Source organism: Electrona antarctica, assembly GCF_951216825.1.
Source record: "Electrona antarctica genome assembly, chromosome: 6".
Classification (NCBI taxonomy): Eukaryota; Metazoa; Chordata; class Actinopteri; order Myctophiformes; family Myctophidae; genus Electrona; species Electrona antarctica.
In genome coordinates this window covers 968668-1040756 of record NC_136811.1, presented here as the reverse complement: position 1 = coordinate 1040756, position 72089 = coordinate 968668, and the positions used below count along the sequence as shown (strand labels likewise).

Here is a 72089-nt window from a genome sequence, read left to right as displayed (position 1 = left end):
GAATAATGAGTTACTACTGCTACTACTACTAATACTACTAATAATACATAAACAGTTGAAATAATGTACTGTATCTTACACTATTTCTCCATCAGTGACTCCTGATTCCCGCTGTAACCTGGCTTTGGACCAAGGTAGCTGTCGTGATTACACAGTCCACTGGTACTATGACAAACAGGCCAATGCATGTGGACAATTCTGGTATGGAGGCTGCGGTGGAAATGACAACCGCTTTGGGATGGAAGACCAATGCAAAATATGCATTCGATCAGGTAAGCCTCACTGATCCTTGACAACAAAACAGCTTGTACATTTTTTGCTGTTTGCCTGGGGACGTCTGGGACGTCCTCGTGACCGGTGCCTGTGTGTTGAAACATAGTCTGGCCCTCGACTTGTACCAAATTTTCTATTTTGGCCCGCTGTGTATTTGATTTTGACATCCCTCATACATAGATAGATGCTGAGTGACATGCCTATTGTACCATGAAAACACATGCATCCCTCATAGATAGATGCATTGCTGAGTGACATGCCTATTGTACCATGAAAACACATGCATCCCTCATAGATAGATGCATTGCTGAGTGACATGCCTATTGTACCATGAAAACACATGCATCCCTCATAGATAGATGCATTGCTGAGTGACATGCCTATTGTACCATGAAAACACATGCATCCCTCATAGATAGATGCATTGCTGAGTGACATGCCTATTGTACCATGAAAACACATGCATCCCTCATAGATAGATGCATTGCTGAGTGACATGCCTATTGTACCATGAAAACACATGCCATGATTTTGTAAGTGTAACTGTACTGCACCTTTACTATTTGTGTCCTTGATCTCCTTTGTTTGGACATAAATAAACGGTTAAAGTGTGTGTGTGTGTGTGTGTGTGTGTGTGTGTGTGTGTGTGTGTGTGTGTGTGTGTGTGTGTGTGTGTGTGTGGGTGCGTGCGTGCGTGTGTGTGTGTATGCACGCACATATGGGGGGAGAGACCCGATATGGGAGAGACGCAGAGACAGAGAACTATTTAAAATCATCCTGTCTCGCTCTAGCGCACGGCCACACGTATAGAGAAACAGCCAATATTGACAACTTTAAGGTTGTCAATATTGTGCACATGTGCACGCACGCACATGTCATGGATTCGCTGTGTTGTGCAACAGAATCAATACGTTTTTATTTGACATACTAAACGACGCAGCTGCGTAGAGCCCCGACGCCTTGAGGCCCCGAGAGTTCTCCCCGAAAAATGTCTAATATTGCAGCCCGTTCCGTCGCAGCGGACGGTTTGGGGCCAGGGGGGCCTCCGACGACCAAACGAGAGGGACCTCTCTCTCTCTCTCTCTCTCTCTCTCTCTCTCTTTCAGTCTCTCTGTCAGTCCAGTCAGTCAGTGTCCTGATTTCACAATGTTCTAATTGAATTTTGATCGATCACAAACTGTCTGCAGGCAATCAAGCAAATGTGATACTTAATATTGATAACAAATAACAGCAACACAAGCAGCTGTTAATTTGACTTTGAAAACCAGTCATTTGAGCTGCACTGCAGGGCAGACTTAACCTGACTCCGCCAGATGGGGCAGCAGAGAGTACACTGGGTTCCCCCCTCCTGCTCCCATCTGGGAACTCTCAGGCAGACTTGATGCCCAGCCACAAAACGGCCTGGCCAATCAGCGGCAGCTAGAGGCGGGATCAAGGCAGCACTGTGTATGCCTTGATCCCGATTTTTATGAAAAACAAGATCGGCAGATTGAAAGAGGTTAATTAAAGCTTGGCCTACAGCTGCAATGTTGGTGAGTTTAACCTTGTTTAATACAAGCAGATCGCAAACGCAATTTGGATGAGTTGGGAGTCAATGGAGGGTATTGCAACTCTAGATTCATCCCATTATAAAAACATCTAGAGTTGCAAATTGCGGCTACTGACAGCTTGTCATATCAATAGTGATCCCCATAAAAAATACATGCTTTTAGAACTAATTATTAATGCAGCCTCACAACTGCCGACGCCCGACTATATTTGGTCCTCTATAAAGTCCGAATGCTTTCACACCAGTAACGGACCGCACCGCAAACCGAGTTCGGCATTTTTTGGCAGACCATGGTTCGTTTCTTTGATCCGCACCACCTGAGTTCGGATGCATGTTCACACCAGCCGAAGAAACGGGGTAAGCGGACCATGGTTCGTTTTAAACTAACCAAACGGTCCTGGTGTGAAAGCGCCCATGCGAACGTAGCAGATCTACAAGCCCACATTTCATGGATTCGCCTGGAGTTTTTATTTGCCAGTAACTTGTACTTGTAGGAGCAGTGAAATGTTGTTGTTCCGCAAATTGTGCTACAATCTAATATATTAACCCATTTTGGGCGGGAACCCCTTTTGGTGTTTTAAAGCATTATGCTATACTTTAGCTATTGAAAAATAGCAGATCTACAAGCTATGAACTTGTAGGTCTGCTATTTTTGAAAAATCGTGAAAATGTGCCTCAAATCTTTGAATATATATTATTACAGAGTGAACATTTTAACTCAAATCTTTGGTCCTGGGGAGGTCCCTGGAACAACATATTTTCAGATGGGGGGGCGGAGGCATATTATATATCATTTTTTAGGTCCTTGACATGACATATTGAGCCCCACTGATACAGAAACATGAGGTTTTTCAGAAAACTGTCAGGATTTTGAAGAATTCTTTTAAATTTCGACGCCAGGCCTATGGGTTAAAGCAAAAGTGGCAATTTTGTATTCTTTTACACATCATTATAATATTCTTTCTTTTGATCATAGTAATTACTGAATGTCAGTCTCTCTGTAGTTTTCTTCAGAATATGTATGACACTTATTCACTACGACAATATGGCATATTAGGAGTCCTACTTGTTCTCAAATGTTTTATTTGCAAGGACCCTCTAAACTTTGACGCCTATAGCTGACATTATCACTTCCTCCAGATCTGCCATGTTCGCCGCGCCACGCCGGTGTACGACAAAGCATAAACTGCTCTCTGTCTGTCTGTCTGTCTGTCTGTCTGTCTGTCTGTCTGTCTGTCAGACAGACTGTCTGTCTGCCTGCCTGCCTGTCTGCCTGCCTGTCTGTCTGTCTGTCAGAATGCTGAAGCTACTGAGAAAACTGTTGCGCCTTTCTTCGTCTTTTTAACTTGACTTTTATGAGAAAAAGACTCGCTCACTATATAGAAATGATATAAGAAAGAATAATACAACATTTTTATTTTAACATGCTCAATTGCTCATAAAGTGCTCTGTGCTCAAAGTTCAATTCAAAGTAGCAAACATTTCTGTCCTAAGAGCACTGGCGAGTCTTTTTCTGTCAAGGTTTCCTGCCTGTCCTACCTCTACTTTTAATCATTTGAGGGAAACAAAGAACACATGTGAGAAACGCATCAGAAAAGATAAGAGTCAAGAAGAGAAAAATGCTGGTGCGAGATGTTAGATTTGTGAAAAGTGACAATTCTATTGACAATATCAATAGATATCAATAGATATGCCTGCTAATGAGAGAGAGAGAGGGGGGGGGGGGGGGGGGGATTTGCACCACTCAGTTCACACGGGTGTGATTTTTTAAATAGGGCTTAAGTATAGTTAATACTCAGCTAAAACCAAAGGATAATAATGAATAATGAGTTACTACTGCTACTACTACTAATACTACTAATAATACATAAACAGTTGAAATAATGTACTGTATCTTACACTATTTCTCCATCAGTGACTCCTGATTCCCGCTGTAACCTGGCTTTGGACCAAGGTAGCTGTCGTGATTACACAGTCCACTGGTACTATGACAAACAGGCCAATGCATGTGGACAATTCTGGTATGGAGGCTGCGGTGGAAATGACAACCGCTTTGGGATGGAAGACCAATGCAAAATATGCATTCGATCAGGTAAGCCTCACTGATCCTTGACAACAAAACAGCTTGTACATTTTTTGCTGTTTGCCTGGGGACGTCTGGGACGTCCTCGTGACCGGTGCCTGTGTGTTGAAACATAGTCTGGCCCTCGACTTGTACCAAATTTTCTATTTTGGCCCGCTGTGTATTTGATTTTGACATCCCTCATACATAGATAGATGCTGAGTGACATGCCTATTGTACCATGAAAACACATGCATCCCTCATAGATAGATGCATTGCTGAGTGACATGCCTATTGTACCATGAAAACACATGCATCCCTCATAGATAGATGCATTGCTGAGTGACATGCCTATTGTACCATGAAAACACATGCATCCCTCATAGATAGATGCATTGCTGAGTGACATGCCTATTGTACCATGAAAACACATGCATCCCTCATAGATAGATGCATTGCTGAGTGACATGCCTATTGTACCATGAAAACACATGCATCCCTCATAGATAGATGCATTGCTGAGTGACATGCCTATTGTACCATGAAAACACATGCCATGATTTTGTAAGTGTAACTGTACTGCACCTTTACTATTTGTGTCCTTGATCTCCTTTGTTTGGACATAAATAAACGGTTAAAGTGTGTGTGTGTGTGTGTGTGTGTGTGTGTGTGTGTGTGTGTGTGTGTGTGTGTGTGTGTGTGTGTGTGTGTGTGGGTGCGTGCGTGCGTGTGTGTGTGTATGCACGCACATATGGGGGGAGAGACCCGATATGGGAGAGACGCAGAGACAGAGAACTATTTAAAATCATCCTGTCTCGCTCTAGCGCACGGCCACACGTATAGAGAAACAGCCAATATTGACAACTTTAAGGTTGTCAATATTGTGCACATGTGCACGCACGCACATGTCATGGATTCGCTGTGTTGTGCAACAGAATCAATACGTTTTTATTTGACATACTAAACGACGCAGCTGCGTAGAGCCCCGACGCCTTGAGGCCCCGAGAGTTCTCCCCGAAAAATGTCTAATATTGCAGCCCGTTCCGTCGCAGCGGACGGTTTGGGGCCAGGGGGGCCTCCGACGACCAAACGAGAGGGACCTCTCTCTCTCTCTCTCTCTCTCTCTCTCTCTTTCAGTCTCTCTGTCAGTCCAGTCAGTCAGTGTCCTGATTTCACAATGTTCTAATTGAATTTTGATCGATCACAAACTGTCTGCAGGCAATCAAGCAAATGTGATACTTAATATTGATAACAAATAACAGCAACACAAGCAGCTGTTAATTTGACTTTGAAAACCAGTCATTTGAGCTGCACTGCAGGGCAGACTTAACCTGACTCCGCCAGATGGGGCAGCAGAGAGTACACTGGGTTCCCCCCTCCTGCTCCCATCTGGGAACTCTCAGGCAGACTTGATGCCCAGCCACAAAACGGCCTGGCCAATCAGCGGCAGCTAGAGGCGGGATCAAGGCAGCACTGTGTATGCCTTGATCCCGATTTTTATGAAAAACAAGATCGGCAGATTGAAAGAGGTTAATTAAAGCTTGGCCTACAGCTGCAATGTTGGTGAGTTTAACCTTGTTTAATACAAGCAGATCGCAAACGCAATTTGGATGAGTTGGGAGTCAATGGAGGGTATTGCAACTCTAGATTCATCCCATTATAAAAACATCTAGAGTTGCAAATTGCGGCTACTGACAGCTTGTCATATCAATAGTGATCCCCATAAAAAATACATGCTTTTAGAACTAATTATTAATGCAGCCTCACAACTGCCGACGCCCGACTATATTTGGTCCTCTATAAAGTCCGAATGCTTTCACACCAGTAACGGACCGCACCGCAAACCGAGTTCGGCATTTTTTGGCAGACCATGGTTCGTTTCTTTGATCCGCACCACCTGAGTTCGGATGCATGTTCACACCAGCCGAAGAAACGGGGTAAGCGGACCATGGTTCGTTTTAAACTAACCAAACGGTCCTGGTGTGAAAGCGCCCATGCGAACGTAGCAGATCTACAAGCCCACATTTCATGGATTCGCCTGGAGTTTTTATTTGCCAGTAACTTGTACTTGTAGGAGCAGTGAAATGTTGTTGTTCCGCAAATTGTGCTACAATCTAATATATTAACCCATTTTGGGCGGGAACCCCTTTTGGTGTTTTAAAGCATTATGCTATACTTTAGCTATTGAAAAATAGCAGATCTACAAGCTATGAACTTGTAGGTCTGCTATTTTTGAAAAATCGTGAAAATGTGCCTCAAATCTTTGAATATATATTATTACAGAGTGAACATTTTAACTCAAATCTTTGGTCCTGGGGAGGTCCCTGGAACAACATATTTTCAGATGGGGGGGGCGGAGGCATATTACATATAATTTTTTAGGTCCTTGACATGACATATTGAGCCCCACTGATACAGAAACATGAGGTTTTTCAGAAAACTGTCAGGATTTTGAAGAATTCTTTTAAATTTCGACGCCAGGCCTATGGGTTAAAGCAAAAGTGGCAATTTTGTATTCTTTTACACATCATTATAATGTTCTTTCTTTTGATCATAGTAATTACTGAATGTCAGTCTCTCTGAAGTTTTCTTCAGAATATGTATGACACTTATTCACTACGACAATATGGCATATTAGGAGTCCTACTTGTTCTCAAATGTTTTATTTGCAAGGACCCTCTAAACTCTGACCCCTATAGCTGACATTATCACTTCCTCCAGATCTGCCATGTTCGCCGCGCCACCCTGGTGTACGACAAAGCATAAACTGCTGTCTGTCTGTCTGTCTGTCTGTCTGTCTGTCTGTCTGTCTGTCTGTCTGTCTGTCTGTCTGTCTGTCTGTCTGTCTGTCTGTCTGTCTGTCTGCCTGCCTGCCTGCCTGCCTGCCTGCCTGCCTGCCTGCCTGTCTGTCTGTCTGTCTGTCTGTCTGTCTGTCTGTCTGTCTGTCTGTCTGTCTGTCTGTCTGCCTGCCTGCCTGCCTGCCTGCCTGCCTGCCTGCCTGCCTGTCTGTCTGTCTGTCTGTCTGTCTGCCTGTGTGTCAGAATGCTGAAGCTACTGAGAAAACTGTTGCGCCTTTCTTCGTCTTTTTTTTTAACTTGACTTTTATGAGAAAAAGACTCGCTCACTATATAGAAAAGATATAAGAAAGAATAAGAAAACATTTTTATTTTAACATGCTCAATTGCTCATAAAGTGCTCAAAGTTCAATTAAAAGTAGCAAACATTTCTGTCCTAAGAGCACTGACGAAGGTCTTAGAACCGAAACGTTTTTATACCGTGAGCGAGTCTTTTTCTGTCAAGGTTTCCTGCCTGTCAGAATGACCTCTACTTTTAATCATTTGAGGGAAACACATGTGAGAAACGCACCAGAAAAGATAAGAGTCAAGAAGAGAAAAATGCTGGTGCGAGATGTTAGATTTGTGAAAAGTGACAATTCTATTGACAATATCCTAAGGTGGAAGGGCCAAGGATGATGCTGTGACCACTAACCCAGCCTTAGCCACTGAAGAGGCAAGACTCAGCAGCCAGGTGGACACCACAGGTGGGTATGGCATGGGACGTGCACACATAGACATCAAAGGGGGCTTCAGCCCCTGGACGTTTACCCGTCTGTAAAACAACTGCCCTTTCCAGACCACGAATGCAGCATTTACTGTTTACATCATACATGGTCAACTGGCGGCCCGGGGGCCACATGCGGCCCCCAACATCACTTAATGTGGCCCTCAGGTTAATATCACAATACTGATATATTATTGATTTGAAAACATGACCCGCTTGAATTACTTCTGTCTAAATTATAGTAGCTTAATGAGTAGTATTATTAAAATGTGATGTCTTTTTTATTTCCAATGTATTTGTATTTAGTTTATAAAGTTAACATTACATATTAATTAAAGTCACTTGAAAGGCATTTGAAATTAAATAATGTTACTTTTCAGGATTCCAATTGAAAAATAGCAAAAATAGCTGATCTACAAGCTCAAAACGCGTCACACAAGCTTGTAGATCGGCTATTTTTGCTAGAACAGTAATATGCAATGTGGCCCCTCTGGAGTGAGTGAGGAAATATAGTGGCCCTATCCATCGTCAAAGTTGCCCACCCCTGGTTTACATGGTGAAAGAAATGCAAATGCCCTCCTCTCCTTTCCATGCCATGCCGGAAGGAAGGCAGCGTTCAGGAGAAATGTTTTTTTTATTTTTTTTACGAAGTCTCCTGAACTTGAACGCGGTATTTTGCGCTGAACAAATTTGTTTTGAAATCCACTAGCTAAAGAGTGCTGGGTTGAGCCCCGAAAAAAGCTGATCTACAAGCTCTCAACGCGTCGCAGCACGTCGCGTTGTGAGCTTGTAGATCTGCTATTTTCGCTATTTTCGTCCAAAAAGTGCCCTCTTAACGGGATTGCAGCCCCTGCCCCTCTATACACTCTCTGCATGTGTTCCCTTTTCTTAGATGGTTTTAATGGTGAAATGCTTCTTATGTTTTTATTTGTATTCTTTTGCATTTGCTCACTGTAGCACTTTTATTATTATTATTATTATTATTATTATTATTATTATTATTATTATTATTATTATTATTATTATTATTATTATTATTATTATTAACATCATCTAGATATTATAGGTCTAGGCCATTTATTATGATATGTCGGGGAGAAACCAACTCCAAAATGTTCATAAAAAAACCAAACAATTTTAAATAATGCACACTGCCTCATCACAATTGGTATTGTGACTATATATGCTGTCAATTACTGGCCCCCACAGTGACGACAGATACATTTTTTGGTAACACTTTACAATAATATGGCCACAAATCATTAGCATGACTAACATGTGAGATGCTCGATTCATTATTTACAATTTACAATTTACAATTTAGGCATTTAGCAGACACTCATAATCCAGAGCGATTTACAGTAAGCAAGAACAAAAAGCATGGAAATGCATCACATAGCCTACATAAAAAGCAGTTATCATGAAACATGCATAGCTAAGAACGTAACAGTGGAATATCTATATACTGAAACTATACATACATACTATACTTTATTACATGGCTTGGTTGAATGCTTGATTCTGATTGGTCAATCACTTAATTCAGCGGTGAGTTATCTCATCATAATGACCGATCCGCTGTATAACAGACCTCTGCCTAATCAAACCCTCTGAGCACCAGCTGCGCGGCTGCGCCCCGCTTGATTTACTGCTGTTTCCAACATGACAGCCATGTAAACACACACACACACACACTAGTGACACACAATGTCATTTACAGCTAAACATTACTCTCAAAAATGTTTTTGAAAACATTTGATCGAGAAATAGAGTAAGCAGGAACCGAAAATGGATTCTATTTGATCAACTCACTTCCTTGTTTTCTGACAGTGCTGCAGCCCTGCAGCTGGCCAGACACAACCAGCGCAAACTTATGGAATACTTTTTTGTTGTGTTTTGGGTCAATGTATTAATTTATGTAGCCCTGAAACATGACTGCCATGATGATTATCATGGCAGTCATGTTTCAGGGATATAATTCATGTTAGGTAGCCATGTAATAAGCGGTATAATATCTGGCTAGGTGGTCATTGTCGGGAGATAAGTCACCCACCCCTGAAGGTACATACTATGCTATATGTACTATGAAGTGCTATGACTACATACAAAGCATACAATGCAATACAATGCAATTCTAGTGATACAAAAAGTGCTATCTAAGGGGGTAGGGTGAGTGCTACAGGCCATATTTAGATATTTGATTTTAACGCCCCCTTCAATTACAAACACTAATTGTAATTTCAAACTCACATTTTAATACCATGATGGATTCATCTAAAACATTTTAATACCATGATGGATTCATCTAAAACATTTTAATACCATGATGGATTCAACTAAAAAATCCATCCTTTATTGTCTTTATGTAATACTACTTTTTATGAATAAATAAAAAGGTATAATTGAAAAAACACTCATGTACTAGAATTAGAGGGACAATTAAATGTTTTTTAATCTTGTATGAAGTAATAAGGTACTGTAGTAAGGTCTGATAAAATGCACATCAGCATGAGCTTGTAGATCTGCTATTTTTCAATAGCTAAAGTATAACATAATGCTTTAAAACACCAAAAGGGGTTCCCGCCCAGAATGGGTTTTAAATACGTATGTTTGAAAGTGAAATATCCCTTTAACCATCCTGCAGCGTTCACCTTTCTCTCATGCCAATGAATTGAATTGAATTGAATTGAATTGAATTGAATTGAATTGAATTGAATTGAATTGAATTGAATTGAATTGAATTGAATTGAATTGAATTGAATTGAATTGAATTGAATTGAATTGAATTGAATTGCGTGCACACATGTGTGTGGGCAGGGCCGTGCAGAGAGCACTGAGGGGGCAGGGGCTCAAACTCCAGAAAAGGGTACATGTGTGCGCGCGTGTAGCGCGCCGATTTTTGGGGTGGTCTTTTTGTGGAGTCACATTTTAGCGTCACATTTTAGCGTCACATTTTAGGGTCACGTTTTAGGGTCATAGTTGTTCTGGAGGACCGTACGACACCTCAGGAGGGGAAAGCGGGGAACCATCCAAGCCGTGTACGGTAAGGATGGGACTCTGCTGACTTCAAATGAGGAGGTCGTAGGACGCTGGAAGGAACACTTTGAGGAACTCCTAAACCCAATAACATCAGACCCACCCTCCCTGACAGGAGCAGAGCCTGAGGATGATGGGGGATCGTCGTCAATCTCCCGGAAGGAAGTCACTGAGGTAGTTAAGCAGCTCCACAGTGGCAAAGCTCCGGGGGTTGATGAGATTCGTCCAGAAATGCTGAAGGCCCTGGGTGTTGAGGGGCTGTCTTGGTTGATACGCCTTTTCAACTTTTTGGCCCCCCACACAAGCCCTTATTGGCCCCCCATATAAGCCCTTATTTGCCCCCCAAATAAGCCCCTGTTTGCCCCCCACACAAGCCCTGATTGGCCCCCCACACAAGCCCTTATTGGCCCCCCACATAAGCCTCCCCCCCACATAAGCCCTTTGCCCCCCACACAAGCCCTTATTTGCCCCCCCACACAAGCCCTTATTGGCCCCCCACACAAGCCCTTATTGCCCCCCCACACAAGCCCTTATTGCCCCCCACACAAGCCCTTATTGGCCCCCCACATCACCCCCCCCCCCACATGCCCTTATGTGGGGGGGGGGGGGGGGGGTGATGCACCTGCAGGTGCTCAAGCCCCCTAGCCCCACCCCTCTGCACGTGCCTGTGTGTGGGTGTGTGCGTGCGCACGCACGCACGCACGCACGCACGCACGCACGGCACGCACGCACGCACGCACGCACGCACGCACGCACGCATTTGTAAAATACAAATAAAAAGTATGTCACGGCATCACAGGTCCTCTCAAATTGTTGGTGCTGGCTCCCCGGCTATTGTGATTCTGTAGAACACTGTTGTTATGCAGAGTTGTGGTGATTAGACTCCATTAAAGCTATCGTCTGTAAGCTCCTCTGGTTGTGGAAGCTCTGCTTCTCAAGGCTGAGTCTACATATACTGTATGTGTCAACCCATTATGGACAGGAAGCCCTTTTGGTGTTTTAAGCATTATTTAAAACTTTAGCTGTTGAAAAATAGCAGATCTACAAGCTCGTAGCGGGGCATGAGTGCCGCACTATGAGCTTGTAGATTTGCTATTTTTGAAAAATCATGAAAATGTGGCACAAATCTTTGAATATATAATTTCAGAGCGAACGTTTTTTAACTCAAATATTTGCTTCTGGGGAGGTCCCTGGAACAACATATTTTCAGATGGGTGTCCGCTCAGCAGCCAAATACAGATAATTCTGGGGGTCCTTGACATGCAAAAGGTTGCACCACTGACATAGGTTTTCAGAAAACTGTCATGATTTAGAAGACATTTTGTAGAATCGACCTCAGGTCTAAATGGGTTAAGATGGCCAGGGTCCACTTACTGAAATAAATTAATAGTTACCGTATGCAATAAAGAGGTTTTCTTCTAAACCAAACCTTTTAGCCGTGTGACCCAAAAAGCAATATATGATGTCTCCCCTCCCCGACACCCAAACTATAGCCTAGTTACTGTAAAATAGCCAATCTACAAGCTCACAACACGTGGCATCGCCGCGCATAGTGAGCTTGTAGATTGGCTATTTTCACTTGTTTTCTAACACTTGTTTTCTAATTTATGGAATTTCTTTGATTTTCTTTCTTTGATTTCTTCATGACATTACTTAAAAATGTAATTTGTTTTTAATTCATGAAACTTTTTGCTTTTTTTAAATGTCCTGAAATAGTAATAAATAATAATTAAAAACAGAATGTAGGTCCATGACCCACAAATGGGTCCCGACCCTCTGTTTGGGAAACAGTGTTCTAAAGAACTAGTTCTAAATTTAAGGAAACACAGAAAACAGACAAATTAACTACTTTTCTCCAGTACATTTGGTGCAACAGATAAACCACAACTAGACCCAAGCAGAATGTATTAGTAGAGACGATCCATGTTCTCTGTTACAGTGGAACTCATTTATTTATTCTGATATTTTTCTCCCCAGCTCTCCAGACTGAATCACACAACACAACAGGTACACAGAGAATGCATTATTATTATTGTTGTCTCCACCAGGCCGAAAGCATGGGCAGAGAGTAACCTGACCTGACCTAACCTGACCTGCCCTGGTGGAGACCTGTCCTATTATAGAGCCACCAGGAGGCCACAACCTGACCTGCCCTGGTGGAGACCTGTCCTATTATAGCGCCACCAGGAGGCCACAACCTGACCTGTCCTGGTGGAGACCTGTCCTATTATAGCGCCACCAGGAGGCCACAACCTGACCTGCCCTGGTGGAGACCTGTCCTATTATAGCGCCACCAGGAGGCCACAACCTGACCTGCCCTGGTGGAGACCTGTCCTATTATAGAGCCACCAGGAGGCCACAACCTGACCTGCCCTGGTGGGGACCTGTCCTATTATAGCGCCACCAGGAGGCCACAACCTGACCTGCCCTGGTGGAGACCTGTCCTATTATAGCGCCACCAGGAGGCCACAACCTGCCCTGCCCTGGTGGGGACCTGTCCTATTATAGCGCCACCAGGAGGCCACAACCTGACCTGCCCTGGTGGAGACCTGTCCTATTATAGCGCCACCAGGAGGCCACAACCTGCCCTGCCCTGGTGGGGACCTGTCCTATTATAGCGCCACCAGGAGGCCACAACCTGACCTGCCCTGGTGGAGACCTGTCCTATTATAGCGCCACCAGGAGGCCACAACCTGACCTGCCCTGGTGGAGACCTGTCCTATTATAGCGCCACCAGGAGGCCACAACCTGACCTGCCCTGGTGGAGACCTGTCCTATTATAGCACCACCAGGAGGCCAAAACCTGACCTGCCCTGGTGGAGACCTGTCCTATTATAGCGCCACCAGGAGGCCACAAACTGACCTGCCCTGGTGGGGACCTGTCCTATTATAGCGCCACCAGGAGGCCACAACCTGACCTGCCCTGGTGGAGACCTGTGCCCCGAGGGGCACTTTATCTAGTTATTGTCGTTGTCCAATGGATCCACTGTAGTTATTATTCATTCACAATATCTTGTTAATACTTTTGCATTGGTTGGTTAGATATTCATGAAACTTTCACTTATATATGTTTATTTTTATTTATTTTTAAATAGCTAAAATAGCCGTATAGCTAAAAAAATTGCTAAAATACATGCAATGCGATGTTGCGATGCGTTACCAAGACCAAAACCTACATTAAGAATGAATGACTTAAGCCCTAATTGATAGTGAAAATAGCAGATCTACAAGCTCACGTTGTGGGCTTGTAGATCTGCTATTTTCACTGTCTTACTTTATTGCGTTGTGTGCTTGTAGATCGGATATATATATATAGGAACAAGCAGGGAAAAAAGTTGAAATATGGAAATAAGAGGTTAACGATATATTCCAGGTGTGGTATTGACAGTAATAAACACAGACATTAATAAATGAAGAAGAACTGTTGCTTTTTCCTCTTATTGTGTAATAATGTTCTGACCCAACACCTACTGTACTTCCTGTGCCTCAGTGTTCAACAGCACGTGTGACAGCGAAGAGTTCCTGTGTCAAAACAACATATGTGTCCCCAAGAGCTTTGTCTGCGACCATGACGATGACTGTGGTGACGACTCAGATGAGTTCAAGGAGTGTGGTGAGTGGACGCTTCTCATACTGAATGAATATCGATATGAATTAATTTGGTTGCAGACCCCCATAGGAAAATATGTTGTGCCTAATGCAAGATCTTGTTAAAACGTTTCAAACATATCACAATGTCAAGCTCTCCTTCCTGTTCCAGAGTATCCAGCATGTGGCTCCAACCAGTTCCGCTGTGCCAACGGCCGCTGTCTCATCCAGAGAGCGTGGGAGTGTGACGGAGAGCTCGACTGTCACGACCACTCAGATGAAGCTCCCAAGAATACTCGCTGCAAAGACCCAAGTAAGAAACACACGCACGGGTCGCACGCACACATGCACACATGCACGCACACGCACGCACACGCTCTCTTTGCTGCTCAGTGTAGTGGAATAGATGGCTGTCAAACTCCTGTCTCTTACAGAATATACTGTACCTATATATATACTGTACATGTGCATGTCAGAACTACTGGTGTGTCTTTAAGAAATACCCATGTCTCATGTGAGGTGGGGTCATTCCCCATACATATTACAAGTTGTGGAGAGATGGTCTCAATATTGATTGATTGATTGATTGATTGATTGATTGATTGATTATATTAGACAGAAATGCAAACAGCAGGAGTACAGTCAAACACTTGGTCTAAAAGGATAACAAAGCGTCATGTGGACTTGTTTCCATCAAGGTCTTATGTAAACAATAGAGAATACACTATTCTATATTACAAGGTAGGATATTGACGATATCAGTCACACATTAAATAAATAAACAGATACATTAATAAGAGAATGTCAAACATCATCCATAGACATAACTATAGAAATGGCTTTTTGCTCTTATTCTATAATAATGGATTGACCTAAACAACTACTTCCTGTGTCTCAGCAAACCCGTGCCGCAGCGACCAGTTCATGTGTCAAAATAAACGATGCATCCGCAAGAGTTACGAGTGTGACGGATACAATGACTGTCGCGACAACTCAGATGAGGCTCACTGTAAGAACCCTGTCTCTGTCTCTCCAGGTAAGACACGCACGCACGCACGCACGCACGCTCGCTCGCTCGCACGCGCACACACACACACACGCATGCGCGCACACACACACACACACACACACACACACACACACACACACACACACACACACACACACACACACACACACACACACACACACACACGCACACACAGCTATGAGAGCACCTCTAACACCTCTAAATACTTTCCAGGAAGACTTAATTGCGTCATAAACTTTTACTTTTACTTTTACACGATCAGAATCACATTCATCTGAACCTCCTCTGCTTCCATTGCTCTTCCCTTTCTCCTCCTTCCTCTAAGTTTCCACTCCAACAAAGAAGACATGCTATGTTTGTCACAACGGGAACTGTGTCCAGGAGACATTGCTGTGTGACGGCAAGGATGACTGTGGTGACAACTCTGATGAGCTCAGCAGCTGCTCTGTTGACGAGTGTCTGAACAGCGAGCTGAGTGGCTGCTCCTCCCAGCTCAGCTGTAAAGACCTCAAGATAGGCTTCAAGGTATGGAATCAACAGCGCCATTTGACACAGATTCCACAAAGACACTGATGAAACACCTGGTCAGCATCACGCTCTGTTCCTGTCTCCTTACAGTGCACATGTCCCAGCGGCTTCCATCTGAAGGACGATGGGAAGACGTGTGTGGACGTAGATGAGTGTAGCAGCTATCCCTGCACCCAGCACTGCAACAACACACAGGGCAGCTTCCACTGTCTCTGTGTGGAGGGTTACCAGCTCAGCCCTGAACACCCCACCATCTGCAGGTCCACATCTGGTAGGAAACAGTGGGAGCTGAAAGCACTGAAAGCACATTGGTTGTCTGTCTGTCTGTCTGTCTGTGAGTTGGTTATTTGAATTCATTCATGAATCTTTTTGTTGTGCTTTTACCAATCTCTTTGTAACTGATATTTTTGTCTCTTTTAACCCAAAGAATATATATTCAAAGATTTGTGCCACATTTTTCAAAAATAGCAGACCTACAAGCTCGTAGCGCGAGCTTGAGGACGGGAACCCCTTTTGGTGTTTTAAGCATAATTTTGAACTTCTATTGAAAATTAGCAGATTTATAAGCCCATAGCGCTGCACTGAGTGCCGCGCTACGAGCTTGTAGATCTGCTATTTTTGAAAATGTGGCGCACATCTTTGAAAATATATAATTTGAGAGCAAACATTTTGAAGTCTTTGCTTCTGGGGGGGATGATTTCTCATCTCTATGTAGTTTTATAAATTATGCTGTGTTCATGAATATGTTCTGTCTCTCCCAAACAAACAAATAAAGCATTGCATTTTTTAAAGCTAAATGTGATCTAATTTTCTCTAGATGTGGAGCCCTTCCTCATCTTCATCACCGGCAACGGACTGAATAAGATGAACTTGAACGGCTCCAACCACACTGTGCTCAAACAGGTGAAAACCATTGAACATACTGTAACAACACATCCTATACACGCTTACATCCACCAACAATAACACATTCAAGCCCCTAATCAACTGCATAGACGATATTAAAACCTGGATGGATGAAAACCTCTTACATCTCAATGACAATAAAAGGGAAATCATCATCTTTGGACAACGCCCCACCCCTCCTGTCAACAACCTCGGCCCCCTCACTTCCAATATCAACACAGGCTGTTATTTTCGATAATATTTTAAAATTTGACAAGCAGATAAGCTCTGTTGTCAAAACAAGCTTTTATCACCTACGCCTACTCGCCAAGGTTAAACCCTGCCTCCCCCTCAAACAATTTGAAACGGTCAATCACTCCTTCATCTCCTCAAGGCTGGACTATTGTAACGCCCTATACTATGGCATCAACCAATCCTCACTTTGAAGACTCCAATTAGTCCAAAATGCTGCTGTCCGCCTTCTCACCGGACCTAAAACGTTTGACCACATTACACCAGTCCTGATATCACGCCATTGGCTCCCGATAAAACAAAGAATTGATTTTAAGATCCTACTTTTTTTCTTTTAACCCATTCAGGACAGGAACCTCGTTTGGTGTTTCTAAGGATTATGTTATACTTTAGCTATTGAAAAATAGCAGATCTACAAGTGGCACCGAGTGCCGCGCTACAAGCTATTTTTGAAAAATCGTGAAAATGAGGCTCAAATCTTGATTTTATATTCTTTCACAGTGAACGTTTTTAACTCATACCGTTGCTTCTGGGAGGACCCTGGAACTACATATTTTCAGATGGAGGTCCTTTCCATGAGACAGGTTTTTCAGAAAACTGTCATGATTTAGAAGACATTTGTATAATTTGGTCTATAAGGTCTAAATGGGTTAAATCTCTTGCCCTATATGGCTGAACGTATACAGCGCTACAACCCTCCCAGAGCTCTGAGGTCTGCTGACCAATCACTGCTGACCGTGCCAACAACCTGAACCCTCAGAACAAGAGGTGACCGCGCTTTAGCGGTGGCGGCCCCAGAGCTGTGGAACAACCTCCCCCCTTTATTAGAGCTGCCCAATCCATCGAGATTATTAAATCCTTACTTAACCCATTTTGACCTGAGATCAGATTCTAAAAATGTCTTCTACATCCTGACAGTTTTCTGAAAAAGCTATGTTTCTATGTCAGTCGTTCTTCGATTCTTCAAAAATAGCAGATCTACAAGCTCGTAGCGCGCCACCCGGTGGCGCGCTATGAGCTTGTAGATCTGCTATTTTTCAATAGCTAAAGCATAACATAATGCTAACACCTGTGGTATCTGGTGGAACCACATTTCATCAATATAGCCTAAATCATGTTAAACTAGACAGACTAAATTCACATCTAAAATTGTTAACGACTGAATAATACTAAGCCATAGTGAGAGGCTACAGGACCAAAAGGCTAGACGTTTAGGCCCCATTCTTCACAGCTGGCACCTATGCTAAATAGCTAGGCCGAGGTCTCCTGTTGTGCTTCCTGTGACCTGTCCAGACAATTTGTTGGGGTGTTAACGACTGTCTGTTTCAAATGTGTATTGGGATTTGAGCTTGTATAAAACTCCACTCAAATGTTGAATCTGGAGTAGTGTGTCCTGCCGTCAGGCTGGGTGCATGCATGGCTCCGGCCATGCATCTGATGCTGTATTGAACTCTGAAAATAAACCTGGACTCCGAAACCTTCATTCATCTGTCTGCCTCCGCGTTTATCCTGAGTACTTTTGCCTACGTATTAGAGGTTTGTTCATGGGCTTTATAGAGAGAAAAGCAGTCTCTCTTTGTGGTATTTATACTTCACACCAAAAGGGGTTCCCGCCCAAAATGGGTTAAAACGCACCTTTTCTCCCTGGATGTTAATGTCATCTGATTTGAATGTGCTTATATATTCCTATATTGTCCATGTATCATGTTTGCCTCATTTGCTATGCATCTGGTTCTACTTGATGTAAATTGCTTTAAATTATATTTGCTCTAAATGTTTTTTCTTTCCTGTGAAGCACTTTGGTATATATATGCTATAATTAAAGGATGATTTGATTTGATACAATACACACACTGCTTTTGACATGTTGGAATGTATTCGACCTGTCAGAGTCAGAGACTAACTGCTAACTAAGTAACTGCTGTGCTGTGACAGGACTTGAATGGACCGAGGGCTCTGGACTTTGACTACCAGCAGCAGATGGTCTATTGGATAGAAGGGTTGTTATACAACAAGACGATCAGTCGTATGCACATCAATGGCAGTGACGTCCAGGTCAGTGTGACAAATACACAGATGGGACGTGAAGCAATGCCAGAAAATGGTTATACTTCAAAATGCTTTGTAATATCACTGTTAGACAGTGTGGTGGGAACTAAGTATTTTTACTCAAGTACTGTACTTATTAAACACTGTAAGGTGCTTGTAATTTCCCAAGTATTTATATGTACTCCTAATACATACAACTCCACTACATCTCAGAGGCATATTTGTACATTTTACTTATTTGACAGCTTTAGTTACTTGCAGTGGTGGACAGTAATGAATGGGGTACTTTTTAAATATGAATACAGCAATGCATTGATACAAATTATTTATTTACACATTATACAGTATAGGCTACAAGTACATCAGTACATAAGTACATCAGTACTCAAGTACACATTTGACAGAGCAATTTATACTTGTAGTTGAGTAATATTTGACCAGGAGTATCTATACTTTGACTCAAGTACTGGGTTTGAGTACTTTGTCCACCACTGGTTACTAGTTACTTTGTAGATTTAGATTGTTATGATATTATAAATAATAACATTATTTATTGAAAATATTCAACATAGTTAGAAAATAGCAGATCTACAAGCTCACAATGCATCACGTCACAATGCATTGTGAGCTTTATAGCATGTATAGACCTGCTATTTTCAAAAAGCCAAATTATGAAATAAGGCTTAAGTGCTGAGAGTTGTGCAAACAAGCAGACTGGTTGAGTAGTGGCAGTTAATTAGTGCACAGACAATATGCTCTTTTTACAATATCCTGTGATATTAATATGTTGAACAAATGACTTACAAATAGAACAATAAAACGTGGTGAGTATATCCAGAGTTAATGTATGTCTCATTGACAGGTCCTCCACACGTCACTCAGTGGACCATTGGGTCTGGCTGTTGATTGGGTGGGAGGAAACCTCTACTGGAGTGACACTGTGCAGGACACCATAGAGGTGTCCAAACTAAACGGGGCGTACCGAACAGTCCTGGTCAACACCGGCCTGGAGTGGCACATCGTGGTACATTCACGCTCCATGGCTGTGGATGTACGCTACAGGTAAGTGTACTGTGGTGTGGTGATCATGAACCTTACACTGACTTTATCAACCGTCCTGTGAAACACCACAGATACAAGAAGACTGAATTACATCTAAAAGCTAAACGGATGACATTGCATCATATTTATTTGTTGTACCTCTTGCAGCACTGTTCATTTTGACAGCAAAATTCTGATTTAGTCTTAGGGCCCGATTAAGCAGGTGAAATCTAATTACATATCATATTACAGTTTTTAAGACGTGGAGGCGTGGGCAATGTCATATTACAATTATGGGCCTGGTAAGAAGCGCTTTCGACACCCCGTGGTGTGAGCAAAACGGCCTTGAATTAGTCATGGGAGTGTTTCAGGGAGTTTTGAGGCTTACCCAATGAACATGTCCGTACTATTCTCTTTACGAGTCAGCTGATGTCCTCATACGGAATGCGCCCTTTTCGGCAAGTGGTATTACATTTCTGCAGACTGGCACCATAGCACCATAGACATGACATGACATTGTCACATTTGGGTTAATTATTCCTATTGCATTGCATGCTGTCACCTTTATGCCTCAAAAGAACAGATCCACAAGCTGTCACAGCCATGATGTGCATAGCTTGTAGGCCTATGTCTCTATTTTGTTAAGTAACCTGCCGTGATAATTGGAAAGTAATTACAGCGGCGCAGCCATATGCTAAGGGAGGGAGATATACGCATATCATCACTTCATTTGTTTCTGTTCTAAGCATGAAAAACAGCTGTAAAAATCTTTATTCTAGTTGATTTGATTCATAAATAAATAACTAAGCCTTTGAAATGGCACCTACCTATACCTTTCAGATCGGAATGGAACTGCGAGTAGATACCAGCATTGGCTGGCAAATTGGCAATCCATGCGTAATGTTCCCAGAATCGTCTAACCCCCGAACATACAAGTTTGTTTGATATTGTTTAATTCGATAAAAATAGAACCATGTACCATACAGCGAATGAAAGCAAGATTCCTAAGGAATATGGGGATTTTTACATTTTAAAAAACGGTTGAGAAATGAGAGAACCATGAGTGTTTATAATATCAAATATTATAAGAATAATATGAAAGACAAACGGGCTGTGAAGAGCTCAGCTCACCATCCCGACAAGAAGGAAATATAGCCTATAGTGCATGCACGTATATGCACTGACTGTTGCACACACACTCTTTATTTGTTTCTATTGAAAAACACCAGTAAAATAACATTTTTATTTTATTTTATTTCATTCGAGTCACGACGAAGGAATGAGTTGAAATGCCATACGTGCGCCATGCGTATTGCTGCGGCCCCAATGTTATGGTCTTCGCTCGTAGCATTTTATTGAAGAAGAATTGAGTCGGGTGTGATACAGCGTATGAAAGCAAACTCCCAATGATTATGGAGATGTTTTAATTTTTAAAAAAGGTTGAGAAATGAGCGATATATGACCCTTTGCAATCTCAACGTTTGAACAAAAAGCCAGAAAGCTCGTCTCCTGCTGTTGCCATGTCTCATAGAAACAAGTAAATAGGTCTATAAACATACTCCCTAAAGAATCGCATATAACAGGGGTCTGCAACCTATTTTAAATGAAGTGCCATGTTTTTATTTTCTAGATAGTGAGTCTGCCATATCAAGATTCATTTTAATGACACCACATTAAAATTTCCAGCATATTTTGATTGTCCACAAATGTAAAGTTCTTCCTTCTTTTTACATATTTTCTTGCACATTGTTATAATGATCATTATAAATATATATCCCCCTGCAGTCAGAGTTCATAGTTTTAATGAATTAATGTGATGCATTGTGAGCTGGTAGATCTGCTATTTTCAAAAGTAATCTTTGAAAAAAGTGACAATTGTGGAATATTTTTGAAAAATGTTATTGAAACATTTAAAAACACAAATCTGTCATGGGGGTCACTGGCTTAGTTGGGCAAATGCATTCATCTGGGGGTCCTTGACATGGGAATGTCGCTGTGTGAGGATCACTGGTTTAAACAACATTAGGAGAAAAGCCCAAATAAGCACTTTAGAAACAAGAAAAGCAACCACAACTACCAATATTTACAAGCAACTTTACAGAAAAAGAAGCCGCTTATAATAAACAGCAAACAGACATGGCAACACTCCAGAGCCGCTCAAGTGTAAAATCAAACAGTGCTTTTTGCTTTTAAGACGTGGTCAGAGTGTTTTTAGGTCAAGGGGCTTAATAGCAAATAGCGCAAAGCGAAAATAATTAACATATTGTAGCGTTTACGGTCCCTCAAGCTGACTCACTAACTCAGAAAATAAAGGGAGGAAACAGGATTAACGTTTAAACCAGAGAACCGGGTTTTATTGCCCTTTTAATACAGGCTAAAAACTGGGTTGGGAGGGTGCCGAAAATAACAAAGAGGCTGCTCTGTCTGTCTCAGTCTAGGCTTCTCACTCTCTCCCCCCTGTGTCACTTCCTCCTTCCTCTTCGCGCCTTCTCCTCTTCACCAACCACCTTTCTCCATTGTTTAACCCCCTCTCAGCCTCACCTATCACTGCATACCTGAACTAGGCACCTCCTCCCCCCATCAAACCCCAACCCTCCCCCAAGTCTCTGTCTTTATTCCTGGGGGGTCGCTACATTGCCCCCCCCTCCGAGTCCTCGTCCTCGAGGAACAACAAAGTCCTGAAAGCGACCCGGCAGCCGCCGTTCCCTCCGAGGCCTCCCGACACCTTGATCCACCACGGGGGTCTCGAGGGCGGGAGTGACAGTCCTTGGCACCACCGCACCAAGCGGAGTTATCACTTCCCCAGTAGGGACATCCCCTCGCCGTCCCTGCGGTCCTGCTCTGCGGCGAGGCGACCTGACCCGCGCCCTGGTGGGCGACACGGGAAAGGCCGTCTGCTGGTTCCCCCGATATGGCGCCATCCTGTCGCGGTGCAGGACCACTGTGCGGCCCCTGGGAGCCAGCTTCACACGATACACCACCTCCCCCACTCTCTCGACCACATAGCAGGGCCCAATCCATTTACTGTCCAACTTGGGGCAACGGCCCTTCACTCTCTTGGGCCCATACACCCAGACCAAGTCCCCAGCCTGAAAGTCTTGCCCTTTCACGCATGCGTCATGGCCGCGCTTCTGACGTGCTCCCGCCTGTTCTGCCTGCCGCCTGGCGAAGCCGTGGGCCAGTTCCAACCGGTCTTGTAGTTTTCTGGCATATTCGGGCCCAGCCAAAGCGTCCGGCGCATCAGGCGGCCGTCCATAGGCCAGGTCAGGTGGAGTCCTTAGCTCCCTGCCCAGCATCAACAAGGCAGGAGTACAACCAGTGGACTCCTGGACAGCACTACGACATGCCATGAGGATAAGCGGTATCTGCAAGTCCCATAATCACTCTGATCAGGGGCAGTGGCGAGAGTCAACTGGGCACCTAGAGTCCGCATGAAGCGCTCCACGAGGCCATCACTCTGTGGATGAAGTGGAGTGGTCCTAGTCTTATGGATGTTCAGCTGGGTACACATCGCACTGAACACATGTGACTCAAAGTTCCTCCCCTGATCTGAGTGAAGCTCCGAGGGGGTACCGAAGCGGCTGAACATCCCTTGCACCAAGGCCTCTACCACGGTCACCGCCAGGAAGAGGGTAAGCTTCAGGCCACTTCGTAAAGTAGTCAATGGCAACCAGAACGTAGCGGTTTCCCCTAGTGGTACGGGGGAGCGGACCCAGCACATCGACCGCTACCCTGTCCATGGGAGCACCCACCCGATGCAGCTGCAAGGGCGCACGTGACTGACCTTGGGGCCCTTTCCGAGCTGTGCAGGCATCACAGCGGCGGCAGTAGTCCTCCACATCCCTCCTGCTCAAGCCCCAGTAGTACGTCTGCCTCAACCGCCTTAACGTCTTCGTCACCCCAAAGTGACCGACTCCAGGAGGTCCATGATGCACCTCAAGCACTTTCTCGCGTAGGTCTTTGGGCACAACCACCTGCCAGTAGGGTTCCCCAGTGGATGGCTTACACCAGCACCGCTTCAGGACTCCATCCTCCAACTTCACTCCTGGCCATTGAGACCAAAGGCCTCTTACGGTGGCAGAATGGCCAACCACATCACTCCAGGGTGGCCGGGTGTTCGTCTCCAGCCACCCCACGACTATCTTGAGGTCCGGATCTTCGAGTTGCAGCTCACCCCACCCTCTTTCTCTCGCCGGCAACAGGGCCCGACAGACCACCCCGCCAGATCGCAGGTTTTCCGCTTCGCGTTGCTCAGCACGGTCACAGTGGCCACAGCTTGGGGCACACGGCCGGCGGGAGAGACTGTCCGCATTCGTGTGGCTCACACCAGCTCTGTGCTGTATGGTGAACTGAAAGGCCTGGAGCTGCTCGGTCCATCTGGCCACTTGCCCCTCCGGCTCCTTAAACGACCACGAGCCACTTCAATGCATCATGGTCAGTACGGATGGTGAATGGAAGGCCACAGAGGATGTGCTTGAAGTGCCCCACTGCATCGATCACCGCCAACAGTTCTCTGCGAGTGACACAGTAGTTCCTCTCCGGTTTGTCAAAGGTGCGACTGTGATAGGCAACTACACGTTCCCCCTCCGGAGTCAGCTGCGAGAGCACGGCACCAAGGCCGGCGTTGCTAGCATCCGTATCAAGGATAAAGGGGAGCTCCGGGTCGGGCGCAACCAGCACTGGGTCTTCACATAAGGCCTTTTTCAGCTTCCGGAAAGCTTCCTCTTGGTCTGACCCCCACACATAAGGCGTGTCCTTCTGCAGCAACTGGAACATAGGTGCAGCCACAGGAGAGAACCCCGCCACAAAACGTCTATAGTAGGACGCTAGACCCAGAAACGACCTCAACTGGTGGACATCAGTGGAGGCAGGCCAATCTCGGACAGCTGCTACCTTGTCCGGCTCCGTCATGATACCGACTCCACTGACTCTGTGACCTAAGAAGGAGACCTCTTGTCGCAGGAAGTTGCACTTCGCAGGGTGAAGTTTCAGGCCTGCACACTTGATCCGCTCCAGCACCTCCTCCAGGCTTGCAAGTGCTGACTCAAAACTGGGGCCATGGACCAAGAAATCATCAAGATTGGGGTTGGGTTGGGGTCCCCGCCGGCAGAAGATCGGGGTGGAGGAGACTTGCATTAGAACCAGTGTCAATAAGGGCATGTACCAACTGACCATTAACTACTGCAGGCACTCTGCAGCAGCCAGCAGCAAAGGGGTTAGGGGTGCAAAGGGCATGGTTAACAGGGAGATGGGGCATGTCTGTCGTAGACTGAGTGACATGGTCCCTGGGGGGTGGAATATGGCTCGGCCCACTCCCCTCTAAGCCGAGCCCTGTCCGTTTCCCGACCCCGGTGCATTCAAGGCCGAATCAGGGACTGTACAAGACCACTGTGTGTGACCTCTTTGGTTGCACCTCCAACAGATGCGATCATCACGACCACCCGGTGGCATTGGCGGGCGGCTTGAGGTCCTAGCAGGGGGAATTGATCTTTGGGCAGGCTGTGGCTGGGGAAAACCGTCAAAACCTTCAATGAGGATCTCTTCCACCGCCAGCGCTTTCTCCAATGCTTCCTCCAGGGTCTGTGGGTCTGCAAGTCGGACTTGTTGGCGTAAGGGAGGAGGTAGGAGGCCACGAATGAATGCCTCCTTGGTTAGCACCAAGCGTGTTGCATCATCAAAATCAGGGAATCCTCTCTGAGCGAGGTAGCGTAGCTCCGCCGCAAACACTCCCAACTTTTCCCCAGTTGCCCGCACACGCTCGTTGAACCTCTGCCGTATCACAACGGCAGGTGTAGTATTTCCGAAACGTCTCTCTAATGCCCTGGATATAGCTTGTGGATTCTCCAAGTCAGCAGCAGTCACATCCAACAGCACTTTCCTAGCGTCGCCTTGCAATGCTGAGACCAGTTGCACTGCCCTCTCGGCAGGGGTCCAGCCATTGGCTGTTGCCAGAAGATCAAACTGGGCCCAGTACGTTTCCCAGGATGTGAGCCCATCAAAGTGCCCAACTTGTACACGGCCACCCCTGTGGGCAGGGGGAGGCTCTCTGTTCGCCAATGCTGTAGTGAACGCAGCAGTCAGAGCAGGCACCAGACCAGCTAACTGGTTAGCAGCAGCAGGTGGACCAACTGGGGCTGTAGTAATAGAGCTGCGCTGGTCACGACCCCCAATAGAGTGAACAACTGCACCGGCTCCCTCGTCTGCATGGCGTGTCGGTCTTGTACGTGGTGCATTAACACTAACAGCAACATTAGCATCTTTAGCTTGGACAGTCTTGCCACTTGTATTGTTGGTGTTCATATTTGCATTGTTTTTGTCTGCCAGGTTTGCTTTAATATTGTCTTTGTCAGCCAGTTTTGCTTTAACAGTGTCCTCCAACTCACAAGGCCCAGTCACACAACGCTGTGGTTCCTCCCCCATCATAGACACAAACTTTCCCCTGGAGTTATTCAGGAAATTGCCAAAAGCATGCTCCATTGCAATAGCCATTCTTTGCATAAAGCCATCTTCGATTTTTGCTGTAATGTCCTTCTCTAACTCTGCAATAGTGTTTGGTTGGCCACCCATTTTACCTTTGAGATCAGCCCGGTGAGTGACGTCATCGCTGTCCGCGTTGTCTGTGAGAGGTCCGCATGCTCCAGTGTTTACATCTGTCACTCCTGAGCGTAGATTTACGGGCAAAGCAACGCGGAATGGGCTATTTTCCATATCACTGAGGGGAGCCATACTAAGTAGCGTAGCAGATGGTGAGTGCATCTTTCTTCTTACAACCTGACCGTCGTCTGTAACAGGCTTATCCACCGGCGTTGCAGGTGGAGTGTAAAGAGAATAAAAGTCCGTTTTTTCCATCCCTTCCGCCATCTCATTTCACTCCCTCTGTGGTGGTGGTAGTTAGCGAGTGTTGTCAGCTGTAGTCCGGGAATGGAGGCTTGGTAAACCCACTTTCTGACACCAATGTAGCGTTTACGGTCCCGCAAGCTGACTCACTAACTCAGAAAATAAAGGGAGGAAACAGGATTAACGTTTAAACCAGAGAACCGGGTTTTATTGCCCTTTTAATACAGGCTAAAAACTAACAAAAATAACAAAGAGGCTGCTCTGTCTGTCTCAGTCTAGGCAGCCCACTCTGGCACTGTTTTTCTGGCAAATCTAAGCTAGCAAATATAAGTCATATAAGTCATATTATATATATATATATCTCACTCTCTCCCCCCTGTGTCACTTCCTCCTTCCTCTTCGCGCCTTCTCCTCTTCACCAACCACCTTTCTCCATTGTTTAACCCCCTCTCAGCCTCACCTATCACTGCATACCTGAACTAGGCACCTCCTCCCCCCATCAAACCCCAACCCTCCCCCAAGTCTCTGTCTTTATTCCTGGGGGGTCGCTACAATATGGACACTCCCCCAATGCTAAAATATTCAGGAACGTGGTATTCCATATGAGTGAGCGTTCACCACGGCTTCCATAATACGAAAAGGCGCAGAGTGAGGCCAAAATCTGTATTACCGCATGGGTTTTTCGACTTGCTTAATCGGGCTCTATTAGTCTTTTGAATAACACCATTTAGTTTTAGTCCTATTTTAGTCTTCTGAAATTGTTTAGTCTTAGTCTTAGTCGACTAAATATCAACATCTTGTGGTCTTTTATTATTTGTGTACATTTTTAAAGATTTAGTCTTAGTCTTTTGAACAACACAGCATTTTGTTTTAGTCCTATTTTAGTCATCTGAGTCCTTTTTTAGTTTACTACACAACATAATTAACAGTCTTGCAGATCTAGTTAAATAAAAGTCACATTAGTTCTTTTTTTGTATAAGACTAGGATGTATCACATGAGCATGAGTGTAGGCCTATATTTATCCGATCTACAAGCTCGTCTCAGTTATTTTCATGGAAATTACTAGTTTACGTACCGTAAAATGACATAACGGTTCTATAAAGTAACAATGCAATTCAGGGGTGCGGTTGACGAAAACGTTATTTTGCCGATCGAGGTGCACTGAGACAAAAATGTTTGAGAACCACTGCTGTATACATACAGTACTGTATGTGTGATTTGTTGTGAACAGTGACCTGACACAGTGTCTCCTCTGACAGCTACTTGTACTGGGCAGACTGGGGCAGCAACCCCCACATAGGGAGGATAGGCATGGACGGCACCAACAGGAGCATCATAATGGCCAATGATAAGATCTACTGGCCCTGGGGCCTGACGTTAGACTACATCAATGATCACATCTATTGGAACAACTACAAGGAGAACATAATTGAGTTTGCCAACCTGGATGGAACCAACAGACACACAGGTAACACACACACACACACACACACACACACACACACACACACACACACACACACACACACACACACACACACACACACACACACACACACACACACACACACACACACACACAGATTTTAGTATGGGGATTCATGGATGCCATTTTTACAAATGTTTTGGTCAACACAAATCATAGAGAGCCAAATATAGCTGATCTACAGGCTCACAATGCGACACGTTGTGAGCTTGTAGATCTGCTATTCTTGGTGAGTGACACCGTTGTGCAGTTAAATAAGTAAGGCATAATTCACACGCGCACACACACACGCACACACATGCACAGTTGCACACACATGCACACACACGCAGCCACACACTCACGCACGCATGCAATCAGCCACGCAAGCACGCACGCAGCCACGCATGCAAGCACGCACATACGCACACATGTACGCGCACATACACGGCGCACACACACACACACACACACACACACACACACTGTGACGGCCCGAAATGATCCCCGAGCCGTCTGTTCATGACACCTGTCACTCACCCCTGGGAACCGCCTATTGTGAAAAGCCCCGTTGTTTGCGCCGGTGCGAGTGTGGAGGCAGACAGACAGACAGAGAGTGAGAGAGAACCGTCAGCGTTGGACCTGTCACTAATGAACTAGCAAGTTAGCCCCTCATTCTCTGTGTCGTTTTGGTCCGTAATGTGGCGTAGCCTCGGGCGTTGTTCAAACCTGCAGAGCTACAAACAAGCATTCAAACGGACGACAATAACCCACAACTGACGATCCCCGCATCCTGGTCTGTCCCTTCTCCTTGGCTCAGCTGTCACGCACGGAGCAGTGCGGTGGTATTTGATTTCCCCCCTATTATTTCAAGAGCTTGTTTTGTTTATTATTTTGTTGTTTTGGAGACTAAAGAGCCGCTCTGCTCGGACAGACGGACTACTTTCATAACATTTACTAACATTCACGTTGCGTCGGCGTTGCGTGGATCTGGAACAATACCAACAGTTTATTTATGTATTTATTTATGAACTGCGCACGGTAACTCACTAGGCTACAAATGGTTGTCATAAAATGAATTGACGCATGGTTTTGGTTGAAAGGTTACGGACGTAACCCCATTTATTTGAGTGTTGTGACATTTATTTTTGTTCCCTTTGTGTTTGTTGTGGCTCTTTTGTTGGTTCCAAATATTTCCACCTTAGCCAACAAACCCACTGATGCACCCAGAGACTTTGGATGTACGCAGAATAAAGAAACAGATTGAATGTCGTTTTTGGTTCCATTTACTTCCCTTAAAGTGCAGTGATAGTACATTACAAATAGCTCATTCTGGCATTGTATCTTCTGTGTTGTCTATCTGGTAAAAACTGTTTGTCCACCAGGTGCATGCCGCTCCCCAATCACCCAGGCCTACTTATACCCTCTGTCAAGCAATTAGGCCTGGGGAGGCGTGCCCCTGTTATCCAAACAATAATTCAATTACAACCCACCAAACCAATGCCCAATAATGCCAAATAGCTACAACAATGATAATAATAAATAGACATACGAAACAGTGAGGATGGCTTCTACAGTGTTTATTTACAAACATTGCAAACTGTTTGTGTTTATGTTGGTTGAAATCTCAATATATAATAACTTGAGACTGTGGTTAACCCATATGAGGAAGAACTCATAAAAAAAGGAGAAACAACAGATAACATTTCTCTGGTAGACTAGATCTACCTGGCACCCCTAAGACAAATAACCATTTAACTGCAGAAACCGTTACCACACACACGCGCGCACGCACGCACGCACGCACGCACGCACGCACGCACGCACGCACGCACGCACACACACACGCGCTCACACGCACACGCACACGCACACACACATACTGATACATATTTATTGTGGGCAACATTTTGATAAGACACTGTAATTACACAATTCCAGGTCCATTTTACACTCTCAGTGTTAAAGGAATGCTCCAGACTTGACTGTGTTCAAGAACAGCTTTTGTAAATGTTGTCCATGTGTAGCAACTGCCACACATGTTATACAATGATTTATTTTTAATATCAACATTTAAAAGTGTATGTTGTATTATTTAATATTTCTATTTAACGCCATCTGTCAAGGGTAAGGTCCTGTATATTCTGTGCTGTCTACATTGTGATTTTGTTATTATTTGGGGGGTTTAAAGGACTATGTTTATGATTTGATGTATTTTGATTGACACGGGTCTGGAGTTGGACTGACGCCCATAAAGTAGGCGTAGGTTACCGGCTGTCAGGTAGACCTGGGAGAGAGACAGACAAACAAGGAAACAGGGAGTCTACGAGGGACCTGGACATGTTTGTTCTTCAAGTCCAAAAACATCTCTTTAAGCTATAGCTACCAGAACGATTGCGCTCACTATATGAAGAGGCCGCTCGAGACGTTCTTCTAATTGGTGAGATCGTTCGTCTTTTATTTATTTATTTCTTTCTTCGTCCCGCGAGGATCCGAGGTGTCGTTCTTCCTCTTCCTTTGGAATACATTCAGCCGGATTACCTAATACCACCACGCTACGGGGACTTACTTACTTTATTTACTACTTTATTACTTCTACTTTACATTGGAGGGAGTGTTACGCTGGAGAAACAGACTTTGTTTGGAAACACTCACGGAACTATACTAAACAATAAGCGCTGGCGTGCACACACACACGGACATTCGGTTCATCCATTCATTCATTCAACTCGCTGTGTAACCTGTCTGCATAACTGTACTGTTGATTCCATGATGAGATAAAAGGTTAACGTGAGCTTTCCTTCTGACTGTGTTTGCTGCTGCTTATTTAGGCCATGTTTCATTGCATTCCCCTTTATCAGTTGTATCCTAAGAGGAGATCATTCATAACTCGTAATATAAATAATGGTAACAGTGATAGTAATATCTGACCGTTACACATGATTAGTGGAAGAAAAAGTAATTAAAGCAGTAAGAACACGATTTACTTTACTAAAACATTGTATATCTTATTATAAATAGTCTTATTACTATTTCATAACATTCTGACACTTTTGGTTTTGTGTGTCTGTAGTTCTGCGTCAGGACAACCATATCTATGGTATTACCCTGTTTGAGGAGTACATCTACTGGACCAACTGGATCTCCGGATCCATCTCCAGAGCTCACAAGACTCAGGGAACCAACAACACAGAACTCATCAGAAACCTGAACTATCCACAGGACATGCAGATCTACCACCCCTATCAACAACCTGAGGGTCTGTACCACCTACTGTACACAACACTCTATTATGACTCTGCTTAATGTTTTATGACTTCTATTAACTGAGTACCACAGACGAATAACAGTCTAAGTCCACACTATTGATCCATAATATATAAATGATAGATAAGGGTTCAGGACAACGAGGCCTTTTCGTGGAGGGGTCAGTCTGAAATTTGGACTTAGACTGTTTTTCGTCTGTGGTATTCTGTCTATCATTGTATTATTATCTGATCTGAAAAGCATCACGTATACAGTATAAATACACCCTATAATAATAACAACAACAACAGCAACAACAATAATAATAGTCATATTGTGACATAGTAGTAGTATTAGTATAGTATAATCGGAATTGGAATCGGCCATAAAAAATGCCATATTGGTATCGGATCCGTCTCAAAATAATCCAGATTGTTTAATCGTTTACACCAGCAAAATAAATTAAGAATTCTACATTCAGTTGTGAAAACGGACACTTGAAAAAATAGTATAGGCTATTTATTGATTGATTGAATACTTGGCTTTGGGCCAAGCCCCTAGGACCTAGGCTTGTTTCCATTGTGGTCCTCTGTATAATATCGGAATCGGTCAGATTTGGTATCGGCAGATATGACCCTGCAAATAATCGGAGATCAGATATCGGTCATAATTTCATAATTGTGCACCCCTAAATAGTATTGTAACATAATAGTAGTAGTAGCAGTATTGTAGTATAGTAGTATAGTAGTAGTATTCAGCGCTCTCATATTCATTACATGTGTACATGTTTTCCTGCAGTGTCTGCTCATCCGTGTCAGACCAACAATGGAGGATGCAGTAACCTGTGTCTGCTCTCACCTGGAGGAGGCTACAAGTGTTCCTGTCCAACCTACTTCTACTTGGCAGCTGACAACAAGCAGTGCATGTCCAGCTGCGCTGCCAGCCAGGTAATTCACCTCCATCACTTGTGTTATATGCAGTGCTTCATTTCTAACTCAATGTATGCCGGAGCTCAACTCCCGCACATGCACACGCGCACCAGTGTGAAAATTCGGATTTGGGGATATTTATGCCGGTTATTTGGTGGTAATTCCGCCCCAGAGTGACCGTCAGACAGTAGGTAGGCTATACCAAACACCTTTTCACAAATCAGACTGCACAGGCTAGCCACAGACTGTACAGTCACAGAGAGTGAGACTACAGCGAGTCACCTGTCATGATAAGACTCATAAGAGAGATGATTATTGATTACAAATACAAACTGCAGCAGCAGCACTGCTAGTCCTGGCCACTAGCCGCCAGCGTGGCTCAGCCTGTACAACACACAACAACAACAACAACAACAACAACCAGGCGCGTCACCCCCATTCACTGTGAGTCGCAACATCTGCACTCTCACATATACTGTAGGTCAGTGATTTCACCCCCCGCCCCCCACATAAACACACACACTTTGACCACCCGATAGCTCTGTTTGGAACAAGTAACAACAACCGGCATTCACAGCACAGGACACTGCAAGGCTGCAAGTTGACAGTTTATTTACCTGATTGCTGCTGCCCGTATAGTTCAGTCTGAAGCCTTTTCTTTTTTCATATCCTGAACGAACGGATAAAGTCGCTTCATGATGACTAATAGATTCCGTGTGTTGTCTAAAAATAAACTCTCCCGTCATTACAACGAAGCAAACATACTTTGAAAGGGGGGCGTTTCTACGTGGTGGGAATAATAACTTCTACAGTCAGCCGTCAACAGGCATGTTTCCAATTCTGATCACTAAGGTACATTATTGACGGAAGATTCCACCCTTATGAGCAGCGTACACTCACTGCGCAAAGAACGTAGTTGCGCCCGCCCTGGGCAAAGAACGTACTTGCGCCCGCCCTGCGCAAAGAACGTAGTTGCGCCCGCCCTGCGCAATGGAGGCCTTTTTGGGAATCGGGGGCCCTACGCAGCCTGCGTAGTCTACTCTGCGTATAGGACCAATCGGCTCCGCTATGGGAGGATATGGGAGGCTCCCATAGCGGAGCGCCACCTACAGGTACCGGAGCTGCCTCTATAGGGGAGCTGAAGTGACAGTTACCGGAGCTGAGCTCCGCCAAGCTCCGGCTGAAATTAAGCACTGGTTATATGTCTTTATGTCTCGTGTCTGCTGTCGATAGTCATTCTAAAGATGTGTGTCGTCTCTCCCATCAGTTTCCTTGTAAGAACTACAAGTGCATTCCGTTGTGGTGGAAGTGTGACACGGCAGATGACTGTGGGGACGGCTCAGATGAACCTGCAGACTGCTGTGAGTAGATAGAGACTCAGAGACTGAAACACTATCTTACTACATGTGTTTACACTGATTACACTTAGTATTACTTTGTACTCCAATGTCCTTTAACTGTTTCTGACACCTGCATTAAATATATAACTACAAATGTCTTCTAATTCACGACAGTTTTTCAAATCCTGTTTCTGTATGTCAGTGGTGCTCAAACCTTTTCATGTCAAGGACCCACAGAATAATATGCATTTGGCCGTGGACCCCCAGCTGAAAATATGTTGTTACAGGGACCACCCAGAAGCAAATATTTGAATTAAAAATGTTCACTTTGAAAGAATATATAGTCAAAGATTTGCGCCACATTTTCACGATTTAAAAAAAATAGCAGATCTACAAGCTTTTTGAGTAAAATCTATTGGTAAAAATGAAATGGAGGTCCATTTTAAAACAACCAACATCCAACAGACCATACAAACTACTGTAAAAAAACAAAAAACAAATTAATAAAATAGCCTACTAATGTAAACAATTAAAAACAAATGGCTTCTAAATCCTAAAAGTTTTCTGTAAAACCTGTGTTTCTATGTCAGTGGTGCTCAACATTTTTCAGGTCAAGGACCCCCAGAATTATCTGTATTTCGCCGTGTACCCCCATCTGAAAATGTGTCTTTCCAGGGACCCCCCAGAAGCAAAGATTTGAGTTAAAAACGTTCTGAACGAATATATATTCAAAGATTTGCACCACATTTTCACGATTTTTCAAAATTAGCAGATCTACAAGCTCGTACGAGCTTGTAGATCTGCTAATTTTCAATAGCTAAAGTATAACATAATGCTTGAAATACCAAAAGGGGTTCCCGTCCTGAACGGGTTTAAGGCCATGCACAGTGCACACACACATTTAGAACTGATGGCTTGGTTGGGCAATTACAAAATAACTTTACACACAGAGTTATGAAACATGTCCTGTGAGTTGTAATGTTTGGACTAAACAATTCATTATAGAAAAAAAGCGGAGATCCGGGCTGAGCCCTGATGAAGACCGGTATAGGCCGAAACATGTCGGTTTAATAACGTCTTCCTCCTTTTTAACTATTAAGTGTGCCCGGATCTCCGCTTTTTTCTATATGTGTCATCCCGATTGATCCAGGAGCACTTTGTATACCTGCACACCTCCTGAGCACCGGGTTGCTTCCTTGCCTCTGCATAGTCACATTTGTGTTTTGTAGCAACCCTTGGTGGCCGATTAGAATACATCTTTCAGGGTATTTTTAGGTACTTATGTCATCCTGCGAGTTTAGTGATGATTGGTCCAACAACAGTGGTAACCTTGCACAGCAGCTGGCCTCATGCCATCACAGTTTATCTGGTAAGACATCAGCTTATGTAGGATACTTCTGTCTGAAAGCCAGGTGATAATATGTCCTTTGACGACACACAGCAGAGATTTTTCTTACTCACTGTAGCCTATACTGCTTGATGTGGTCGTTTGAACTATAGGCTACACATGATATGAAATAATATACCATACCGTGATGTACCGTGAACAATCCTCAAATATGAAGTGCGGCAGGAACAATGTACCCCTCACTTTGTTCCTGACACACTTTATATTTGAGGATTGCCCACCGTAGTGAAACAAAATGTGTTGTCCGTCCACTATGCCATTTGAAACTTTATTTAAACTTCTGACAATTAAAATAGCTATATTCCAGGAACACAAAGCAGATATCCACCAATAAAAATATACAAATAGTTTGGGGAGTGGGACAACGTCGCTGCACAACACATGTAGTGTCGCTCTCTCGCTGATTGAAACACATGTATTTTAATGACTTTTCTTTGCTCACATCGCTGGCAGTGAGGACGGGGTGTAAGTCTTGAACCGTACAGCTGTACATAAAGTCAAACTTTTCCCCCTATAGGTTCCTTGGATCATGACACAATGACACATGTAGGCCTGACAAGACTTTCTGGGATGAAGCTCACACAAGAAAAATATAATTCCACCATTGCTTTACACCTGCAAAACTGTAATGTGACAAACTAAACAGATTCTGATACTCATTCTGAGGTGGGCATTGACTGTGTGGGTAGTTGTCATGATCCAAGGAATCCAGGGAATGTCGATTGTACGACCTACGGTTCAAGAGTTACGGGCCAAAATGTAACGCCCGACCTGGTGGAGACAATGTATTATAGAGACAATCCACGTTCTCTGTTGTGAAGCTAATTTATTGTGTTATTTTTTTCCCTTCAGCTCTCCAGGCTGAACAAACACACAACACAACAGGTAAACAAAGATTACAAATCATCATAGATTATAGATAGACCAAGAGCTTCTTCTAATTAAATCTCTCTCTCTCTCTCTCTCTCTCTCTCTGTCTCGCTCTGTGTGCGTGTGTGTGTTTAGTCCCCCGGTGACAGGTTGACACTTGACAGGCTGCAGCTTATTATTATTGTTTGTGTGCTTTCGTTGTTCCAGACTTCCAGTATAATAACGTTGATGTGCATTGTTACGCCGATGTGTGTGTGTGCACGCGCGCGGCCGTTCCGCGACCGTCCGTTCCGCGACCGTCCCAGACGATCTCTAGATTGTTGAAGGCCCAGTTAATTTCAGTACAGACCGCCACTTATGACTTTTCTTTGCTCACATCGCTGGCAGTGAGGACGGGGTGTAAGTATTGAACCGTACAGCCGTACATAAAGTAAAACCTTTCCCCCTAAAAGTTCCTTGGGTCATGACACAATGACACATGTAGGCCTGACAAGACATTCTGGGATGAAGCTCACACAAGAAAAATATAATTCCACCATTGCTTTACACCTGCAAAACTGTAATGTGACAAACTAAACAGATTCTGATACTCATTCTGAGGTGGGCATTGACTGTGTGGGTAGTTGTCATGATCCAAGGAATCCAGGGAAAGTCATGTTTTGATTGTACGACCTACGGTTCAAGAGTTATGGGCCAAAATGTAACGCCTGGCCTGGTGGAGACAATGTATTAGAGTAATAGAGACAATCCACGTTCTCTGTTGTGAAGCTAATTTATTGTGTTATTTTTTCCCTTCAGCTCTCCAAGCTGAACAAACACACAACACAACAGGTAAACAAACATTACAAATCATCATAGATTATAGATAGACCAAGAGCTTATTCTAATTAACTCTCTCTCTCTCTCTCTCTCTCTCTCCAGAGTCTATGAGGTTGGTGAATGGGACCAGTGTGTGTTCAGGCAGACTGGAGGTGAAGTCTAACCAGTCTTGGGTCTCAGTGTGTGAAGATGACTTTGACCAGCAGGACGCAAAGGTGGTCTGTAGGGAGCTTGGTTGTGCGGCTCCTTCAGTCCTCCAGGGGGCGCTCTATGGAGAAGTGAACGCTTCAATGTGGACCCAAGAGTTCCAGTGTGAAGGCAGTGAGTCTGTTCTCCTGGACTGTAGAACCTCAGACTCCACTAGAAACACCACCTGCTCACCTGACAAGACTGTTGGACTCACCTGCTCAGGTAATTATATATATATATATTAAAAAAAAGCTGAATATATATATATATATATATATATATATATATATATATATATATTCATTCAGCTTTTTTTTTTTTGAAAGAAAATGGTTGCACCTGTCTATGTTCATTACACTAGGTATGGAGGGCTCTGCAAATAACACACAGCCCCGCCTCCCCCTGCTGTCAAAGCAGTTATCAATGTCAATGTTTACAACTTTATGTCAATGTTTACAACTTCATCTCAATGTTTACAACTTTATGAGAGGATTAAGTGGATCTTGTGTTCTCTCTCCCAGGTTGATGTCAGTAAATAAATCAAAGTAACTTTACATTGACATGCATCTCTCTCTTTGTCATAATGCTTGACAATAGTGAGAGTATTTCATATGTTTTCATTCAACCTTTATTTAAATTCTCGGAGAGACCATTGAGGGAACACCTCATTTACAATGATGCCGAGATTACATACAAAAAAAACAGTAATACAACAATATTAGTTACAACAACCCGTTAATACAATTATATATTCAGCAATCAGTTAAAACAGCAACATACAGGTGATGGACGGTTATTGAGTACATTTCTAAAATGACCAATTGATGCCAGGGTATTAAGTTTAAGTTCTTGTTGCAAGACATTCCAAGACTCAGGTGCACCGATGCTGAAAGCAGCCTTTCCAAGTTCAGAGTTGGCAAAAGGGACCAGAAGGTCTAGCCAATCACTGGAGCGAGTTACAATGCGACTAGGTTTCTGATGTAACATGGAAGAAATATATGATGGTAATTTCCCGACCAGGGCTTTATATATGAAGAGGTATCAGTGATTATTGCGTCTTTCAGTCAGAGAAGACCAGCCCACATTTTCATATAGGGTACAGTGATGAGTATCATAGCTGTCTCCAGTAATAAACCTCAGAGCCGAGTGGTAAACTGAGTCCAGTGGCTTGAGTGTGGAGGCAGCTGCATGACGATAGATTATGTCTCCATAGTCCAGTACGGATAGAAATGTGACAAAATTGCATTTGTCGTCCAGCCATATACCAAGATACTTATATTCCGAGACTCTTTCTATTGTTGATCCATTGGTGGTGGTGATATGGAGATTGGAATAGTCTATGTTTTTTGATTTAGAGAAGACCATGAATTTTGTTTTATTGTCATTAAGTGTTAGTTTAAGGTTGCTAAAAGAGCTTTGTAATGAGTTAAATGCGAGTTGTAGTTTTTCAATGGCCAGTACAGTGGAGTCAGCGGTACAGTATAGAATTGTGTCGTCGGCATAGAGATGAATTTGACAATCACATAGTGAGGAGACTATTTAATTGATGTATATAGTGAATAGGATAGGACCTAGAATGGAACCCTGTGGTACGCCAGATGTGACTGGTAGGAACCCAGATTGTCCATCACCCATCCTAACACATTGACGTCTACCATACAGATAATTCCTAAACCAGTTGCAGGCATCTCTATCAAAGCCTGATATGTGCAGTCTATCTAATAGTAAGGAGTGGTGAACTGTGTCAAAAGCTTTGGCGAGGTCAATAAAAATGGCTGCAGCATGTTTGTTTTTGTCTAAACCTGTGAGTAAATGATCCAGAACTAGGGTGACAGCTGTGATCGTGCTATGATTAGCTCTAAAGCCAGATTGATGAGGGCTTAGAATTGACTGGTGTGCAAGGTATGGTTTTAACTGGTTATTTACTATTGACTCCAACATTTTTGAGAGACAGGGTAGTTTTGAAATTGGCCGGTAGTTATTGGGATCATTACTGTCACCACCTTTGTGCAGTGGGACAACATGTGCTGATTTCCAAACATTGGGGACTATACCTGATGACAGAGACAAATTAAATATAAAAGCAATGTGATCCACAATAAAAGGTGCAGATAATTTTAGAAAAAAGGGATCCAGGTTATCTTCACCTACAGAGGATCTGATGTTGATGGCCTGTAGAGCTTCCAGGACAACATTAGTGGGAATGGGCTGAATAGAGAACTGGGACCCAGGACTGACTGTATGCATACTGCCATTGTATGTGGGAACAGATCCTGTGTGTCTGTCCTCAAAGAGGTCGGCAGTGGCAGCAAAATGAACATTAAGAGCTGTACAAACTTCATTTCGGCCCGAAACCATGGAGCCATTAATTTTCACAATTTGGGGAAGTGGGGTGGTGGATTTCTTATTCCCAACAGCCTTCCAGAATTTGGTAGGATCTGAGTAGGAGTTTGTAATTAAGTCTGTATAGTATGTAGATTTGGCTATGCTTACTGCAGCTGTACATTTATTTCTTAGGTGTCTATGTTTAGTGTGATGTAGCGTGTTGCACGTGCACATTTTGTTTAGTGTGATGTAGCGTGTTGCACGTGCACATTGTGTTTAGTGTGATAAAGCGTGTTGCACGTGCACATTGTGTTTAGTGTGATAAAGCGTGTTGCACGTGCACATTGTCACAGTACATGGATGTGAAGGTTAGGAGGAGGAGCGAGCCGTAACAATTCGTCCCCTACGCACAGACAGAAGAGAAACGCAAGTTATGTATATAACTATGGTTCTATGAATACCGGATGACCGCCAGAGGGCGGTGATTTCATCACCTGGATATACATCGCGCGCACGCGCAGAGGTCGAATATTAATACCAACACTGTCACTCGTGACCCCCTGTGGGCGTGAGCCACCGATATAGGTGCCCAGTTCACAGGGTTTATCCTCATGAAATCTTTTCGTCGGGATTCCGAGTGACAATGAACTCTGGCGGTCATCCGGTATTCATAGAACCATAGTTATATACATAACTTGCGTTCTATTTCATACCTACTGACCGCCAGAGGGCGGTGATTTCATCACCTGGATGACTCATACCAACATGGTCACGAGGAATCTGCGCTTACCGAGGTCGGTTTGCAGATCTAATGGACAGCCAAACAGCCGTCACCACAGGGTGAGGGAGAGTCAGGTTGGCTGACTCTTGGCAAAAGCCCAAAACAGATGGAGCCCATTTGGCTGCACTGCAGCACAGATGTCCACCCCCTGGTCTGGCATGTCAAAATGCCTCTGGGGAGGCCTTGAGGCCTACTGAAGAAATCTACCTCAACGCAACAATCAAAGTACCTCTAAGTGTTGCGTTAGTCTCTGTTGAATCAAGGCACAGCCCTTCCTGTGCCCTTTATCACAGACAAAAACAACCAAACAGCCATCACAGCTATGCCGTGCCACAGAGCCCGGACAGGGCACAATAGGCAGGTACTAGAATGCTCCATGCCTGGCTGTGGAGCAAACAAAAAATGATAGGCTAGCCAACGTGAAAGGCAGAAAGTCCTTGAAGACATAAGAGGGATTGGCGAATGGTAAACCCAGACCCATCGGCATCCCAGTCTCAGGCACCGGGCAGGGCCTGAAGACAACCTACTCACTTCCGTAGGGTCGCAGTGAGGGCAAATGGTACTAGCAGATAGCCATTTGAGAACGGCCCGATCCAAGGGCTGGGGACAAAGTCCATCCAAACCTGGTAGAGTGGTACCTCGTACCAGATGGTAGGGGGCGATTGCTCGCCCCGTCAGCGTGGCTGATGGCATACCCACAATAAAGTGTGACAGGCGCTGTCCAGAGAGAGCGCAACCTTTATTAGAGCCATCATAGCCAATGAAGAGCCGTTCTGACCACCAAGTGCATGTGGTAGGTCTAACATAATAGGCTCTCAGGGCCCGTACTGGGCAGTTCTCAATCACAATTACTCTCCTGGTGGAGAGGTTAAGGCTGCCAATATCACAGGCAGGTATTGAAAACACAGAGCAACATGGTGGTGCTTTGTCTCAACTAAACCACAGTTTACTTGTGTTGGCGTGCAACGCCCTGGTGCAGGATGCACAAGAATCAAGTAGGGTTCGGACAATAGGCATGATTGTCAGTGGTCAGTTTACGCAGCCGAAGGTGACCCGGGTGAGAATGCACCCTCTCCCTAAACTGTGACAGGGGATTCTGTCTGTGGGGAGGCCAAAGCACTTCATCGAGAAGCTGCAGTAGATGATTCGGCTGCAGTGGTAACCAAAAACGAACCTCAAGCCGCGTATAGCCCGCCCAATATGAAAAACAAATTGAGGCGGAAACAGTCATACTTCCTGACTGGTATGGTGGCACCATACTACTGTGTGACTGCCTCTGCCTATCCTGTGAAGGATACACGACACCAAAAGTGGCAGTGTAGAGAAGACTTACAAGAAGTCGCCTGGCCAGGGGTGGGCCAGAGTGTCCTGCCCTAACGGTCAGCGCCGGAAGGGAGAACTACAGTTGGCCACGCGCCAAGCGCTCAAGGCCAAAGATCCTGCTCTGCCGTACATATGCCCAGTGATACGAAACATCATCGGATCCAAGAGGCTTAAATGGGAAGCATGTCCGCCGCCTGGACTGTATACCCAACAAGAGCATTGCTATGAAACCAGCAAGATGAGGCAAGACCTCCTGCAGAGACTGACTGGATCGAGCGACCCCTTAGTGGGTCGGAAGATAGACTGTTGACATATCATGTTACGAACAAAGTCTAAACATCCCAAGGGCCAAGTCCACTGCACACTGGCCCAGTACATCACAGACACTGGCTGGAGATGGTAGGCAGTAGAGCGAAGCACGCTTAAATGCCTGTACATAACTGAAACAGTAACCCAACCGTATCCACGGTGGTAGGCAGAATTCTGGGGTTCGAGGCCCAGAAATTATAGACAGAACATGTAAAAGGGTGCAATGAAAGCAGCCCTAGAGAAGCAACTGTCTACGTCGCTTCGGTGTGCCCAACAACCAGAGGAACTGGCTGGCAGCACTGTACTCGTCCAAGACGAGACAGGTCAGTGGAAGCTGTCCGTCAGCCCCCCATTAACTCTAAGAGTTTAAGCAAGGCCATGCTTGCAGACCATTCTCAATCTGGCACCGCCTGGAGCACATCCACTGTGCCCAGCATACATGACCAGAGGCAGCTGGTAGGTCTGAGATCGAGGATCAGGCGAAAACCACCACCGTCATCAGTCACCTCATGAATCAAGGAGAAACCTTCAGTTGAACCAAACTGCTTGTTCACCATGCACTATGCTGCAAGGTCTGTTGGGTGGCAGGCCCAAACATCCGGCCTGGAACGACAGGCAGAGTGTTAAGTGTCCCACTGTACTCCCCTGAAAGTGGGGCCTGTTAGAATGCTGAGTCTATAATTGATGTGCAAGCTAGTTCAGCTGTACGGTTGCACATACGCAACATGTGTCCCCTGCATTTACCCATCTTATTGCTACTAGGATCAATGAGCAGCCATTCTACAGCGCTCGGGGAGCAATTAGGGGCTCAGACCGGGACACACATGGACACATTGCTGGCCGGATCTGGCATTGAACCCGGGACATCCAGGGGCTCTGGGTCGCCAGGCGGGCTCACTAACCCGCCGTGGCCGCCCCTCTGGGCCACACTAGGCCCCAACATCATCAGGGTAGTTAGTTACCACGTAAGCTAACGCCTAGAACAAGCATCACCCATAGGTGCCGTGCCTGCGCATCAATGCGCGCAGGCCAGAGGGCCAGGATGAGGTGACCATTAAGGGACCGTCCAACACGTCCCAGTCCAGCTGCCGTGGCATGGATCTAGTTGGCAGACCAGTGACTCTACACTGCGTGCGGCCATGGGCAATAGCCATACTAGCTCGAAGGCTTCATCTAGTGACACCACCAGAGAAGCAATGCTGGCATTAAGTCCAGGGTTAGGGACCCTGTCTCGTTGGTCACCCCCAGAAGGCAATCTAAAGGTCAGTGCTACTCATCACAGACCACGAGTAGCGGCTCTGGAAACAGCAGGAAAAGAGCAGCACCCATGTATCAACCCATTAAGACAGGAACAAGTCTGGGTTGCCGCTGCTATGTAAAGTATATAGCCATATGTATACTCTTCTCAATTCATCAAATCGACATTTGAAATCATTCCGAGACCTAGGTCCGGATTCAGAAGGTGTTTACAGCATCGGCCCTAAACGGGTTAAGACGTTCTTAACCTGAGCAACTTGGTGGCCAAGAGTACCACCTTGAAATTTCCCCTAGTTGAGAGAGCATCATCTCACAACGCTAGCATCCTTGTGGGAGGCAAATCAGCCACAACCACGGCCAACACAGTTGGCATACGTGCCAGCAGTATGCAGCCACAATAACAGCAATATCTTCAAAATGGCCTTGGATCGTCTCGGGATCCCCCAGAATTAAGTTACTAATGCTGCTCTGGAGAGGAAGTCTGCAGCTCTCGGTATGGAGCTGTTTCCCTCGCGACCAGACTATGGATAAGCGGTTGGAGATGGATGGAAGAATGAACCACAGCCATAGCCTGTGTCCGGCGCCCAAGTCGAAACCCGACTACAGGCGCAAGTAATGGACCTCCTCTGTGGGACCAGAGAGGACCAGCATGTTGCACTAATCCATGAACGGCAGCAGAGCGAGACACTCTAAATACTACTGGTTATGTAGTTGTAGCGAAAGAGCGTCCAAATACTTGGACTGTCATATACCTCCAGATAATGGCAGCAGAGCGAAACACTCTCAATGCCAGTGATAACGCGGCCAAAGCAGTGAGAACCAGTCAGCCACAGCGTTACGCTTATTGATCATCTGTACGCACAGTATGTCATTAATACAATGCAGACATGGCGAAGAGCGGGGACCACTCAAGCCCGTGTAAAGTACACAATATGATAGTGGCGGTGCTAGTGAAAAATGGCCATCAGTACACACAGTATGTCAACAATACTATGTATGGCGAAGAGTGAAGGCCACTCAAGCCAGCTTCAAGCTCAAAGTATGACAGCAGTGGAGCGAAACACACCCCCAGTGTCAGTGATAATGCAGCAAAAGAGCGAGAATCACTCAAGCTACAGTGTCAAGTAGTGCCATAGTATAGTGGCAAGGCCAAACACTTGGACTGTCATATACAACCATTTTAATACCAAGCATATTGGTAATATCTGGCAGCAGCAGAGCGACGTACACTCAAGCTATGATAGCAAGTAATCACAGTATACTGCACATGTCAAAGCAGTAGTGAGTATCAGGTACACAATGTCGTGGTTATACGAAGATCTAACCCTCAGCAGTTCGCTATGGGACGCGTCCCAACTTGGGCGCGGACAACAGAAGTACTTATAGTACACTCACATTCTATTAAGTATATAAGAGAATGGGCCTCTTTTGCGTCATGACGTAGCACGTGCCCTCTCGACGAGGGCATAAAAGCACGTACTCGCGCATGCCTCGCTTATATCTATTATAACCATGGTTACTGCGTAACCTTCAGAGACACTCTCAATGCCAGTGAACCAGTCAGCCACAGCGTTACGCTTATTGATCATCTGTACGCACAGTATGTCATTAATACAATGCAGACATGGCGAAGAGCGGAGACCACTCATTCCTATGTCAAGTACACAATATGATAGTGGCGGGGCGGAACATGCCCTCGGTGCTGGTGAAAATGACCATCAGTACACACAGTATGTAAACAATACTATGTAGACATGGCGAAGAGCGAAGGCCACTCAAGCACACAGTATGACAGCAATGGAGCGAAACACACCCCCAGTGTCAGTGATAATGCCGCAAAAGAGCATGATCACTCAAGCTACAGTATCAAGTACACTACATATGTACCCGCCAATGTATCCTGTTGTCTTGCCCCCAAGACGGATCAGGGCAGTTGCTGCAAAGGCAGCTAATGAGGACTAGTCCAAATAGGAATAGGCACAGCATTATATGCCTATTGATATTGATTCTCAGTACATGTTATGTACTGAGGAAGGCCATCTACAGGCCTAGGGGAAGAGCCCTCGATCCCGTGCCTAGTAGATAGTTTGATAACCACGCAATGGTAAAGCGATAGACGCTTGAAACATTATATTAGTAATTATACTGCCAAGCACAAACAAGTATTACCCGAACAGCAGCTGAGCGGATCACACTCAAGCTATGAGATACAAGCACTATGCGTATCTCAGATAGCAGTATACACTTAAGTTAAGCTGTGACGTTAAGCACGCTGCAGTGACAACATTGTCATATTCCTGCTTGATATAACGAGCAAAACAAACTAGCAAGTCAGCACAAAGCTGCGTTTACAACTTGACATGCATTTTGAAAAAGTTTGTTCCTTAACCAGAAATCGTCTGGGGAAAGCGCTCATTAACGTCACGACCACACAAACCTCCTCTTGGTAGACATCGTTGCAACCAAGCGCCACATATGTGGTAGATTGCACGTCTGCGACAGAGCGAAAAACACTTATTGCAGAAACACGTGGAGAGGAGTGGTCATTCAACATGACTAATCCTATAAATCAGTCAGAATAAGCGTCGCTGCAGCACGGCGACTGCCCAGTTACTGATGCCATAAAACATTGCTGTTGCTCATTTAGCATCGTGCGGCCATTCAACATGAGTATTGATTAATAGTCAAATAAGCGCCGCCGCGGTCGCTTTCGAGGCGAAGCACACCTCTGCGAGCCACACAAACAGCACACCGACATTAAATACAAAGTTAGCTCTTAGTTAGTGAACACACAACCGCTAACCCTTAATGCATTAGTCGGGAGGATGGACGGATACTGCCGCAGTGCCGCCACCGACAATCCCACAAATCATACAAGTTGGATTCCAGCGAGCAAACACTGTCACCAACCCAATGTAACGCCACACAGCAAAGCGAAGATAACGCAAGGCTGTAGCAGGCCAAAGCACATGTCAAAGCAGTAGTGAGTATCAGGTACACAATGTCGTGGTTATACGAAGATCTAACCCTCAGCAGTTCGCTATGGGACGCGTCCCAACTTGGGCGCGGACAACAGAAGTACTTATAGTACACTCACATTCTATTAAGTATATAAGAGAATGGGCCTCTTTTGCGTCATGACGTAGCACGTGCCCTCTCGACGAGGGCATAAAAGCACGTACTCGCGCATGCCTCGCTTATATCTATTATAACCATGGTTACTGCGTAACCTTCAGAGAATGGCAGCAGAGCGAAACACACTCTCAATGCCAGTGAACCAGTCAGCCACAGCGTTACGCTTATTGATCATCTGTACGCACAGTATGTCATTAATACAATGCAGACATGGCGAAGAGCGGAGACCACTCATGCCTATGTCAAGTACACAATATGATAGTGGCGGGGCGGAACATGCCCTCGGTGCTGGTGAAAATGACCATCAGTACACACAGTATGTAAACAATACTATGTAGACATGGCGAAGAGCGAAGGCCACTCAAGCACACAGTATGACAGCAATGGAGCGAAACACACCCCCAGTGTCAGTGATAATGCCGCAAAAGAGCATGATCACTCAAGCTACAGTATCAAGTACACTACATATGTACCCGCCAATGTATCCTGTTGTCTTGCCCCCAAGACGGATCAGGGCAGTTGCTGCAAAGGCAGCTAATGAGGACTAGTCCAAATAGGAATAGGCACAGCATTATATGCCTATTGATATTGATTCTCAGTACATGTTATGTACTGAGGAAGGCCATCTACAGGCCTAGGGGAAGAGCCCTCGATCCCGTGCCTAGTAGATAGTTTGATAACCACGCAATGGTAAAGCGATAGACGCTTGAAACATTATATTAGTAATTATACTGCCAAGCACAAACAAGTATTACCCGAACAGCAGCTGAGCGGATCACACTCAAGCTATGAGATACAAGCACTATGCGTATCTCAGATAGCAGTATACACTTAAGTTAAGCTGTGACGTTAAGCACGCTGCAGTGACAACATTGTCATATTCCTGCTTGATATAACGAGCAAAACAAACTAGCAAGTCAGCACAAAGCTGCGTTTACAACTTGACATGCATTTTGAAAAAGTTTGTTCCTTAACCAGAAATCGTCTGGGGAAAGCGCTCATTAACGTCACGACCACACAAACCTCCTCTTGGTAGACATCGTTGCAACCAAGCGCCACATATGTGGTAGATTGCACGTCTGCGACAGAGCGAAAAACACTTATTGCAGAAACACGTGGAGAGGAGTGGTCATTCAACATGACTAATCCTATAAATCAGTCAGAATAAGCGTCGCTGCAGCACGGCGACTGCCCAGTTACTGATGCCATAAAACATTGCTGTTGCTCATTTAGCATCGTGCGGCCATTCAACATGAGTATTGATTAATAGTCAAATAAGCGCCGCCGCGGTCGCTTTCGAGGCGAAGCACACCTCTGCGAGCCACACAAACAGCACACCGACATTAAATACAAAGTTAGCTCTTAGTTAGTGAACACACAACCGCTAACCCTTAATGCATTAGTCGGGAGGATGGACGGATACTGCCGCAGTGCCGCCACCGACAATCCCACAAATCATACAAGTTGGATTCCAGCGAGCAAACACTGTCACCAACCCAATGTAATCGCCACACAGCAAAGCGAAGATAACGCAAGGCTGTAGCAGGCACGCCCACCGGGCAAGTAAAGTAACACGCAACTTACCTGTAGAAAATAAAGTCCAACATAATAGTTGGACCAGGGAGCCCGGCGGAAAATTATCGCCGCCAACCATGCAGCCTCTGGAGGACGCAAGGTAGCCCCAACCGAACGGTTACGAGGCTTATAGGCATGACCGGCGTCGAGAGCCCCCCCCATACAGCCTCGAAGGGCTAGTAGCAGGAGCTCAATAAAATAAATCGACCTGCGCTCAAAGGCGAAAAGATGAAAGAGGATGAACCCTGTGAACTGGGCACCTATATCGGTGGCTCACGCCCACAGGGGGTCACGAGTGACAGTGTTGGTATTAATATTCGACCTCTGCGCGTGCGCGCAATGTATATCCAGGTGATGAAATCACCGCCCTCTGGCGGTCAGTAGGTATGAAATAGAACAAGGGTTTACGCAACAAGAGAGAGGGAGAGGTTTCCACGTTCATAAATAAATAGTTTTAAGCGTTCCTCATGCAGTTATATTGGCCTTTTTGTGACTGTTATTATGGTTAAATCAATTTATTTCATATCATGAAATATTGGGCTTCTAAGAATTTACAAGCACTGTGTGCAGCGCTTTTCCAAAATGTATTTAAACCATTTTACAAAACAAGATACAACTTTTACTATAATATAACACAAACGAGATACATGAGAAAAAGTATCAACTTAAAACAAGTTGAAGATATTCAAAAAGACACTGACTCTCTGAGATAACGACACTTTTAGTTTTTGATGAAATAAAACGTTGTTTTACTACTTACTCCCTTGTCTCTGTACAGAGCCTGTCAGGCTGGTGGGTGGAAGCAGTAAGTGTACTGGTAGACTGGAGACGCAACACCAGGGAGACTGGAAACCTGTGGATGGTCGGTCTGACTGGAACCTGCAGTCATCCTCTGTAGTGTGTAGGCAGATAGACTGTGGGTCTGCTGTTTCAACACGATGGAGTTATGCTAAAGTTCAACTTCCAGAAAATAAACTTCAACCGGTATGGAAGATGACAGTGTCCTGTGATGGGTCTGAATCTTCACTGAGGGAGTGTGGAAGCAAGACGTCTGATACTTCCAGTAGGATCCTGGAGGTATTCTGTTCAGGTAACACAAACAATCACTTCAACAATGACTGTAATCTGTACAGTTCATTTAATTGGTCTGTCTGTCTGTCTGTCTGTCTGTCTGTCTGTCTGTCTGTCTGTCTGTGTCTTTGTTTAAACTCATGTCCGTGTCTGTTATGCACAGTGGTGGACAGTAGCAAAGTATGTTTACTTGTATTGAGTACTATTACTTAAGTACTTCTATTTTTGTATACTTTTACTCCACTACATTTCAAAGACATCTCTAGGAAGGGAAAAGTTGAATGCACTTTAAAATACAGTGAAAATAGCAGATCTACAAGTTCACAACATGTTGCGATGTGACACATTGTGAGCTTGTAGATCTGCTACATTCACTATCCTATCCTACTATAATAAGGAAACCTGTCAGTCAGTCAGTCACTCCTGTCTGTTCTGGATGGTTCTCCTCAGTGGCTTGAGCAATTGCTCTGCACACGGGCATTGACCATTAGCATTTAAGCTGTTTATTAGCGTGTCTGTGTAAACACCGGACATTCAGATCATAGCTGCTGGCCAGACACTGCCACACAGTGAACGCCACAACACACACACACACATGCTGCAAACTTATAAAGGGCTTTCATTTACGGCCCGAGTCCAACACATGTTTTATGAGCGGGAAGGCTCTTTGGGGTATCATCCTCATAGCACTAGCACGTAACTTAACACAGCACGCCGGTCAGTTGACTTAACTCACAAAAACACATTTAACATCCTGTTTAACCTTCAAATTAAAATCATCTGACAATGTAAACAACAACACGTGCGTACTGCATGTATGCACGTTCTGGCGCGTGGCTATATGGAAAGCTCACTCCTCCGTTCTTCACTTGACGTGTAGATTTCTGAACGAACTTGACCACTGAATGTACCGCTATGGTTGACGGCTGCAGTCTTGTGTTAAAAGCATTTTAACACAGCTTTAAATTGAGTGACTGGCTGTAGGCTATTTACTGCATGTAATCACGGGTAACAGGGCGGACAACGGGTCCCTTATTTGGCGGGCGGGACGGGTCTGGTTTGTATTTTGATATAATCGCTGGTGACTGGATGGTCTATGGATCTGATTATTGACTGGCAGGGCGCGGGTTGTCAAAATTGGAGCCCATTCACTAGGGGTCTGCGACAACCTGCCTCACAAAAGTGATATTTATTGAATCTTAGACTGTCGAAAGCTGATTTCCCACTGCATGGCTACTGCCTTGCCTAGCTTGATAACAGATCAATAGCCTCCTGTAACAATGGCATACTTCGTTAACGCCTTCATTCTATTCAAATCAACTAAGATCCCCACTCATTAATGTTCTCTCTCTCTCTCTCTCTCTCTCTCCAGAGTCTGTGAGGTTGGTGAATGGGACCAGTGTGTGTTCAGGCAGAGTGCAGGTGAAGTCTAACCAGTCGTGGATCTCAGTGTGTGAAGATGACTTTGACCAGCAGGATGCAGAGGTGGTCTGTAGGGAGCTCGACTGTGGGCCTCCTTCAGTCCTCCAGGGGGCGCTCTATGGGGAAGTGAACGCTTCAATGTGGACCAAAGAGTTCCAGTGTCAAGGCAACGAGTCTGCTCTCCTGGACTGTAGAAGGTCAGACTCAACTAGAAACACCACCTGCTCACCTGACAAGACTGTTGGACTCACCTGCTCAGGTAATAATAAAAATCACACCTGTGTGTAAGTGAGGGGCGCTCTTATCATCATACATCATCACATTCCGGCCAATCACAATTTGCGTCCTCAATGTTTGTGTTTACACACTTTTGTCTTCAATGTTTGTGTTTACACAAATACTGAAAGCTGGACTTAAGAGGGGCTAGTGCCCCTCAAAAGACAAAATTAAACGACATGAGAAATGATGGTGAAAATAGAACAGAATCAGTTAAAAAAACAGAAAACAAACACAAGGATGTGGTTTCGATAGCCTGACATAACAATCAACACTCTTTGTTAGGATTGTTATTTTATAAGGAAAGTAATAGTACTTTGTTTGACTCTACTTACGGTATTCTCACTTGTCTCTGTACAGGGCCTGATGATGTTAGGTTGGTGGGAGGAAGCAGTAACTGTACTGGTAGACTGGAGATCAAACACCAGGGAGAATGGAGACGAGGGAGTGGTCAGTCTCAGTCTGTCTGGAACCTGAAGGCAGCATCTGTAGTGTGTCGGCAGATAGACTGTGGCTCTGCTCTGTCGACACAAAGGAGTTCTGCTGGTTATGATGTATGGGAGATTATAGCTTCCTGTGATGGTACTGAGTCTTCACTGAGGGAGTGTGGAGCAATGAGCTCTGATTGGTCCTCTTACAGTCTGGAGGTGATCTGTTCAGGTAACACAAACAATACTTCAACAATAACAGTCATCTGTACAGTCTGCTATTTAATTGATCTGGCTTGTCTGTCTGTCTGTCCCCGTCCGTCTGTCCCCATACGTCTGTCCATCCGTTGATTTGTGTGTGTGTGTGTGTGTGTGTGTGCCGTGCGTGTGCCGTGCGTGTGTGACTGTGTGTGTGTCCTCATGTTCTCGTCTGTTGTAGCCTACCTTTAATGAATGAAAATGTTTAACACCCCCCCCCCCCCCCCCCCCCCGCCACACACACACCCACACTTTCTCTCTCTATCTCTATCTCTCTCTCTCTCTCTCTCCAGAGTCTGTGAGGTTGGTGAATGGGACCAGTGTGTGTTCAGGCAGAGTGGAGGTGAAGTCTAACCAGTCATGGGTCTCAGTGTGTGAAGATGACTTTGACCAGCAGGATGCAGAGGTGGTCTGTAGGGATCTTGACTGTGGGCCTCCTTCAGTCCTCCAGGGAGCGCTCTATGGAGAAGTGAACGCTTCGATGTGGACCAAAGAGTTCCAGTGTGAAGGCAACGAGTCTGTTCTCCTGGACTGTAGAACCTCAGACTCAACTAGAAACACCTGCTCACCTGACAAGACTGTTGGACTCACCTGCTCAGGTAATCAGGGACGTTCAGAGGGACCAGGAGGGCTGTGGCCTGATTCTTTTATTTTTTACTACCCAGATTTAGAGGAATATCTCATTTTAAATTATCACTAGGAATCTAGAACAAATTGTAACCAGTGCAATGATGCAGTAAAGCCAATATACTCAAACAAAAATAATACATTAACCCATTTAGGCCTGACGTTGAAATAAAAAAAATTAGGTATTTCTGAAAAACCTCATGTTTCTGTATCAGTGGTGCTCAATATGTCAAGGACCCCAAAAATTATATGTAATTGACCACCGACCCCCATCTGAAAATATGTTGTTCAAGGGACAACGCAAAGTTAGAGTTAAAAATGTTTGCTCTGAAAGAATATATTCCAAATTTGTGCCACATTTTCACGATTTTTCAAAAATAGCAGACCTACAAGCTCGTAGCGTGGCACTGAGTGCCACGCTATGAGCTTGTAGGTCTGCTATTTTTCAATAGCTAAAGTATAACATAATGCTTAAAACACCAAAAGGGGTTCCCGCCCAAAATGGGTTAAGGAAACAAACAACGCAAAATAGAATAGAACAGTCATACCAGGTCACTTTCCTATATCAGCTGAATCTCATCACGATTGAAAATGCTTTCCCCACACTGAAAGTACAAAAACTATCATTTCATTGGCATGACCACGGTGGGCCGCAGAGACATGAAGCAGGGGCCGCATGCGGGCCGCGGGTTGAGTAGCGCTGCTGTACAGTATGTGTTAAAATTTATGAGTTATGTGGACACACCCACCTGACCCATCTCCTCTGCCGCCTCCTCCTACATCACAATGTGCTATGACAGCAGCGTATCATTTCAAACTTTAATTAGCATTCTTTTCAACATGCATGTGATTTGCTTTAAATGGTAAATAGTGCATTTACTGTACATAGTGCTTTTATCCAGAGTGCTTTACATAGATTGTGCATTACATTCACCCATTCACACACACGTTCACACACCGATGGCAGAGTTAGTGTCTAACCTACTTAGAACCTACACTAACTCTGGGGGAGCCCGGGATCGAACCGGCTACTCTACCGGCCACTCTACCCCTGAACCACTGCCCCTTTACTTACTCTGATTTAGGTTGACAGATATTTTTGGAACGTACCGGTGGTGCTTTCTGTGTCCCCTGCAGGATAGACTGTGTAGAGTCTTAAAACTCTACTTAAAATTTTTGCTTTTGTTTTTACTGCTTACTTTCGTTTCTGTACAGATGTCAGATTGGTGGAAGGAACCAGTAACTGTGCTGGAAAACTGGAGATGAAACTCCATTATGAGTGGAGACCAGTGGATGATTCTGACTGGACCCTGCAGTCATCATCTGTAGTGTGTAGACAGCTAGCATGTGGTTCTGCTGTTTCATCAATAAGACTGGTTGGTTCTACAAATCAACCTGTATGGTGGATAACATCTCCCTGTGTTGGCTCTGAGTCTTCACTGAAGGACTGTGGAACAAATGCGTCTTATACTTCAGCCCACAGACTGGAGGTGATCTGTTCAGGTAACACCTGTTCAGGTGACTCTGTCTGTCTGTCTGTCTGTCTGTCTGTCTGTGCCTCACCTGAGACTTGACACCAAAACTGATACACACAGACACACAGAACACACACCTCCCTTTTGTTCTGATACACACAAACATCTTTACTTGTATTAACCTGAAGTACTAAATAAAGTACCACCAACAAAATGCTCACATATTAATAGGTTACCGAGTCCTGACTGTCCATTACAGAGACATGTTAGGAATTCTGAATACACAAAAAATAGTTATTACATTTAGACAACTCCTTATTTGTGCGTAGTGATGTTGGAAAATGTATTCTTGAATGATCTCAACTAAGATCCCCCACTCTTAAAAAAAATGGCATTTCAGAGATGAGCGGAGCAGTCCTGGAAAAGTGTAATGTATTTGTTTTTGATAAAAAATGTCTCTCTCTCTCTCTCTCTCTCTCTCTCCAGAGTCTGTGAGGTTGGTGAATGGGACCAGTGCGTGTTCAGGCAGAGTGGAGGTGAAGTCTAACCAGTCATGGGTCTCAGTGTGTGAAGATGACTTTGACCAGCAGGATGCAGAGGTGGTCTGTAGGGATCTTGGCTGTGGGGCTCCTTCAGTCCTCCAGGGGGCGCTCCATGGAGAAGTGAACGCTTCGATGTGGACCAAAGAGTTCCAGTGTGAAGGCAACGAGTCTGCTCTCCTGGACTGTAGAACCTCAGACTCAACTAGAAACACCACCTGCTCACCTGACAAGACTGTTGGACTCACCTGCTCAGGTAATAATAATCATCAAGTAGAAAAGAACATTTCACATAATGTGACTGGTTTGTGGTCACCAGTGAGTGAAATGTACTCTAGCTGCAGACACTGTCATGTCTGTGATTACTTTGATTCTGATGGGATGAGAAATCACATCCAATATAAGCATATGGTTGTGAATCACCAAGGTGGTAAAACTGGAGCTATTTAGGCTATTACCTTGTACTTCCTGCTGCCACCGTAGTCCAATTTAATTGTGGAATTGGTCGAATTGAAGAAGTAATCCAGCACCGCACCACAAAGCACAAGGCACCACGGCACAAATATATTATGCTTAGGGAACCCAAATGGCCAGCAGCTGCCCTGATTACCTCTATGGTCATGTCATCAAGGGAGACCTGTCCAATAATTCATATGTCATCCTGATTGGCTAAGATTGACCTCTACTATATTGTCGGTGGAGTCCTGTGCTCAGAGGAGCACATATTTCTAGTTTAAAACATGAAAATGACATTGCTAGCCTGAGATAAAACAGTAAAATACCAACTATACTTGTAATTCGGATTCCTATTTAACAATGAAAGTAATAGTACTTTATTTTCTTTTTTGCCTCGTTTTGCCACTGTACAGAGCCTGGTGACGTCATGTTGGAGGGAGGAACCAGTAACTGTTCTGGTATACTGGAGGTGAAACACCAGGAAGAGTGGAGACCAGCGGGTTCTATTTATGACTGGAACCTGAAGTCATCATCTGTAGTGTGTAGACAGCTGAACTGTGGCTCTGCTGTTTCAACACAAAGGAGGTCTGATGCAACCGTTGAACCTGTGTGGAAGATTCCATGTGTTGGATCTCAATCTTCACTGAGGGAGTGTGGAGCAAAGGAGTCTCACAATTCCACTGAGAGACTGGAGGTGTTCTGTTCGGGTATAACACATAAACAGTGACCTCAATCAACTATTACAATAATGTGCACTCCACTTCACCTCCACAACTCCACTGCGCGTGTGCGTGCATGTGTTGTGTGCATGTGTTGAAACATGTTGCAAGAATTGCCATTAATAAGATACACGTATGTTGACAACCCCCTCCCCCCCCTCTCTCTCTCTCTCTCTCTCCAGAGTCTGTGAGGTTGGTGAATGGGACCAGTGTGTGTTCAGGCAGACTGGAGGTGAAGTCTAACCAGTCATGGGTCTCAGTGTGTGAAGATGACTTTGACCAGCAGGATGCAAAGGTGGTTTGTAGGGATCTTGGCTGCGGGGCTCCTTCAGTCCTCCAGGGGGCACTCTATGGAGAAGTGAACGCTTCAACGTGGACCAAAGAGTTCCAGTGTGAAGGCAACGAGTCTGTTCTCCTGGACTGTAGAACCTCAGACTCAACTAGAAACACCACCTGCTCACCTGACAAGACTGTTGGACTCACCTGCTCAGGTATAATCTAATAATTTTAGTAATGTCCTCAAAATATGAGGAGGGGAAATTACCATCTATGCCGCCAAAATTTGAGGACGGAATTGCAGCAAAATGAACCATGTATGGCCGACATTGGCGATGTGGTTGGCCGTTGTGATTGGCTGGAAGGTGTGCCATTATTCCCATTATGCACTGTGATTGGCTGAGCATGGCATGAGGGTGTGCCACAGCCAGGGACACCCGTTATATATAAATTGCAGATATTCCGTGCTCAAACTTTGAGTTTTGAGTTTGACGTTTGGTCAAATCCGTTTTGGGAGTGACAGCTCACCATGTGTTAGTGTTAGACAGTGTTAGGAACAGATCCCCACCATCTGTTAACAAAACGGTGCATGCTTTTGGTTAGACATACCATTGGTTCGATATCTCAAACACTCACCCTAACCCTAACCTCCCACGGGGCAGCAAACCTAACCTTAACCCTCTCCCAACCCTTAACTCACCAACCTTAATCCGGTCGTTTTAACGCACCCCTCACCAACCTTAATCTGGTCGTTTTAACGCACCCCTCACCAACCTTAATCCGGTCGTCTTAACGCACCCCTCACCAACCTTAATCCAGTCTTTTAAATGCACCCCTCACCAACCTTAATCCAGTCTTTTAAATGCACCCCTCACCAACCTTAATCCAGTCGGACCAATGCTATGTCTAACCAAAGTATGCCTCCCAACAGAACACCACCATCCATTAACATGGAGTGGGAGAACTGAACACTTTCGGCTCAAAAGGCATGTCTGCTCTAAATGGTTTGTAACGGTCTTGTCTCTGTACAGAGCCTGATGATGTCAGGCTGGTGGGAGGAAGCAGTAACTGTAGCGGGGTACTGGAGATGCAACACCAGGGAGACTGGAGACCCGTGGATGGTCAGTCCGACTGGAACCTGAAGTCATCCTCTGTCGTGTGTAGGCAGATGGATTGTGGCTCTGACGTTTCAACACAAAGGAGTCCTGCTTCAACGGTTCAACCTGTGTGGTGGATCACAGCTGACTGTGTTGGAACCGAGTCTTCACTGAGGGAGTGTGGAATGACACTGTCTGAGAATTCCACTGTCACATTGGAGGTGATCTGTTCAGGTGACACAAACAGTGATGTCCGTCTACTTGCCTACTTACTTAACCTGCCTATCTACAGCATAGAAACCGGATGTTTCTTTTTCTGAATCAATTTAAAATAACTTTTTTTGCATCGTCTAATTTCAGCAAAAGCCATACAAAAGTTAGGTTACTTCTTTCCAATGTTGGATCTCTATGGTTCCATCTCATTGGCTACTCTATACTGTATGTAAATATCTGCTGTACTATAATTAAATCACTCGTGTTTTGTTACAGATCTTCTGTTTAAGCCAAACATCAGCGTCTTCCCCACTCTAAATGGGGTTTCTGAGGGCCAGCAGCAGGGGCAGCAGGTGTCTCTAAACGGGGTTTCTGAGGGCCAGCAGCAGGGGCAGCAGGTGTTGGAAGGTTCCAACTTCAGCATCAGCTGCTCCATCCTGCCACAGTACCCAGACGGCTCCTTCCACCTCACCTTCACTGGAGCCAACAGCACACACAACCACACCCAGCCAGCTGTCAATCACTCTGCCAACTTCCTGTTCTTCGAAGCAGGCCCCGGCCACCAAGGGAATTACAGCTGTGCTTATCACGTCGACGTTGTTATAAATCACACCAAGGTGTTTTCTCACAATGTCTCCTCTGAGAGCGACATCCTCTCTCTCACCGTCACAGGTAACCTGAATGAAATGACCTTTTCTGGGCGGGAACCCCTTTTGGTGTTTTAAGCGTCATGTTATACTTTAGCTGTTGAAAAATAGCAGACCTACAAGCTTGTAGCGCGTCACAGAGTGCCACGCTACGAGCTTGCAGATCTGCTATTCTTGATACATCTTGAAAATGTGGCTCAATTCTTTGAATATATATTCTTTCAGAATGAATGTTTTTAACTCAAATCTTTGCTTCTGGCGGCGGGGGGGGGGGGGGGGGGGGGGTGGGGAGGAGTTGGAGGGCTCCTTGGAAGAACATATTTTGGGCCAAATACAGATAATTCTGGGGGTCCTTGACATGAAAAAGGTTGAGCACCACTGACATAGAAACACTGGTTTTTCAGAAAACGGATTAGGATTTAGAAGTCCTTTTTTAAGAATCGGCCTCAGGTCTAAATGGGTTAAACTCACAATATGAATCTCTGTCAGGCATGATTCAATCAAACATGAAGGTTTATTTGGTGATGTTTTTTTTCCCACAGTCCCTCCTACAGTCCCTCCGACACCTGAGGACGACAGCAGCAGAGTTACAGTCACAGTGGTGGTGCTGCTGTTGGTGCTGCTGTTGATGCTGGTACCCATCGCCCTCTATTGTCTCTGGAAGGTAATACATCTTTACACAACACAAGACTGGAATGTAAATGACAGTTAAACCAGAGTTCAAGGGCCCTATTATGCATGTCTTAAGTACCAGGTCTTATTACTTAACTTAAGACCTGGAGGCGTGATCAATGCCATTTGGCTATTCTGAGTGGCCAAACAGCATTGACCACGCCTCCAGGTCTTAAGTTAAGTCATAAGACCTGGTACTTAAGACACGCATAATAGGGCCCCAAGTGTCTTCATATACAAACAAACAATAGAGAGATAGGAGGGTTCTCAGCCAGATGTGATTCAGTGACTTAACGTTGGGTGTTTCTGTGTTTCTCCAGGCCACCAGAAGACATAATGCAGGAGTGTGGGACACTGCGACGGTTCATTATAATGCCAGAAATGAGAACATTGATATCGAGTATTATAATGTTGTTGGTTCTGATTCTGAATCTGGCCTCGAGTATGAAGTGATAGATGAACAAGTAGTTGTTGAATCTGGCCCCATTGAAGAGGCAGAAGACTCAGATTATGAAGAGATAGATCAACAGGTAGTTGTTGAAGCTGCTGGACCCAGTGAGGAGACAGAATACCACCAGTATGAAGAGATAGATCAACAAGTAGTTGTTGAAGCTGGACCCAGTGCTGAGACTGGAGTCCAGGCCCCATAGACCCTTGAGACGCTTGGGTGGCACAGTAAAGTAGCTGTGAGGAGACAGGAGTCCAGGCCCCATAGACACTTGAGACACTCGGGTGGCACCCATTGCGGAGTCTGGGGGGGGGGGGGGGGGGGGGGTAGAATCCACCACAATGCATCTGGCTTTGTCGAGCATCTACATGAACACATTTGGCCCATGTTCGGGGTAGAGAAGCCGGGCGGGGAGGGTGATATATGTATATATATAGTCACTGCACATACAACTACAGAGTATTCCTTCCTGTCAGCAGGGAGTGTTGGGTGAGAGGAGTCAGATGAAGGCTCTACATCCTCCCGGTAGGAGCTCCAGGTGAGCTTGTGACAATGTACAGAAATGTGTGTGGGGGGCAATACATTGGCATAATGAGTAAATTGGGGAGAAAAAGGGGCAAAAAAGGGGAAAAAATGAAAAGAAAAAATGATTGACAGGAACAGACAGACATTAGAACAAGTACTGTACTTTACCTGGTGTTTGTGGTCGTAAATAGAAATTGGGGAGAAAAAGGGGCAAAAAAAGAAAAAAAGATTGACAGGAACAGACAGACAGAAGAACAAGTACTGTACTTTACCTGGTGTTTGTGGTTGTAAATAGAAATAATTCCTCCCAGTCCACACAGACCAAAACTAAACGAGGACAGACAGAAGATGTGATTTTGAAACGGAAGCCTTGTTGCGTTGTTATTTAGCTTGTTATGGGAGCATGGTTGAATCAATTAATTTAATGTCACGGTCAGTCATCCATGCTGGCGCTGTATAATACTACAAATATTAGCCGTCCCAAACTTCAGGCTCAACCTATGCAGGCAGTGACGCATCCAGTCAGGATGCTCTCTGTGGTTCCTCTGTAGAAGATTATGGGACCATGCCCCGATAATTAATATTCCAAGCAGGCAACAGCAACACGTAAATAGTTGTGTAGGAGAATTAAAATAGTCAACTTGATGAAGGGCTATAGTCAGTGGTTGCTATACAATTGTTACTTTTACATATTTTATGCGATTAGGGTATTAATATGAATAATCTTGCATTGTCATTCAAGCTAATGTGTAATCCCTCCATTTCATGATATGTGTTTTGTTTATATAATCTTTACAGAACAGTGTTTGTTATGAGCAGTAAGCCATAGTGTACATAGGAGGTTATTGTTCCTTTGCATAGGCTCAACTTATGTAACTTGGATACCATTTTATGCAGACATACAGTAGCACTCTATAGTGTATACGCATAGCTTCATTATATAGATATTCCACTGTTAGGTTGTTTGCTTACGTATGATTCATGATAACAATTTTTATGTATTTGATATATTACCATGTTTTTGTTCTTTGATTATTTTTTTTAAGATTTAAAGATTTTTTTTTAAATCACAGTTAAGTAACTTTACTTTGTAATGTATTGTATCCTTTTCTTTGTGTTACTTATCTCTATTGTTGGATGAACACCTCATTGAAGTTGGTATACTGTACATATAGTCCATTATGAAGGCATGAAACCCATTCAAAGTCCATTGATTTCAAAAGCGCATTGGAACTGAATGCACCTTCATTACTGTAAAGTCGACGGTTGTGACTTAACTATTCATACAGTTTTAAACAGTTGAATTGATGAGATAATGTAATGTTTGTTTCTTTGTGCCTTTTGAAATAAAGACAAAAGTCCTGAAAATGAAGAATGTTCTCTCCACAATGTGTTGTGTGTAGTAGAGGAAGCTTTGGTTACCATGAACACAAACGCATCCAACAGCAGCAGCAGGAGACAGGCTGCTACGGTAACTAAACTGACATTTTAACATAGATTAAATATTTGGCCATGAAAGAGCCTCGTCAAACACGTTTTCATTCAAAGCAACACAAAAACAATGAATACAGAGTGAAAACATCACAATAGCACACACGTTACACCAGAGCAAAGAACAATGAAGAATCGGAAATAATCATAATACTCACCTCTCCATCATCTTCAGGGGGGTTCCTGCAGGCACTGAGGCCGGGGCCACTGGAAAATATATGCAAAACATGTGTTCATTCTAACTGAATGCATTTTGTTCTCAGTCCCCCTGGCCAAATGAGATATATATATATATATATATAGTCTTCTGGACTATAGGCAGGGCTATTTATGTACGTGTACACTACAGTATAGGCCTACACATAAATAGCTACCACATAGGCTACTAACATACAGTATGTTAGTAGCCTACGTATGCATGCGTGGGCATGTACAGTCCTACAAGTGTGTGTAAGACTCACCTTGTGGTTTTCTGGTTCTCTTTTATGTAGAACATCAGCAGGGTCACCACTGTCACTGCTAACACAATCTGAGAACCCATCGTCAAACAATAAAGGAAAAACAGCGCCCTCTTTGCCAGTCAACAGTCTGTCTCGAGAGACTACTGCTAACATGACAGCTAAAACTGATCATGAGCTAACCTAGAAGTGTGTTACATGAGCATCCCCTGGTGGACAAACTTGTAAACAGCATGACATGCAGTATAATGGCATAATGCACTGTGAACAGACATCCTCTTCCTCCTTACATAAGCAAACATGACCCACTTTAATTACTTTAATGACTATACTATCTAGTCTTTTTTATGTCCCATGTATTTGCATTTAAGTTCATACAGTTAACATACAGTAGGAAGGAACATATAAATGTTTTTGAAATTAAATACAAATGTTAATTTTCAGGATTCCAATTCAGAAATAGCTAAACATATTTCAGGATTCCAATTATAAAATAGCAAAGATAGCAGATCTACAAGCTCAAAACGCGTCGCAGTTTGAGCTTGTAGATCAGCTATTTTTGACTATGCATTGTGGTCCTCTGGAGTGGCTCTCTCCATTATCAAAGTTGCCCACCCCTGCCCTATCCAAAATCTATAGTTAGGCCTATTATTTTAATATGCAATACAATTAAGATCTCACACAAGACACAACAGAATAATTTGATAATATGCCACATGTAGTTGAATGCAAGTTGCAAATTGCATTATGCAATACACCTGTGGCCCACTGCCCACAGGTGAAGTGGTTTGCAATTGGTTGCAGTTGGTTGAATTGTTGGCAATAGCACAGTAAAGATGATAATAATCGAATATGATGTGTGTAGTTCTTTATAGATCTACAGTATAGCCTCTTAATTTTCATCGCAATTTTTTTTTTTTCTCAAGACATGCCATTTTGGTCCAGCGTCCTATTTGTAAGGGATATGCTCTCAAGCAGGGGTGAAAGTAGGCCGGGACGGTCCGGAGCTATCAAAATACTAAATTAAATAAAGCTGCCACTGTGCCCACAAACGCATGTCCAAGAGGAAAACAATCAAAACATTATATAACATTACATCAGAATGGGGCAGATTAGTGTTTTCTTAATGAAGTGCTTCTGAATTGTAACAGTGTGTTTATGTCAGTCAGCGATGCGATCCCTTGTTAATAATCTACCACCACCACCATACACACGGACTGGAGAGAGGAGAAGTGTTTCTCTCCCTTCGGCTTGCATGACTTGCGTCTATGTGCAGGGAGTACCAGTTCACTTTGCAGGTAGAAAATCCGGTATTGAGCGGATACGGAAACGGACGTCCATCTGCCTAAGGTATAGGCCGGATATATATATATATATATACATATACATATACATATACATATACATATACATATATATAATTTACCGATATAAATACATGGTTTGATAACCTACAAGTAGGCGAAAGTCATTTTCGGCTAGGCTTATGTCTTTCCATCTACCCCGTCTTCAAGCCTCCATCCCTGGGCAGAGGTTGATTGATTGGCGGTCGCTGGTGGTCGTGGAGCTCTGTGCAGTCTCTTTACAGTCTAAAATCAAGTGATGGTTAAATTGTTCCATAACACTGAAAATGATCAATTTGCCAATTAAAATAAAATTATGGTTAAGTCAAGTGTGTGTTATTCTGTTTGGACAGACAACATGCATTTCAGAGGTTGATTTCATTTGAAACCAACCTCTGAATTAAAACATTGGGTTCTGCAAAAGTCACAGATCAAATTGCAATAACTTTTAAAATAATGAATTTGTCATCCACCGGAAAACATATTTTCAGTTTATTAAACAGCTGGAGATACAGAGAAACCCCTGTTACTGAACAAACACTCTAGTCTATGGTAATGCTTACTATCAGAATATTTAACGTTTTCTTTTAAACCATTTTAACTAAATATCTTCCTTGGATCATTTTATGTACAACAGAAGTACATCTCACTTGTACAGTAAGTGAACTTGGACACTAGGGGGGGGGGGGGGGGGGGGGGGGGGGGGGGGAGGGGTCAGTACCCCTTTTGGTGTTTTAAACATTATGTTATAATTTAGCTATTGAAAAATAGCAGATCTACAAGCTTGTAGGTCTGCTATTTTTGAAAAATCGTGAAAATGAGGCACACATCTTTGAATATATATTTCAGAGTGAACGTTTTTAACTCAAATCGTTGCTTCTGGGGGGGTCCCTGGAACTACATATTTTCAGATGGGGGTCGGCGGCCAATTACATATATTTTTGGGGGTCCTTGACATGAAACCTTTTGAACACAACTGACATAGAAACATAGGTTTCTCAATTTCCCAATTTTTTTGTAGCTGTCTCTCGATCTCTCTCTCTCTCTCTCTCTCTCTCTCTCTCTCACACTATCCCTCTCTTTCTCTTTGTCTCTCTGCCTCCCTGATGTTTGGCTGTTTATGTATGAGGGACTGTTACACAGCCTTCCTATTTTTTTTTATTTTTTTACGTCAGGTCAAAATGGGTTAAGGTCTTCTCTCATATGTGATTTCCACACTCTCCTCATCCCGTGGAAGGGCTGTGTAACAGTCCCTCATACATAAACAGCCAAACATCAACACGGCCATGGCATGCCCTCGGATCATACGACCTCTAAGTAGTCACTCTATGACTCAATCATTTCTGTTCATGGTTCACAATATAAGGCTAAATATGATGGATCCATGAGGCTGTGTGTGCGTGCGTGCGTGCGTGCGGTGAGGGAGGCAGAGAGACAAAGAGAAAGAGAGGGATGAGAAAGAGAGAGAGAGAGAGAGAGAGAGAGAGCTACAAAAAAATTGGGAAATTGAGAAACCTATGTTTCTATGTCAGTTGTGTTAAAAAAGTTTCATGTCAAGGACCCCCAAAAATATATGTAATTGCCCAAGAGTGTGGAAATCAAATATGGGAGAAGACCTTAACCCATTTTGACCTGATGTAAAAAAAAAAAAAAAAAAAAAAAAAAAGAGAGTCTTCTGAAAGAATATATATTCAAAGATTTGTGCCGCATTTTTATGATTTTTCAAACATAGCAGACCTACAAGCTCGTAGCGTGCCACTCGGTGGCGCGCTATGAGCTTGTAGATCTGCTATTTTTCAATTTCATTCCAATTCCATTTCAACTTCGGACAATAATGAAATGGTCCGAAGTGCTGTAGCCTACAGGGTGAGAACAAAAACATCATATACAACAAACAAGATCAAGACCAGTGCTGGAAATAATATATGTACTGTACAATAAGTAAGTACAAGTTTGAGGTATTTCCAATTTCCAACACTTTTACCTCTACTCCACTACATCTATGATCCAAATATCATATACTCCACTCTAATTATTTGAGATAATTAGATTTTGATTATTATTACAACACTTACATTATAAAAAGTAGCTTTTTGCTTGCAACAGAGTATGTCTAGCATAATGACAAGCACAATGAAACACACTTGCTTCCAATGTGGTCCTGCAACATACAATGCAGGGCTGGAAAGTACTGTCCAGCTAGCCAGATGCATGGAGGACAGAGATGACTGGAGCCAGCGCTGGAGGGCTCATCATGAACTATCTCTATCCAATGTTTGACCCTGGCCATCACTTACACAACTGATGAAGTCAACTACAACAGGGGTTCTCAACCCGTGGGTCGCGACCCCTCGAGGGGTCGCCAAATTATTTTGGGGGGTCCCCAAATTATTTTCAAAAAAAAAAGAAAAAAAAAAGGGGGGGTTTTTCACGATTTTTCAAAAATAGCAGACCTACAAGCTCGTAGCGCGCCACTCGGTGGCGCGCTATGAGCTTGTAGATCTGCTATTTTTCAATAGCTAAATTATAACATAATGCTTAAAACACCAAAAGGGGTTCCCACCCAAAATGGGTTAAGGTTATTGTAGCAGTCAATTTATATTGGGGTTTCGGGAGGGGGCGGGGCGGGGGTCCCGAGACATTGCCAAAACATTTCCGGGGGTCCCCGGCCAAAAACGTTGAAGTCAACTACAAGACCGCTCAAGGTAGCTAGGAACCCTTTTTTTGCTTTGCTGCTGCTTGTGTTGTAGCCTACTAGTTTGAGTTATTGCTCTATTGCTGTTATATTTGGGCCCATGAATGACTGTGTGGTAATAATGAAACATGGCTTTTCGATTGAAGGCTCATGTGAATCTACCGTGCATTATGTCTGTAACTTGTGGCTGATGTTTAAGGCACTGTGGGCTCCATCTTGCGCCACCCTTATCCCTTATGCCTAAACTAATTTGCCATTTTTTACTATTTTGAAAAACATTTTATAATAGTTCGACTAACCGATCTACATCGAGACATTGTGAGCTTGTAGATTGGCTATTTGAACTATTTCAAAAGGTTTTTTTTAAATAGTAAAAAATGGTAAATTAGTTTTGGGATTAGGGTTAAGGGGTGGCGCAAGATATAGCCGTGTGTGTGTGTGTGTGTGTGCACGTGTGTGTGTGTGTGTGTGTGTGTGTGTGTGTGTGTGTGTGTCTCAGTTACCTTTTCTGAATTTTGGACGTTGGTACCCTAGGGTCCCTCGCTAGTTATTCCACTCTCCATAGGACGCAGCTTTACCTACTGTCTGTTCACGGAGACCCACGCGGTCGCTTGAGCGTTGATGCAGCAGTAGGAAAACGCGGGAACTGCCTCTGATTGGCCGATTACATGCATGATTTTTTAATGCTGTTGTGTCTTGGGAGGCAATGAATGTGCAACATGTTGTAAACTTGTAGTCTGTAGACTAAATTAAAAAAATAATTTGGCATAAAAAACAAGTAGTAGTCATACTTGATTGTATCTTGCTGTCCATAATGCGATTGTAATAATAGGCATCACATATAGACTATTCAACCAATCATGTCTACACTCAAATCAATTAAACAATGTATCCATCCATCCATCCATCCATCCATCCATTCATCCATTCATTCATCCATCCATTCATTCATTCATTCATTCATCCATCCATCCATCCATCCATCCATGCATCCATTCATCCATTCATTCATGCATCCATTCATCCATCCATTCATTCATTCATTCATTCATTCATTCATTCATTCATTCATCCATCCATTCATCCATCCATCCACACCTGATGGTCTGATCATGACTCACTGATGGTCACTCCGTCCGTGTGTGTGTGTCCGTGTGTCCGTCCTTCCGTCTGTGTATAGCTAATCTGTTATAGGGCCTGTTATAGGCGACTTTTGAAAAACATTTTTTTTATATTACTCCTCCAGATTCTGTCCAAAAGTCCCGCAAATCGTTACACACTATCTCTATAGTCATGTGTTCAAGCCGGATCTGTCCAATATTTCATATTCCACCCTAATTGGCTAACATTGGCTTTCAAAGTTTGCAGGATTGGCCCGTTTTGAACAAAAAGGCTGAAATCGTGAACGCAGTAATACCGTAAATATCGTAGCTTTATTAGCCCAATGTTGCTGTTAGTCTATAAAACCAACTCATTTCACGTGAATGATGTTGATAAAACAGCATCGGAGCAAACTTTTGGACCTCGTGCGCTCTCTCTCTCTGTGTATGTGTATGTGTGTGAGTGTGTGAGTGTGTGTGTGTGTGTGTGTGTGCATGAAAATAAAGATTTAACGTTCTGTCTCGCTGCAGCCCACGTAGGCTGCACGCTACGCTATCACACACATTTCGCCCTGTGTAGCCTGGCTATCCTGTGTGTGTGTGTGTGTGGCGTGCACACAGAGAGAGAGAGAGAGAGAGAGAAAGAGAGAGAAAGAGAGAGAGAGGCGTCCTGTGTCGGTCTCGCGCTTGTATCACACATCCTGCACGTGCGTGAGATGTAAAAATGAATAAAATAAAAACAAATGAATATCGGGTGGATCGCATCTTTGGTGAACTCTTGCAGTGTGTGATGCCTAGTCTGCGACCAATCGTTTAGTGTGAAAGCCACAACGGCTGCAATTCGAAACTGGCCCCCGTAAAATCTGAATCCCCCCCCACCACCACCCCCTTTTCCCCCTCACTGTATATGTTTATTTTCCCTTTTTACCTCCTTTATGATGAATTCCTGTTCTGTTCCTTGACTATATAGAAGTGTCTATTTGTACGTCTCTAAATGTTTTGATGAATTGAACATGGTGGACCCGCTTAATTGGGTCGTCCACTCACAGTTAACAGTCTTTGTATTGAGTTTGTGCTTGAAATGTACTGTAATTACATACAAAACTGTTAATACATATTTCAATCAATCAATCAATATAATGACAGACGATTTCCAAAAAGACAGTGTGAAAGCAGTGTGAAATACATAACGATCTGATGACTCGCCGACAACTTTAAAACTCCTACAGTGTGTAGGGGCCATTATAAAGAGAATCAAATAGGCCTACATCCTGTTTATTTATTTATGTATTTATTTTTGTAAAAGTGGAGAATATGACTAAATGTTACCATTCCGAATGCCACAGACGAATAACAGTCTAAGTCCACACTATTGATCCATAATGTATACATGATAGATAAGGGTTCAGGACAACGAGGCCTTTTCGTGGAGGGGTCGGAATGAAATTTGGATTTAGACTGTTTTTCGTCTGTGGTACTCCGGAATAAACCAGGCTGTACGGACCAGGCTTTAACAAGCCTGGTTTTGTTTTAAATCCTGGATTAGTTTGTAGCAACTGCCACACAGGTTATACTATGATTTATTTTTAATATCAACATTTAAAAGTGTATGTTGTATTATTTAATATTTCTAATTAACGCCATCTGTCAAGGGTAAGGTCCTATATATTCTGTGCTGTCTACGTTGTGATTTTGTTATTATTTGGGGGGTTTTAAAGACTATGTTTATGATTGGATGTATTTTGATTGACACGGGTCTGGAGTTGGACTGACGCCCATAAAGTAGGCAGAGGTTACCGGCTGTCGGGGAGACCTGGAGAGACATACAAACAAACAGGGAGTCTACGTGGGACCTGGACATGTTTGTTCTCTAAGACATCTCTGTACCAAAGCTATAGCTACAAGAACGATTGGGCTCATTATATGAAGCGGCTCGAGACGTCCTTCTGTATTGGTGAGATCGTTCGTCTTTTATTTATTTATATATTTCTTCGTCCCGCGAGGATCCGAGGTGTCGTTCTTCCTCTTCCTTTGGAGTGGATTCAACTGGATTACGTCCGCTACGGGGACTTACTATTTACTTTATTACTTTACTATCTTCTACTTTACATGGGAGGGAGTGTTACAAGGAGGAACAGACTTTGTTTGGAAAACAACCACGGAACTATACAAAACAATAATCGAGCGCGTGCGTGCGTGAGACACGGACACTCGTTGCGATTCATTCAGTCATTCATTCATTCAACCCTGTATGTATAACTGTTGATTCCTGACTGTGTTTTGACTTGAGATAAAAGGTTAACGTGAGCTTTGTTACTGACTGTGTTTACTGCTGCGTAATTAGGCTATGTTTACATTGCATTCCACTTTATCAGATTGTATCCTAAGAGGAGATCATTCATAACTCGTAATTTAAATAATGGTAGCAGTGATAGTAATATCTGATCGTTACAAGTTAATCCAGGTTTAGTGAAACAGGGGCCTATTTCACAAGTTAGTTACTTAATCTATCCTATCCCACAGATTTACTGATACCCTCAATTAAACATCTACATTCCTGCTATAATAAAAGACAGAGAATACTCTCAATAGTGGACCGACTGAATGATTAACTACCCCAAAAATATAGTCTACATTTAACCACTACTCTTAACCTCATAATAGAAATCGTCATAATAAATATAATATAACAGAATTTTTAATATTGTAAGCATAATGATATTGTAGCGTTGTGATATTTGGCCATAACTCCCTCTTCTGAGGGAGCCATCTTTGGGGAAGGGGGTTGTTTCCCAGACTGGTGAACCGTGGGTCATGGGTTCAATCCTGACTTGGGGTGATGCACTTATTGGCCGTTGGTGCGTTTAATGTTACAATGGTATTATGTTGTATAACAATGAGTAATGGTAACATTTAGTAATGTTTTTACTTTTACAAAAAAAAAGTAAACACTTGCACCCCAGCAAACCTATTCTGGGGGAACATTCACCAAAAGTAGCTGATCTACAAGCTCACAAGGTGTCATGATGAGGTTGTTCAGCCCATATATTTGCAATGTCTACCTACAGCATATGATGTTTTCATGCAGACTAATAAAAATAAGGCAACATAAACACATAATTGAATAAATGAATGAATTGAAGTGTGGGGAAACAATCTGAATGGTACAATTATTGTTGACTTCTTATGAACAGTAAAGGCATCCGGATTATTAGGTTAAACCTGGCTGTTAGCCTGGTCCGGAGCAGGCTAAACCCACAGCATTAGTTTCCATGGTAACAAATGTGGCATTGCTTTCATGAAAACGAATCAAGTCTCAACATATCCAGAATAACTGGCTAATCTGGCAAGATTAACCATCTTTCATGAAACCAATTCATCGCCGATCCAGGATATATTAAACCAGGATATCTGTTAAATCCTGGCTTAAAGGGATAGTTCAGATTTTTTTAACTTAAATTGTATGAAATACTTGCCATTAATATGGTGGTTGCAACTGTATTAATTGATTGCCCGAGTCCTGTGGTGGGAGTTCTGCTCTGGTTTTGGTGAAATATCAAGTAGTTCCGGTCATTTTGTGGGGGGCACTGGGGGCCACGCAGTAAAAGTAAATTAATCCACAAAACTAACGTCATTTGTATTGTTTACCTATTTCTAAAATATTAGTGCAACTTTCGTTCTTTTTTTACCCCTCTATCACACAGAACTATGTTTTTTGTGTCCATATCACTACGCCCAAAAAATAGTTCCATGTGATAGAGGGGTCAAAGTTGAACGAAAGTCGCGCTAATATTTTAGAAATAGGTCAACAATACAAATTACGTTCGTTTTGTGGATTCATTTACTTTTACTGCGTGGCCCCAGTGCCCCCCACAAAATGACCAGAACTACTTAATATTGACCAAAACCAGAGCAGAACTCCCACCATGGGACTCGGGCAATCAATTAATACAGTTGCAACCACTATATTAATGGCAAGTATTTCATACAATTTAAGTTCAAAAAATCTGAACTATCCCTTTAATCCCTAATCCAAGTTTGCGGAGATAGGCCTGAGGCAGTATAGGACACTACAGTATAAAGCTCATTACATCATCACACTTTTGCAAGCGCCCTAAACTGTCCTGACTGCGTTGACCTCCGTCCACCACTAGAGGGCACTAGACACATCTATATAGCACACGCAGAGGCACCAGTTATCTTTGTAGCATTCAGGAGGTTTGCCACGCACACACCTTAGAGTACATTATACTCTAAGGCACGCACGCACGCACGCACGCACGCACGCACGCACGCACGCACGCACGCACGCACGCACGCACGCACGCACACACACACACACACACACACACACACACACACACACACACACACACACACACACACACACACACACACACACACACACACACACACACACACACACACACACACACTACAGGTTAGGACAGAGCAATATAATGCAAAACAAGCAGAGGGATGTGGTGCCACCTAGAATGCGTACAACGAATGCTTCTCAAAAAAATGTGCAAATGAGTCAATCTTTTGAAAGGAACTCTCAGAGATCTTTGCTCCCTCCATTTTCAATTGTATGTGTTAGTATTCACTGCAAGCTAATACTTTGGATATACATTAACATGAAACTTATGTGTGGCGGCTTTGAAGTATTGGGTGTATTCATGAAGGACATTCATGACTGAACAATTATATTTCTACTAGGCCTACAGATAATCCATTTTCACTGACCTGACCTAAATAAATGATGGCCTGTCTGTAGCTCAGAATACATGATATTTCTACATGCATTTTATCCCTGTATTAAATCTGTCACATGCTTTTTGCCATTATTTTCACTCCACAAATGTAGCACTATACTGCCTTTTCATTTATTTTGTGACATAAAAATGTGTATATAGTGCATTCAATCTACAATGCCAGATTGATAGGTATAGTAAGTGTATAACATTCAGTCTCTGCCTGAGATGCCATTACTGATAGTTTATAGAGAGATTGAGTAAATCAAATATTGCATTTGGAATGTATACTTGTCCAGCTGTTGAGTCACATTGAATACCAAACATGCTTTTGTCCTAATTATATTCCTACAGCAGAAAAAAAACAGACGACTTGTGGTCTGCTTTGCAGGTGTCTCCAAACAATCCTGCATTTCCGTTTGTATTTAAGGAGCATTCAAAATAGTGTGCAGAGTAAATGGTAAATTTATATAGCGCCTTTATCCAAGGCGCTTTACATAGATTGCTCATTACATTCACCCATTCACACACACATTCATACACTGATGGCAGAGGAAACCATCATCCAGCACATCAGGAGCAATTAGGGGTTCAGTGTCTTGCTCAAGGACACTTCGACAGTAACTCTGGGGGAGCCCGGGTTCGAACTGGCAACCTTGCGGTTGCCATCCAGCCACTCTACCCCTGAGCCACCGCCGCCCTCTAGAGTTTGCAGACGTCCTCCTCTTCACTGCATGTCAGTGTCTTACATCGAAAATCGTAGCTTGAAATATGTCTGGGAGTACACAAAACAGTGCATCCCTTATGTAGGCCTATTTATAAAGGAGCGACACATCCCACTTATTTAAATGAGGCACTCTGTCTGAATTAATAGCACTTTGGCACACAGTGGTTTGCAGTGATTAAGCACACAATCATATACCGATAGGCCTATCTCACAGCCCGCTTTCCACGCCCACTTCCGGTAAATAGTGGTGTCTTTAACATGAGCATTTACACGTTTTTTTCTCTGGAGAATCTAAGTACATTTTCTAATGTAAAAATGTGACAGACCAATATTATTATGAAGCAAACAAGATGGTAAATCAGGTCGAACAGATAGAACAAACCTTACCTTGAGAAAACAAAAGTTGTAGACTTCTTAAATTACCTCTGTTAACATGTAGCGTCTATGGAGTGACGTCACGCTATCACCACTAACCCCGAAAGGGGGCGTATTTAGGGGGGCGGGGAAATTCTGTGAGATAGGCTTATTAGATTGTTCAGTCACTTCAGTGTGATTGAGCTTGTGGCAGATTTTGTTTTTGTTTTGAGACTAAAGGTCCCCACACACCGAGTGTGTTTTTCGGATTTCTAGCGGCGTTTCTCCATCGGTTTTCCGAAAAACGCGTCCAGTGTGCAACCACCGGCATGGGTGGCAGTAATATTGTTGTTCA

General features: G+C 44.0%; 2 protein-coding genes across 2 annotated transcripts; both read left to right on the top strand.

Annotated features, from left to right (window-relative positions):
• Nucleotides 1-25384: 25384 nt before the first annotated feature.
• LOC306924394 (low-density lipoprotein receptor-related protein 1-like) lies at nt 25385-33701 on the top strand (the record flags this gene model as incomplete). Its single annotated transcript, XM_079502888.1, has 4 exons — nt 25385-25475; nt 31231-31416; nt 32202-32350; nt 33600-33701. 4 exons carry the CDS (start codon nt 25385-25387, stop codon nt 33699-33701), a joined length of 528 nt encoding a protein of 175 aa, XP_079359014.1.
• A 21828-nt stretch (nt 33702-55529) lies between these two features.
• Nucleotides 55530-58489, top strand: LOC306924393 (uncharacterized protein; the record flags this gene model as incomplete). Its single annotated transcript, XM_079502887.1, has 5 exons — nt 55530-55575; nt 56242-56541; nt 56797-57192; nt 57710-57831; nt 58160-58489. 5 exons carry the CDS (start codon nt 55530-55532, stop codon nt 58487-58489), a joined length of 1194 nt encoding a protein of 397 aa, XP_079359013.1.
• Between the last annotated feature and the right edge of the window lie 13600 nt (nt 58490-72089).